Source organism: Schistocerca americana, chromosome 2 (assembly GCF_021461395.2).
Source record: "Schistocerca americana isolate TAMUIC-IGC-003095 chromosome 2, iqSchAmer2.1, whole genome shotgun sequence".
Classification (NCBI taxonomy): domain Eukaryota; kingdom Metazoa; phylum Arthropoda; class Insecta; order Orthoptera; family Acrididae; genus Schistocerca; species Schistocerca americana.
Genome location: NC_060120.1, coordinates 872002774 through 872063721, shown reverse-complemented (window position 1 = coordinate 872063721; position 60948 = coordinate 872002774). Strand labels below are relative to the sequence as shown.

The window sequence follows — 60948 nt, the reverse complement described above, 5'->3', positions numbered from 1 at the left end:
TGCCCTCCTACTATCCTCTCCTTCATGATGACCACCCCTTTCCTTATAACCTTAGTAAGGCCAATTGTTTTCTTCTTACCCCTCTGATATCTTTACCCTCCCTGACGATCCCCAGTTCGATTACTCCCTCTTCCCTGATGTCCGCCATCGAACTGACACCTCTGCCCCTCCACTCGCTGCTGGCTTCCAGTATGTGGACAACTTTACACACACCGAACTCAATGCCCTGATCACTACTCAACATATCATACCTACACTCCACACGAAACGCAACACCGCTCCCAGTCATGACCGTGTTACCTATTGTCACCTCCAGGAAGCTCCTGCCTTCTTCCTCTCCACCCTGGACAGGCTATATAATGTGGTCTTGTCCAAGGGCATCCACCCCGACCTGTGGAAAACCTCCTGGATCCTGACCAACAAACCGGCATCCGCTGTCTCCTCCTGCCGCCCCATCAGCCTTACCACAGTCTTCTGCAAGGTCCTGGAATCCTTCCTCACCTGACACATCCACCATCATCTCCACCAGCACCGCCTCCTTCCCGCTATCCATTGTGGATTTTGGCCATCCTTCTCTGCCGATGACCTTCTCCTTCAGCTCACTCAACTCCTCTCTGAACAACTCAACTCCTGTCGCTCCGCCATCTTCCTCTCCCTCGACCTTGAATGTGCCTACGACTGTGTATGGCATTCCGGTCTCCCCTTCAAGCTCCAAAACTTCGCCCTTCCTATTAACTACGTCTGTTTGATCGCCTCCTTTCTTTCCCACTGTCCTTCCTATGTCACCATTCATAACACGGATTCCTACACATTCTACCCCTCCGCCAGTGTGCCCCAAGGTTCCGTCCTCTCCCCTCTTCTGTACCTTCTTTACACGGCAGACACGCCGCCACCTTCGCCTCTCTTACACCTTCTCCAGTAAGCCAATGACACCGCCTTCCTTGCACTCGCCCCCACCCTGTAACGCTCCCAGCACCTTCTCCGATCCCATCTTGACTAGTTCACCACTTGGTTTAACCAGTGGCTGCTCATGATCAATCCTTCCAAGACCCAGGTGATCATTGTAGGCAAAACCACCCCTTCCTTCCGTCTCCTCGATTTCTATCTCACTATCTACAGCCATCCTATCAAGCTCACCCCCACCCTAAAGTACCTTGGCTTCACCCTTTACTATCGCCTCTCCTGGACCCCCCTCTCTGGACGATCCAAGCCTAGGCATGCTCCCGATTCCACCTTGTCAAGCTCCTTTCTGGCCGCATATGGGGTCTGGACCCCTCCACCGTCCTCCACACCTATAAATCCCTCATCCGCCCTAGCCCCTGCTAAGCCCATCCTGCCTGGATCGCCATCCCTCCTGCCTTCTATGAATCCTTTCAAATCCTGGAACACCATGCGCTCTGACTCGCCTGCCGCATCCACCTCCCCTCCTCCACGTGGATCCTCTACGACTTAATTCCGTTCCCACACCTCCTCCTTTTACTCAAACGGGTATGGATCCTTTACACCTCCCACAAGATCCGCCTCACTCGCTTGTCTCTCTCATCCTTTCCTACCCCAGTCAGCTGCCATGCCTGTACTCCCACATCCCACCCACTCTCCATCTCTCCACACTCCATACCCTTGCCCAAGGTGGCTTCTGCCAACTCCCCCTCCCTCATGATGCCCTCATCCCCTCCATTTACCCCTCCTACCAACTTTGATCCTCCCCTTCCTCCCCCTGTGTTTTTTCCTCCAGAGCACCCTCTTCCTCCCTCCCTCCCCTGCCTCTCGGGCTTCCACACCCCCCTAACCTCTCCCCTCCCCCTCCTTTCTTCTCTCCCACTGGCATCAACATGCTCCCCCTCTCCCTCCTACCCTCACCTCTTCCCTTTGGCAGGTCCCCAGTTTTTTCGAGTGAACAGTGCATCTTCATGTGCCGGAGATCGTCGCCAGTGCACGCGTGTGTCTTCGTGTCAGTGCCTCAGTGTCTCTCCATTTGTGCTCCTCCGATCACGTGTGTAAACTCTGTCTTCCCCGTTGTGCACAGTGATAGCCACCATATTTGTTTGTTTTTCTTTCTGTTTCCTGTATGTGTTCTCTGTGGCCAAAGAGCGGCGTAGATAGGCCGCTGCCGGCCTAGCTTTATTGTAAAGGTTTCAAACTAACAATAAGGAAAAAATGTGAAGAAGGAAAAAGTTTCCACATATTACTCGATCCCATGACCCACGGATTAGCGCTTTAGCAATCCGCTACCTAAGCTGAATGGTCAGGGCGTTTGATTACTATGCATGGGGCCCGGGTTCGATTCCCGGCTGTGTCCGTGATTTTCTCTGGTCGGGGACTGGGCGTTGTGTTGTCCTGTTGTTCTCATCATAATTTCATCATCAACGACCCTCAAGTCACCTAATGTAACGTCACCTGAAAACAGTGGCAACTCGGTGGCCGAACCTCCCTGGGTGGGGACTCGCGGCCATCAACACCAAACTCTCATTCCATTTTCTCTGATCTACACTCTTGCCACTGCGCCAACCGCTGCCTGGACTCTACGGTTACACAAATAGAACATGCCTCGCCCGATCCACGGCATATTATTATTATTATTTTTTTTTTTTTTTTTTTTTTTTTTTTGGGTTCCGTGCCTCAGTTTGTAAAAACGGAACCCTCATACGACCGCTGTGCTGTCCATCTGTCAGTCTGTTAGAACTCTTTTGCTCAGGAACGGATATACGTACCAAGTTCAAATTTATGTAGCGTATTAAGGTCTATGGTCCCTTGGCGGTTCAAAAAATGGTTCAAATGGCTCTGAGCACTATGGGACTTAACATCTGAGGTCATCATTCCCCTAGAACTTAGAACTACTTAAACCTAACTAACCTAAGGACATCACACACATCCATGCCCGAGGCAGGAGTCGAACGTGCGACCGTAGCAGTCGCGCGGTTCCAGACTGAAGCGCCTAGAACCACTCGGCCACACCGGCCGGCGGTCCGTTGGCGGTGAAAGATCTTATGCTTCTAAGTCAATGCAGTCAAAACACACTTCCATTTATGTGACAGATTTTGAGACCCGTAAACTCCTTCATCAGAACTTACAGTGTGCTTCTCATTGACACAGAATCATGAAATGCGACGGGAAGCTAGGTTTCATAGTTCAAGTAAAGGGGAACATCCGGAAGCGTTAATTTGTAGTTATGTCACACGAAAAAAATTGTTCTTCTGTCATCTGTTATCCGACTTCAGACTTGAAATTAAAACACTGTCAGAAGTCAGGACCGATATGTTGCCAGTATCAGTGTCAATAACAGGCAAAAATCGTCAATGTCCTCGATTCTCTGAATGGATAAACTGGCTGTATAAATAATTAAGTTTGTACAGAATCCTCATTGCGCAAATCATACTCACACCTGGCCATTTTTTTTATTTCGAATCGAGCCGATCATAAGCCATAAATTTGGATGAAATCTTTGATGATGAGGAGGCGCGGTCCCCTTGTGAGTGGTCTTGCAGACAGAAAGGGCTGTTCCAAGTGCAGCGTATCCCACAACCTGGGCCGACCACGCAGTCTGGCATCTGCCACGGAGAAGCTGGAGGAAGATGGTCAATCTTTGAAGACCTAACGAGGAAGGCAGTGAGCAGGGAAGGCAGTTGTGGGGGCTGCACAGCGCTGACGCAGTTGTCATCAGTGTGGCAGTCTGGTGTGGAGGCCACGCCTGAGCCGGCGGCTAGCGACAACGTGACATCAGCACCCCGATATCGGTCCTGCTCCGAGCGGGGAACAGCGCCTTGCGCCGTGCTTCCTCTGAAGACAGCACTAGCCGGACACCAGTGAATTCTATGCGTGGTGTAGGTCCCTGCGCAAGGGCACACCGAGGCAAAGAGAGAGAGAGAGAGACGTCCCGGTGGCGTTTGACAGAAACATCACATGCGCTTAAGTTGTTGTTCTCTTCAATGTTATCCCAGAAAGTGCATAATTTGATGTTGTTTTGTGTATGACTGTCTTAGGGGCAGTGCCACTTCAAGTTCAAGTTGTGTTATTTTGTAATATACTTCCGTCCTGGCGTGTTCTACAGTTAACTTGCCCCTTTGGAGGTGTTATTGTATTATTGCTAAGCTCGTGCCAGGCGATTTAATGTACTATCTGGCCTGTGAGCTAGTGTTCCTAAAGCTACTGATCCAATTTTGCCGTCCCCATCAACGTGTGGGCCTTCTCTGCATTACTTGAAATTATTATTGTTCCTACATTAAATTGGGATAGCACAATTAACGTAAGCTTCTGGAGGATTTCTGTGTACTTGTTATTTAGTTTAGACGTTTTTCCTGAGGTTGGATATAGCACTTTCTTTTTGTAGTATTGCTCTTTACAATTGCATATTAATTAGTTGTATGCGATGGTTGTAATTAAAATGCACCTACTCACACTGTCGTTTGACAGTGAAACTTGGTAGGTATGCTAAAACATTAATGCGGAACCGATTTACGCTGAAATACAAATTGGTTCTAATTGCGGCCACCAGGTGAAAATCTGGCGCTTTACACTGTTTGTACTACGGTTCGGTATCCACGCTGTCATTTGACGAGCCATAACGTGAGTGAACAATATCGCAATTGAGAAGAGAGACTGTGCACTGTTAGTGATACTGTTTTATGTGAATGGCAACAGTTACAATGCTGCCTTGAGAAAGAATCGTCGACTGAAAGGTCGTAGGAGAGGTCCAATGTTTAAAGAAGACGGTAATGAAATTCGAAAACGATGGTGAGCTTGGTATGGCACCTGGAAGAGGAAGTTATTGGAAGTTATTGACGAGGTTGCTGTTATTGTAATTGACCACGTACCATGTACCTGGGTAGCGCTAATGTTTGTGCAATGCCACAAGACTTGCCCATCCCTTGATTAACAATACAGAAAGACGGTGTAGCAAGTAAAACCTCCACAGCAACGTTCTGAATTTGGTCTTCGGTTTCTGGTACGGATAGAAGTTGATGCAGGGGCGTTGTTACCGCCGTATTAGCCGTATCAATGATACACGGCCGAATGGCTACACGGACCCCGATGTATGTTAGCAAAAATTCGTAAAATTTTTTCCACAATCTCATTCAATCAAGGTGAACGCTTAAGTCTTACGCCGAAACCTAAACGCTGAATTAACGGACGTCCAAATGTTGGCATCACTGAAGGTCTCAGATTTCCCGCGGCGCACATCAGCAGACAACAGTAACTATCGCATTTCTCGTTTTCACTTGAATGAGAACAATATATACGCGTATATATCTATCTGTGCACGTGTTCATGACGTTCAAACGTTGTAAATCTAGTGATTACTGATTCGTTAATAAGTAAAATTGCGAGACAAGTGAATGAAAGAAAGAGAGATTACCCCAGTGGAGCTACGAAAAGAAGAACTGAACAGAAGAAGAAGGAAGTTATAAAGGAATTGCTCAAAATTTCTTCATTTTTTCAGCAATCAGATTTGCTTTGCAATGGCAAGACTAAAAACTTATCTATCTCCACGCAAAAAAATACTTCTTGTTTATAATTTAGGTCACGTTATGTTGCGTCAATATTATTTTACGTCATCGCAGAAATGTACAACGTACATAACTTTATTTGAATTATGGTAACAAACCGTAGCGTTAGATTAAGGGTGCGAATGCGATGCATGTCACTCGAGAGCAGCGGGATGTAGAAAGCTGCATCTAGGTCTATCGTCTAGTCTAACAAACAGCATTAGGTAAATACAAGCGAGTAGCGCGTTCGTTAGATTTGTGCATACGCAGTACGCACCTTTATAAGAAAATACATTCCATAAGTTTATGTACATAAGTTTTCCCACATTAGGTGTATGTGCATTTATGTTTAATTTTACGCGCTTCGTGCAGTGTGTATTAATTAAATAGATTTTTTATCCTACACAGTTAACAAGATGATGACACACTAAATTTGTTTACAACAGTGAGCTTATATCAGGAAGAAATCTTTTCCAACCAGCACATCTGGCATGGAATGAAAAATAAAATCAATGTAGATTTCATTAAACCACACATTTAATAAAATACAATTTTATTCATTATGATAAGGCATTACTGTTTGACTTCGTTAGCGCGAATTCGCGCAAGACGAACTCATGGTTAAAGCGAAAAAAAATTGGTCCAGGTAGTAATACATTAGTCCTAATACACTCCTGGAAATTGAAATAAGAACACCGTGAATTCATTGTCCCAGGAAGGGGAAACTTTATTGACACATTCCTGGGGTCAGATACATCACATGATCACACTGACAGAACCACAGGCACATAGACACAGGCAACAGAGCATGCACAATGTCGCCACTAGTACAGTGTATATCCACCTTTCGCAGCAATGCAGGCTGCTATTCTCCCATGGAGACGATCGTAGAGATGCTGGATGTAGTCCTGTGGAACGGCTTGCCATGCCATTTCCACCTGGCGCCTCAGTTGGACCAGCGTTCGTGCTGGACGTGCAGACCGCGTGAGACGACGCTTCATCCAGTCCCAAACATGCTCAATGGGGGACAGATCTGGAGATCTTACTGGCCAGGGTAGTTGACTTACACCTTCTAGAGCACGTTGGGTGGCACGGGATACATGCGGACGTGCATTGTCCTGTTGGAACAGCAAGTTCCCTTGCCGGTCTAGGAATGGTAGAACGATGGGTTCGATGACGGTTTGGATGTACCGTGCACTATTCAGTGTCCCCTCGACGATCACCAGTGGTGTACGGCCAGTGTAGGAGATCGCTCCCCACACCATGATGCCGGGTGTCGGCCCTGTGCGCCTCGGTCGTATGCAGTCCTGATTGTGGCGCTCACCTGCACGGCGCCAAACACGCATACGACCATCATTGGCACCAAGGCAGAAGCGACTCTCATCGCTGAAGACGACACGTCTCCATTCGTCCCTCCATTCACGCCTGTCGCGACACCACTGGAGGCGGGCTGCACGATGTTGGGGCGTGAGCGGAAGACGGCCTAACGGCGTGCGGGACCGTAGCCCAGCTTCATGGAGACGGTTGCGAATGGTCCTCGCCGATACCCCAGGAGCAACAGTGTCCCTAATTTGCTGGGAAGTGGCGGTGCGGTCCCCTACGGCACTGCGTAGGATCCTACGGTCTTGGCGTGCATCCGTGCGTCGCTGCGGTCCGGTCCCAGGTCGACGTTCACGTGCACCTTCCGCCGACCACTGGCGACAACATCGATGTACTGTGGAGACCTCACGTCCCACGTGTTGAGCAATTCGGCGGTACGTCCACCCGGCCTCCCGCATGCCCACTATACGCCCTCGCTCAAAGTCCGTCAACTGCACATACGGTTCACGACCACGCTGTCGCGGCATGCTACCAGTGTTAAAGACTGCGATGGAGCTCCGTATGCCACGGCAAACTGGCTGACACTGACGGCGGCGGTGCACAAATGCTGCGCAGCTAGCGCCATTCGACGGCCAACACCGCGGTTCCTGGTGTGTCCGCTGTGCCGTGCGTGTGATCATTGCTTGTACAGCCCTCTCGCAGTGTCCGGAGCAAGTATGGTGGGTCTGACACACCGGTGTCAATGTGTTCTTTTTTCCATTTCCAGGAGTGTAGTAAATTTTATCGGTTAACACGAATTTCGGTTAAGGCGAATTACGAACCCTTTTTTTCAGTCCCAAGCGTAAATAAATTTCATTTTAACATAAACTTCCAATGTTACAGTAATTATTTTTCCGAAATGAACGCAAGAAATTTAACTTCAGAGCTGAATACCCATTGTGGATTCGTTTGTAACATATAGTAGGTCGGGAGCTGCGATTATCAGCGTGTAGAGTACATTTAACGAAAAATTATGAAAGTATGTTTCACAGATATCTGCGCTTTGTCACGCGTAATGAAAACAAAATAAGACCTGATACCTCCAACAGCAAAAGAATAGTTGCTTGGGAGAACTGGCAGGATGGAAAATTCGTTATAAGTAAGGACCATAATCAAATTTTTCGAGTAAGATCGATCAATTTATGGATTACAGGTTAGACTAAAATGTCTGAATCAGCTACATAAATTCCAGGATGGTATGTTCGATGTGTTGACTTTGCTGATTAGATGTTCCCCAAGACCATTAATTTCGTCTTAGAGCTGCTACAAATATTTGTTTCTAATCTTGATGCGCCTTGGAAAACATCATAGGTCAATATGCTTACGTAGTATTTATTAAACGTTAATTTGCCACGCATGGAGAGTATGAAGAAATAGCTCACCGAAGAAAAGAAAGGTACATTTTATATCGAAAAAGAACGGGAACACTACAGTAAACGTACGTAAGTAACACTTTGCAGAAGTGTAACATGAACGAACAGAAATATCTCTCGATATACACCAAACATTAATGTCACACATCATGACTCAAAGATGATAAGCGTTATCGCCACGCTTGCTTCTGAATGGATTGGCGATATAATTTCCAGGCCGTCCCTGTCATAGAGTACAGACGGCTTTGGTAGTTTCGTAGGCCATTGCACTAGAGTACAGACGCCACCACGTTATACTAGTTTTGGTCCACCCCGGGTATTTCACTTCTCTGGTGCCACCCACATCTGAGAGGCTTTCCTCCATCCGCCACCTGGGGAGGCGTCCGATGGGGGACTAGCAACCCCATGCGGTGATCAAGGAGTGGGAGCTGCGTACATCGAAGTGCTCAGCAATATCTACGAGACTTCTTCAGCTTATGTTAATATCGGCGAATCAACTCAATAATTCCGCATCATGAGGGGTGTTAATCAAGGCCATCCCATCTCCCCAAAACTGTTCTCCGCTGTACTGGAAATGGCTATGTCAAAGCTGAGATGGGAAGGTAAGGAATTTAGAATTGATAAAAGAAGGCTTACCAACTTGAGATTTTCTGATGATATTGCATTACTGGCCAACGACTTAGCAGAGCTTCAAAACGTAGTTACAGATCTTGCATCGGATTGCCAGTTGGTTGGCCTGAACATGAACCTTTCCAAAACAAAAGTAATGTCCAACAAATGGGTCCCAGCTGGAGATGTGAAAGTCAAGGACAGTCCATTAGAGAGGTCAGTGAATATATCTACCGTGGTCAGATTATAAATATGAAGGGAGATGTAAGGCCAGAAATCTATCGGCGCATCAAGCTTGGCTGGCAAGCATTTGGGAGGAATTCAACAGCATTCAGATCAAAATATGCCAGAAAATCTGAAGAAAACAGTATTTGAACAATGCATTCTTCATGTGCTGACGTGTGGTTGCAAGACATGGACACTGAACTCTTTTACAAAAGGGAAACTTACGACAGCACAGAGAGCCATGGAAATCTCAAATCTGGGCTACACAAGAAATGATAGGAAAAGGGCAGATGACATCCGGTCTGTGACGAAGGTTAAGGGCATCTAAGAGACAGTAGGCTCCTTGAAATGGCAGTGGATTGGCCATGTCGAGAGAAGGAAAGACAGCAGATGGACGAAGCTAGTACCGGAATGGAGTGCGAGAGAGCATCGGAGACCTAGTGGAAGACCACCGGACAGATTGGACAAAGGTATCAAGAAGATCGTTGGTAGCACCTTACAGAGAACTGCCCAAGACCGTTCCACTTGGAGAGGGCACCTGAAAGCCTACCTCAATCCACTACTCGAAGAGGCCCTATCACGTAATGATTGGACTGGCTGATGATAATGATGATGATGATGATATACCAAACCTACAGAGAATTGCAAATGGGAAGAGCACAAATACAGAGAGGTCAGACAACGCGCGCTGCAGTTTTGCAGCTGTTGCAAATTGATATTCGTGAGGAATGCTTTTGCAAACAAATCGCTAACACTCCTTCGCAACACACCGGCCAATCACTGTTACGCTACCGGTGCCTGCACAGCGGCGAATTCTATTTTACATTACGTTTTAAAATACGTGTATTACTTTCAATCTCCGGTGCGGACTCGGTCCACTCGGTTAAAAAAAAAAAAAAAAATCTTCCCTCGAAGTTGTGGAAACGCTGTTCGGGCCTATTCCGGCCCAAATTAAGCCCTGTGCCCCACTATTTTATTCACACTTTGACGATCTCCCTATGTTCTCAATGAATCTCGTCCGTGATGCTTAGAACTTTTCGTGCTGCTTTGAAATACCAGCCAGTCTATGCAGTGATCATACGTGTTGCGCTGAAGCATCCGTTGCGCCATGTATGTTTTATTGGTGTTATTATTGCTTTGTTGAGCGCTAAATTGAATTTATAATATTACTAGACGTATGAGGAACGTTTTCCTGGCACATTGTCTATTACTTTTTCAACGCCTCAAGGGCACCTAACTGGATCGTATAATAAATAGCGTATTTTAAATCCCAGTCTTCTCTTACTCATGAAATATCGGTATAAGAACCGGCTTACTTTAATGTCACATTCTTTGGTACAAAAATGTACCACATACGAATATCAATGACTCTGCGAAGAAAGTGCTTCCATGAAAAACCACTTGCATTCATCGAATCTCCACCATAGCAGTTAGAAAATGGTGTATGTTTGTGTGTTTTGCTTGCACTGAATAAGATGGCGCAAATTAGGTCTATTTATTTCACTCCTTCCACCGCACCGTTCTTTCTCTGCCTTCTGCACCTCGCACCCCCCCCCCCCCCCCTTCCCACCGCAGCGATCTTAAGACTGAACAAGCTATAAAATATGGCCCGCTGTGACGTTGCACGTCTTCGTGGAGGCCCATGAAACAATCTGGGATCGCCAAGCCTGGTATAAAGATTAATTTAAAAAATTGAAGATTTTTAACCCTACAGTTTTGAGTAATCTCCCAAAATTCTCAATATTAATTTTACTTCAATTTATTTTTAGATTCTTCTGGAACAACTTGCCTCCTAGAGTTTCGGAAAATAAAGGAAACCCATACCGAAGATCTTAATAGGTCTGAGGAATTTCATAATATATCTTCGTCAGATAGAGGAAGTTTTGGTGACAGCTTTACTGAATGTGCACAAAAAATAATTTTTAAATTGGGCCCATTTAAACCACAAGGACCGTTTCCAAAGGATCCAGAAGCAAAGCGATGTTGTTCAGCCTATCATTACTCATATTTCAACAAGGCTGGTATAAAATTTTTAAGGCCATGGCTATGTCATTCTCATATTTTAAACAAACCGTATTGTCAGTTACAGAGGTTGTTTGCAGATGGTTAAAGCAAATCATACTCCTCCGCATGGGTTAACGGTGTTTTTAACGGCATTTCAGTTAGAAGCAATTTTACGCAATGTATATCTGACCATGAAAACTCACAGCAGCATATTAACGCTGCTCTTTCCTGTAAGAATTGGTTACAAGGTAATACCATCGATACTTTATTGCAAAGTAAAATCAATAGTAAAATTACTTTCTGGCGAGATGTACTGCGTCGTGTTATTAATGTCATAATTCCTTTAGCTCATGTAATTTCCCATTAAGAAGCCATAAATCTGAATCTGGAAATTTCATGTCAATTATACGTTCACTATCGAATTATGATCCTATTTTAAAACAAAGGGTGAAATAAATTACTTAAGCCCCACGATTCAAAATGAGATTGTTAGTTTACTTGCTACTGCAGTTAAAGAAAATATTGTTTTAGAAATTAAAAAAAGCTCCATTTATGGTGATTATGTAGGATACAACTCAAGACCTGTCAAAAAATTACCAACTTTCTGTATGTTTTCGATACATCTCGATAGTAGAAAATGATGATTGTGTGTTTAAACAAATAAAACTGTATGAGTCATTTTTGGGATTTATATCAGTAGCTGATTGTAGTGCAGAAGGGTTTAAAACTGAAATTTTTAATACTATAAAAGAATGTGAAATGGATTCGTCAGATTGCAGAGCGCTGAGTTACGATGGAGCAAATGTTATGACAGGTTTGTATGAAAGATTACAAGCCCTTATAAAAGAACATGCGCCCAATGCCGATTATATTCATTGTGCAGCACACGTATTAAATTTAATTTTAAATAATGTTGCAAAACGTATTCATGAAGTGTCAATTTTTTTAGATAATTAGGAAATAAATATACACCTTTTTTGCCAATAATATAAAACGCTGGTCAATACTGAGTAACGATAAATAGCCTATTTAAAATATAAAATTACTCTTAAGAAGGTATGCACTGCTAGAATGTTCAAGATACGACACTGTGTCACCTATAAGGGAAAATTATTCATTAATAATGAAAAATTTGTACCAGATAAATTTAATTTCCATTAAAAAAAGACAAGCATGACGAAAGTAAAGATATAATTAATATTTTAGAGAACTACGATTTTATAGTGCTTGTCGACTTTTTTAATTCATTATTTGAAATCATTAATCCAATTTCTAAGACTCTACAGCATGAAAATAATGACTTACAGAAAACTAGTATTTTACTAAGCAATGTTTTGAATATGACTACAAAGTCTTTCGCGACGGAGTCCTTGAATAAAAAGTTCTCGGTTTACTTGCCGCGTCAAATTTGGATAAAATCCCAAGCTTTCGATGACTACCTGCGTCATCTTCGTCAGGGGTAAAACTGACGAAGATGATGGAGGTAGTCATAGAAAGTTTTTGATTTTATCCAAGTTTGACTCGGCAAGTAAACCGAGAACTTTTTATGCAATGATTTGAATCGACTGAAATAATAAGGAATCAAACTTAATTCAACGGTTTGCTAAACGAGTCCAGAGACCTAGCAAAAGAATAGGCGGTAACAACTGTTTTCAAAAATAAAAGACGGTAGATGATGATGCGATATTTTGATGGTTTATCAGAAGATGAAAGAATTTCAGAACCGAGACCCGAGACCGTACTTCAAAGTAAGTGTGTACTATTGCTGTTTAGATATATTAATTTCTCAAACTAAACGAAGATTTCAAAGCCTCTGTGACCTTAGTAATACATTCGAAGTATTACAACCGGTGACACTCTTCCCATTTGCAAATGAAGAGGCAGAACATATCGAAAAACTAAAATCGTCTTCAGCTATGGATGATATAACACGTAAGTTTGCCGAAAAAAGGCGAGAAAAGCATACATTTGAATTCTTTGGCTAACTTGACGCCTAGGAGCATGAATTGTGAATAATTACTTAACTATGTAATTTATATTTATTAAATAAGTGTTTATTTTATTCACAATGAGAGTTTTTGTTTTTTTGTGGAAAATCTTTGCCCTCCATTTGAGCTTCGCCACTGTTGGGTAAAAGGGCTCAGCGACAAATTTTTATATAGGGCACGTCTAAGGCAAGCTACGCCACCCAGTTGTAAAATGGTTCAAATAGCTCTGAGCACTATGGGACTTAACATCTGAGGTAATCAGTTCCCTAGAACTTAGAACTACTTAAACCTAACTAACCTAAGGTCGTCACACACATCCATGCCCGAGGCAGGATTCGAACCTGCGACCGTAGCGGTTGCGCGGTTCCAGCGCCTAGAACCGCTCGGCCACACTGGCCGGCCACCCAGTTGTAGGGCCCGTCTAAGGCAAGCTACGCCACCCAGTGAAGACATGTGGGCAACCAATATTCCATGAAGTGGCGAATCAAATTTCGTGCTGCAGGGTGCAGTGAATACACAGAACTACCTAATTCGCCGTACATGCTGGTGTTATGCGTATTCACAAGCATCTTTATCTCGGTCTGTTCTTTGAAGGCAATACACCCAAAGGGCCTTCCAGATGTACCGTGACGTATGCACGCTACCGAGACTCCTTGTACGGCACTTCGAAGAGCACAGATCTGTGGAAACCACCGTTTTCATGAAATGGGGCAACATGTCACGTCGCTCTCGCAGTGAAATATCTGCTTAACGCAACCTTCCACGAACGTGTTATCTCCAGTGGTTTCTCAGACGCATGGCCTGTAAGATTACCTGATCTGAATCCTTGCGACTTTTCGCTTTGGTGATATCTAAAATAACGCTTTTACCAGAGACACGTTCAGTTTCTACCTCATCTGAAGGCCAGTATACAGGAACACGTTGCTCAGATTCTATCGGAACTGCTGCGAGCAATTGTTGATCACGTCGTTTTACGGGTGCACCATCTCGTCGACGTCTCCGATGCTCCTATTGAACAAATTTTGTTCAGTGCGGTTACTAATAAAATCAACATTATGCCTTTCTCACTTGTTTGAGCTTTTCTGTCCATGTCCCGTTCCTAATCCGTCACCTGTGGAAGCATTTCTATACGTCTTCCTTGAATTCGCAGCGCTAGATTTGCACTTGGTGGCCAAAATGGGAACAATTTTTTTTCCACCGTAAATCGGTTCCCCATTAACGCATTAGAATATCTACCAAGTTTCACAGCCATGCGACAATTACAGCCCATACTGACCCGCTGTGGGCAGCTATCCGTTAATTATAACCACCCCGCACGTTTGCTGATTGGCCCTGTGTGCTTATTTTATTGTGAGTCAACATTAGTTGTGTTTACCAAGTTCTCTCCAAGAAATTATTTAGTGTAAGATATACTGTCTCTTTTTCTGAAGCGATGTTTGGTTTATGATTTTATCATGTTCAGGGAATCTGAGCGCAAATGTTTTATCTGTCATTGATTCTAAGGCGCTCTGTTCATTGTTAATTGTCATTAATAAGTTATAACAACGTCTATAAGTGTTTATCCCTGTAGCTACTTACCACATTTGCTGCTCCACGCTCGTTGTGTTAAGCCTGGTGCTAAGCATTGGCTATCCATACGTCCGGGATTAGCCCGTGCAGGCCTGGTTTTTAAGGTGTCGAGGGTGGCAATTGTGTCCAGGGCTTGAGCATTTTATGACTGGCGAGGATTTTTTTAAAATTTTAGACCTGTGTGTTCGACATCGCGTATTTAAACTCTCTCTCACGGTCGTACCTCTGTCAACCGACCTTGGAGCGATCGCCGATGTCTATGCGGAGGCGTGCTTACCGGTTCCCTCACAACTTTTCGCTTAGTGTTAGTCATTTGGCAACACAACAAGAGCAATATGTTTACGTTGTTTCCGTGTGTCAAATAATCCTACTATTGGTTTTTTGTCTCATCGTTTAGCAGTGGGCAAAATAAACTGTGTATTTAATATACACCCGCAACAGGAGCACAGAAGTTTGAAATTGTGTAAGGACAGTAACAATGAACGCGTTTATTGCACACTATGTACTGTACAATTTTCTGTTGCACACAAAGGAAAGGCTGATATTAAACGCTAGGTGAAAAGAGCTAAACATAAGAGTACTATTAATGCTACTGCTTCACCAACCTTAAGATTTTTTTTAAAGATGAAGATGGCATTAACGATGATTTCCTCCACTTGGGAGAGGTTTTTCAATCGTGGGGAACATCGGGTCTGCAGAAAGCGATGTACTTTCAGTATCTACTCTTAAACAGCTGCCGAACGTTAAATTTAATTCAGAACTTTCTTGCTGTGAATTTTATGATGTTATTAAAACAAACCACTTCAGAGAAAAGTCATGTCCTGTAAAAAATACAACAGCATAAATGAAATTTAGTATTTGAATAAACTGTTAAGACTTCCAAGTAATTTAAAAAATATGCCCCATGTTGGACGGAAAAATATGGTTATATGTCCCGGGTTGGACACAAAAAATATGTTAACCCCAGTATAACAGTTCTTTCAAATTTATGTTTGCGCGACTGTGAAAGACAAAAATCGTTCGAAACTGCGAGAATCGTATGAGCTGCATTATAGTTTTCACTAACATTTTGCATATTCGTCTTTAAGGAAAGAAAAAAGATCGGACTTAGCTTCCTGTCGGCAACGAGGTCATTACAGACGGAGCGCTAACTGCCACAGGAGAAAAAATCCGTCTGTCTCCTTTTCAAACGAACTATCCCGGCATTCGCCTTAAACAATTTAGGAAAACAAGGGAAATCTGAATTTATATGGCTGGCTGGGGTTTTTATCAACCATCTTCCAGACTGCCAGTCCATCGTCTTGTCGCTTGACCACCTCGTTCGGAGTATTAACCTTCCTGCGATTATCTCTGCAAGAGACATTCACACTAAAATCAAGAAAAAACCCTAACTAAACAGTGTGGCTAGATATGAAATTCTATGATATTTCTCTGTAATTGTGTGTTTATCATGTATTTGACATGACAGTGATATCTCTCCATCATCGTAGCGCAGTACGAATTGAAGCGTGCGAAAGTGCTTCTCCCTTTATCACACTAGCAGTGACTCACCGGATGTCAACGCAACTCTTCAGATATAAAACGAACGTCGGTGTCTGAGTCGCTTACAGATCTCGCAGAGAGCAGTGGAAGTACGGCAGAACTTTCCTTCCAGTTTCATTTGGTATGTACAACACCTGCCAAAATTTCGTTTGTTCATGAACAACATTGCGCTTAAAATACAAACGCTTTCTTTGTAGCATAGTGCATAAGATGTGCGCGAAGTATGCAAAGCCGTGTGGCGGTATGACGTTCACCGTTGAGGTCCTACTGCATTACGCCGCTGTGAGAAGTCAAAAAAGACCTTTCTTTTCAAGAATTTATGTCAAGGGCAAACTAGCTGAGCTGAGTTTCATTATTTCTCGTAGTTATTTTTAAGGTTTTAGACTTCTTTATTGCGATTTTTGGAAGAGTAATTTCCTCTGTTATTTTGTTCTAGAATTTATGAGGCGAGTCTGTCATTCTTAGGACGCTATGCACTATAGAGACGTAGATGCTCAGTTGTTACGCCAAAGGGAAACTTCCAAACTTAAAAGTATCGCTATTGGTTGTGCCTCAGTAGAAATGCGAGCGTATCACGGAAAACAACACCTACTAGTCAAATTCTTTAATTCAGAAGAAAAAAATAAAATTTACGCAAAACGTAGTTACAACCTCCACTAATAATTGATCAGTTTTCAGAAAAAATAAAATTTACGCAAAACGTAGTTACAACCTCCACTAGTAATTGATCAGTTTTCAGAATAATCTCCGTCCTTTGTAACAGGTTTTGTCCGCCGTTCGACAATACGTGGTTTTTCAAAATGATCAATGCACTTTCAAGTGACTTTAAAACAATTTTGTGTGGAGATAAGTTATTATTACATGCATGGAGACAGGAACTCAAGAAGTTTGTTTTGTTGCACTGATCCACAACGACATGGCTAACAGACAACAGAGAAGACATATCGCGTGTTTCATGTCGCAATTGCAAGAGGACAGTGACAGTTTCACTTGTCAACAGAATGGTATTCCTCTGCACTTCCACAATGATGTTCGCATGTTCTTGGACATTGAGCCAATATGACGATGTATCGGTTTTGAATTTCTGGAAACCTCTGGTTGCTGGCATGGCCCTCAAAGTTCTCCGGAGCTGATATCGTGTGATTTTTACATGTGGCGCTACATCAAAGGCACTGTTTTCACACCTCCGCTTTCCCACACCACGGCTGACGTAACAGGGACATATCAGGGCAGCTGTGACTGACATCGATGAGAATACTTTTCGGCGAGCGTGGGCCGATTTGGACTCCATACTGGACTTGTGCGGGGTGACTAACGATTGACGCACTGAGCGTTTGTGAACATGGCACAAAAAATTCTTGAGTTGGTGTTGCCATACGTTTAATCGTATACTACCTAGCTTCAATACAAATATTTTCTAGTATCACTTGAAAGTGTCTCGTTTATTCTGAAGAACCTCGTATATGGTTTTACTGTGCGTCATTACCTGTGCACCACAGCACTCGGTCTTCTGAATTATCCAGAACATCCATCTCTATGAAGAGACGACAACGTCGCTCTTCCTCTTGGGGACCGAACGCTAGGTAGCCTCATGATTAGAGGATCAGGTTGAATAATGTATGAGGTAAGAAATCCTATTCAATTTTTATAAGGAAGGATTTTACTGTGAGAACACTTAGAAAACATACTTTCAGTGTTTCAGACTGTTTATATGCTGCCTAAATACGACCGTTTACCCCTTCTCCTAAAACCCATCAGCACTATATTTTCCTAGTCGCAGGCAACATTAATTATCACTAAGCCGATTTTCTCAGTTCCGAAATTTTTCGTCTTCGACGATATTTTGTAATGTACGCCCATCGGCTGCATCTTCGATTCACATTCAAAGCCATGAACCTGTGTCACGTGTTCCGGCGCAATATTTATTAAGATATTTCCTCCTTTCATCTTAAATTAGTATAACAAGTTCGAAAACACTTCGAAAACATACTTCCAGTTTTTGAGACTGTTTATGTGCTGCGTAAATATGACCGTTTACCCCTTCTCCTAACACCCATCAGCACTAAATTTTCCTAATCGCAGACAGCATTAGCTATCACTAAGCCGGTTTTCTCAGTTCCGAAATTTTTCTTCTTCGACGATATTTTGTGATGTACGTCCATCGACTGCATCTTCGATTCACATTCAAAGCCATGAACCTGTGTCTCGTGTTCCGTCGCAATATTTATTAACATTTTTCCTCCTTTCATGTTGAATTAGTATAACAAGTTTGTGGCTACTGTTTTCGTTGTCCCTTATCTTTGTCGGCGCAGTTACAACATTCAAAACGCGCTCGCTTTTAAATGAGACTGTTAGCAGTAATAAGAATATCACGGCTTTCATCGACGGATACATGCGGCTCTCTTCGTCGCTTGCTATCTGGAACACACGATGTCACAGGGGCGTGGTATGTTTGGCACGATCACTTCAGTGGTGTGGTGGCCGTTGTGCTTCGTATCGGTCGACGCTGTTTGCTCTGCTGCTTACGTACAGATGTTGTGTCTAACTGTGCTGATATCTGCTGCTCCATCCCTAAAAGCAATCTTCAGCAGCTGGGCATTTCTAAGTCACAGTTAGCATTCAGGAATTTTACCATAGGTCATTACCTAATAAGCGCATCGGTGTTACCGAAGGAGACGTCGCGCTGATTAAGGCACTTTACTCTCCCTCTGGACGGGCCTAATTCAGTTCCTCGTCCGGGCATTCAGATTAGTTTTTCCGATAGATCACTAAATCAATAAAGGCAAATGCCTTGAAGGTGCCTTCGAAAACCTCACAGCCAATTTCTTTTTCCCAACCCAGTTGTATCCGACGTAGTGCGGCCTTTTGTTGACAGGTTGTTAAATTTCCTTTCCATCTTACGTTGATGTCGCCTTTTTTTCAGACAGTACCGCTCTTACGTCTTCTCACAGACAATGCTGACATCCGAGCCTAAGCCAAATAAATTTGCTACTTAACGTATTTCCTTCTACGGAAGTGTAACGTGTAAGATAAACAGTTCAGGCAAGATGAGACTAGAAACCTTTGAGATGTGGTACTACAGAAGAACGCTGAAGATTAGATGGGTAGATCGCGTAACTAATGAGGAGGTACTGAATGGAACGAGGAGAAATGAATTTTGGGGCATAATTTGGCTAAAAGAAGGGATCTGTTGATAGGACAGATTCTACAACATCAGAGGACTATCAGCTTCGTGTTTAAGAGAAGTTTGGGCGGTAAAAATTACATACGGAGAAGAAAGAGACGAGTACAGTAGGCAGCTTGAAAAGAATGTGGGGTGCAGTAGTAAGTCGGAGTGGAAGAGGCTTGCACACGATAGAGTACATTGGGGAGCTGCGACTAATCAGTCTACGGACTGAAGACCACAACAACAGCAGCAACAACAACAGTGGAAGAAATATAGAAGGTGTTACTTTACTCCATACTTCATACATCGGCGGTCCTACATTTCTGTGTCACGTGTTCCGTGTGTAACTTCCGTTGACGTCATCTTTGTAGTATGATCGCCACATGAGGCACACAAATGTTTTGTTCTGGGTAACAGTATGACCCACCACTATTCCATTACGAGAGGAGTGAGTGTGGCGTCAGAACAGTCGTTGATCACGAATTCAGGAACTGATTAGTTTTCTTGTGCATGAAACATAACAGGATAGACTTTTAGTTAAATAGGTGACATCCACGGGTACGAGGCAGTAAGGAAAATATTGACGTGTATGGATGTGTATAGAAGTGTTTGGATGTTCACTATGAGTAGCGTACTTGCATCTACTATGTGAGTGAGGAAGGGTGACTGGAGTGATTAGAGCAAATCGACTTTCCACGATCACAATACTTGTGTCCTTGTTTCCTAAGATTTCAAGAACATTTTTGTACGGAATCACTAGCATCGATAATTCTTACGATGAGGTGTGTGAAACCTGATCTCACGAACTTTAAGTAATAGTGTGTCCGGAAAGTAATGTCGTTTCTGCGCATGTCAATATTCGTTATCATTTATCAGCTCATTGTTTACTTCAAAGTCGTGCAAAAGACATTTTAAGGGTAGACTTACTTCTTTACGCGTACAAACACAAGTTACACACAGAAAACACGCACAACTCCAATCCCTTGACTTCACGTAAACCCCTAGCGCATTCTGAAGTCAGACGGGCACAGCCAAGTGGTACTTCATCCACAACCAAAACAATCATAGCCTCGTCTTTTACTCTTAAATAATTAGCTCTTAATTTTTTTGTTGGCAGTTTGTGGTGAAATAGCCAGCAAATACCAGGAGAGGTACATATCTTCCATCGTTTTAATTTTGCAGGGGCAGTAACGCAACAGCTGCTACTGGAAACATTTGCTATGTTTTTCCTAGTGAATTAGACGTTTATAAACGCCAAATCTGGTTTTCTAAGTTCAAATCCCGTAATTCTGATCTTTCCTACTCATATCGCTCAGGAAGACCGACAATGTGGACAAAGACTTGCTAACGGCGGAAGTGAAAGCAAATCTGAGTCACACACTCGAGGAACTGTCAAAGACTCGTAACCAACTTTAATCGACCATCCAGTAACATTTGCAAGCAGGTTGGTAATAACAAACAAAGCTAACCGATCCACAACATGTAACTTATTACTTCAGCGAGCCAGTATAGAAGCATTTTTTGATCGCTTGATCAGTGGAGATTGAACATGGATCTTCTATGATAATCCGTAAAACACAAGAAAGGCAGTGTCTTTCTCGGCGAATCGCCAGCGAGTACAGCCAAGCCAGGAGTACATCCCAAAAAGGCACTTTTGTGTGTTTGGCGAAGTCTTCACGGGGTCGTTCATTTTGAAGTGCTGAAACTTGGACTAACTGTGAATGTACACTTTTGCTGTGTACAAATGAACCGAGCAAACCAACCTTTAACTGAAAGGTTCCGCCCGACCATCAAGAGAAAAGGCGATTTCTGCAACATGATAATGCAAGACCATACTACGGAAATCGAACCCCAGAAGAAATTAATCAGTTTGGGTAGGAGGTTTTGCCTCATTCGTCACACATGCCCGATACTGCGCAATCGAATATCTATGTACTCCGACGGTTATAACGTTTTCTAAGTGGTCCAAAATGGCATCTCCAGATGTTTTGCTCAAAAGCATTGTTATCGATTAGGCATTGAAAATTTGCACACCAGATGGAAAAAAGTTTTTGATAAAGAGGGCGATTACGTCACTGATTAAAAATGAAAACTTTTTAACACTGTATCCGTTTGAGTTTAATACAAAAACTGTCATTACTTTCTGGTGTTCCTAATATTTTATTAATGCACACAACTTGTTTAGAAATTAGATGAATGCATGCAAATTTTAAGTCGAAAACACAGTATTGTTATTGTTGCATCTGTCTCTATTTGAAACCGCATCACAATTCACTTTGAGAATGACCTCCATCTTCGGAGACATTGCTGCTCCGCAACTGTGTGTTGAATTGATGAGTAACCACTCCATTTGTTAAACAGTTCCTTATTTTTACTTCATGGCAGGTTTCGGCTTTTGTATTGAAGTCATCTTCTAGTGGAGTCTGAAAATTGTGCTGTATTGGAAAATTTGGGAATTTGTGTTAAGTTACTATACAACCAAATTGCATCGGTCCCTAAGCTTACACACTATTTAATCAAACTTAAACTAACTTACGCTAAGGACAACACAAGCACCCAAGTCCGTGGGAGGACTCGAACCTCTGACGGGGGAAGGCGCGCGATCCGTGGCAAGGCGCCTGCGACCTGCGGCTAACCCTCGCGGCGTGCTGTTTTGAAGCAGAGCAAAATCATTTGACTTTCTTCACCACAGCACAATTTTCAATTTCCATCAGAAAAATAGCTTCAGTATTAAAGCCGAAACCGGTCGTGGAATAGAATTAAAGAACTTGTACCAAGTGGATCAGCTATTCATCAGTTACCGAAATTTGTTTAAGTAAATAAAATTGCTTCCATAAAATACTTGAAACTAATTTTAACGGAATGTGCTTACGTGCAAGATGTTAATTTTGTGTGTGCTCTGCAAGATTGACAAGTCATTTACATAGTCTTCTGCAGGTACCCATACGATGACATGCGCACATAACGTTTTATCGCAGCTATCAAGTAGTACAAACCGCTAGAAGAAGCCCGAAAACTGTAATAAACGCGGGGAAGTAAGCTAACACACGCCTGAATGTAAAAACAAATCATGAGGCGAAGAGCAAACGGCGCTTAACTTCACTGGGCCGATTGAAGGCTTATATAGCCGTAGGATTACTGTAAAATCAAACTGCGATATACGAATTAATCCGCCGTTTATCAGCTGCATACTGCTTTCTGCAGCGACTATTTTTGCAACGTGTCACAGGGTGACTCATTCCGAGTATTTTTGTTATGTCGGATCAAGACGACATGCAGGTGAATTAAGATTAAAGTTCAGAACAGTAGAAACATTTTGAGGCAGTGGTGCGTGGCTAGGCAGACACAGAGGCCAGGCAATAATTGCAAGGATGAAACAGAACAAGGAAACAACATTTTTTAATCTCTGTAGAATGGCTTACAATACAGGCGACAGATGAAGCTCTAAAATTACACCATTCACGCAAGTGTACTTGAATTTTCCGAGAAATTACAAGTGAGAAGTCTGAAAAAAGTGACAGGTAAAGAAGTGAATCACTGCACATGTTAAAGATAGAAGTGAGTTGAGACACTGAACAAATTTACATGAAGTCTACTGGTATTATTTATTTACTTTATCGACATTTGGTCCAACAGACCTTAAAATCATCCTTATTGATTACTGATAGCTGCAAACTAAAATTATCTTTCTTGTATATGAAATGAGTCACATTTCGTATTTAAGGTCATTTCTTTAGAATACGTACTTAAGTGAACCAGTTGGATTTCTCAACACGGATTAATATGTGTTGAAACATAAATCATATAAAACACATATTAAAACAGGATATAATCTCTCTAAGTGTTGTTGCTATAAATTAAATTACACTCAAAAGTACGTAGTAAAATTGCATTTCGATAACCGAATGACTGGTATAAGAATTTGTACTTTGTTCTCACTGAAAAGTGAAATAATTTCCTGTGGAAACTGAAAATGTGCAGAGCTCAACAGCTTCATAATTTTTTCCCTCTCAGGTTCATACTTGGTGCAAGAGAGCAACAGATGGTTTAGATATTCGACCGACTCATCCTAACAGTCATAAAATGCCGATGCATTGACGTTGATTGTATACCTAAATCGTGGTACTGGTCGTTTTGACAAACCTGATCGGGAGGCCAGGTTGCATTTCAGCGTAATGCCTTGCCGAAACGCATTTTGAAGTTTTCGATTGATTATTCCACTCGGCCTGTGTTCTCAACGCTAGGCAAATACAATACTGTGTATGCAGAAGCTTCATATTAAGACATAACCGACTAGACGTTGCCTCCTTTGCTGGTTGGTGAGCCTTCTTATTATCAGATGTACAACAGTGGCTTTCAACACAGACATCTACTGTCTTACTGCGGTCTCTACTTTCTATAATCCGCTGTATAATGTTAACAGCGAAGTTGCTCTCTTTCCTGGACCATCTACTGGCTTCCAGCACTTTCACTACACATGTCGAGTCTTTTAACAAAAACATTTGTTTACTGAAGAGAAGGAGGAGATTGGTGTTTAACGTCCCGTCGACAACGAGGTCATTAGAGACGGAGCACAAGCTAGTATGACAGAAAAATGGGGAAGTAAATCGCCCGTGCTCTTTCAAAGGAACCATCCTGGCGTTTGCCTGAAGCGATTTAGGGAATTCATGGAATTCCTAAATCAGGATGGGCGGACGCGGGTTTGAACCGTAGTCCTCCCGACTGCGAGTCCAGTGTGCTAACCGCAGCGCCACCTCGCTCTGTTGTGTTACTTCAGTTCTTCTAACAAATGTTACCGCCACTATTATCGCAATGACTTGGGCTGTAAATATACAGAGGCGTCCAAAAAAATGCGTCCACTGTTTAAAAGTCCATAACCCCCAAACTAGTTGGCGGAGTTGTCTGATTTTTGGTGAAAGTGTAGCTTAAAGTCCAGCTTAAAGATATCACTGTAGGTGTTCGAAATGGTCACCATTAATATCCACACACGAACGATGCCGCCTGACTGCAGCACGAACTACTGACTGCAACGTGTTCAGTTGGTTATTTGCACATGAATGTACGATGGATTCTCGAAGTTCATCCAATGCGCATGGCTTTTGTCGATAAACGACGTCCTTTAGTGTTCCCCACAGGCAAAAGTCCACAGGAGTTAGGTCTGGGGAATGTGGTGGATACTCCACAGCACCATCTTCCTGGTAGATTTTTGTCGACATACGCCCTAACACGATTTTGGTAGTGGACTGGGGCACCATCTTGTTGAAAGTAAACTCTTCCGTCTCCATACAGGTCTCGGATGGCTGGTAAAATGGATGTCTGAAGCTTCTGAAGGTACGCCTCACCGGTAACTGTGCCGTCAAAGAAGAATGGCCCAATCAAGCCCCGGTAAAACAACCCACACCACACATTTACTCCTAGCAAATTCACGGCTTGTCTACATGGACGATCGGATCTTCGGAGGCCCAATAGATGCAATTGTGGCGATTTACTGTACCACTGAGTTTGAAATGTTCCTCATCAGACCACACAATCATCTCTGCAAACTATTCATCGTTGTGCACCATGTTAGTAAACCACTCGCAGTACTCCATTCTACGATCTGGGTCGTCCTCGTTCAATGCGTGTACTAATCGTGGGATGTTGCACTTCCACTTTGCTGTCTTCAAAATTCGCCGAATACTTCAGCGACTCACTCCAGTTTCACGGGCACACTGTCTCACAGACATCTGTGGTGAACGAGTGAATTGTAACACACGACGGGAGTTAGCTGGACTTGTTACTGTTACAGGTCGTCCAGGTCGTTGTTTGTGTACATCTTTAACACAGCCTTCGGCTTCATATTTTTCTCGAATGCGACGGATCGTTAAACGTGTTGGTGGCTCTGTTTGATACTCCTTTCGCCATTGGCGTTGAACCTCATTAATGTTTTAGTACTTAAAATACCACTTCAAAAGTGACTTCTTTTCATCGAATGTAAGCCTTGCGCCAGCCATGTTTACTCGAGTAACTAGGTGCAACTAAGAACAAAACACTGACTATCTGGAGACTGTCATCTGATAAAACAAAACAGCGCAATACAATGCTTGTATGGTGATTGCCGGAACTACAAACTATTACACTACCAAAGATGAGACAACTCCGTCAATTAGTTTGTCAGTGTACAGTAGAAGCTCTAAGCGTTGTTACAAAGAATTCTTTCATACCCTGGAGCAGTACTCCATCGGACATGTAACTCTAATACCTTAATGCTGGTAGATTTTTGGTACATCTCCTTTCGCTTAATGACACTGCACGAACAAAGAGTCTTTTCATGCAATAGGTGGACGTTGGATTACAGACTTCGTGAGAAGCAATCCAATCCACTGTGCTGCCCGTGAAGCAAGGTGCTTCAAAAGTGACTGCCAAGTCCTCAAACTTAGGGAATAACTAGGAATCACATCCAGTTGGTACGCCAATACTGCGCTCTTGGGGTAAATATCAATACGATACAACTTTTCTGAGTATTTCAGGTAACTGAATGAAACGGGGGTGGAGAACACTGGAGTTGGAGGCAAATTGTTGGGGGAAGCGTGTGGTAAACAAGGCCGGTGATCGATGGATGAAGTTTTTAATGATGATAAGAATGTTTTATAATTTTTATTATTTTAAAAATCATCAATGATTGCAAAACAATTGACGTTGTCGTTTTATGTTGCAGAACATTACAATGGCTCCGCCTACACTCTACATTCACATGATGAGCCCTCCATGTCGATTTGTTCGTCTGGTGGTGGCCATCGTTGAGTTGGAGGTGAATGTAGTGGTCCTGAAGGAGCTTAGCAAGGAAATGCAGACGCCTGAGATGCTGGAGGTAAGCGCATACTCCTATTGCGTAACTATTACAAACGTTTAGAAAACAGGGTACTTTTTTACCATCGTAAAAATATTGGCTGCCCAGTGGGTACATCTGTGTCATCGTAATTCGTTCTGTTTGGCTGCATCCACTTGTAGTTCATTACTGGCCTAAAGTTATGTTCATAATCACGAGTGAGTAAAGCGAAACATTGCACCAAGGCGTTGCTTGTTCTGCGTCAAGACCAGTGAATCTTGTCCTTATCTCTTATCAGTTGTTTTCTTCGTGGAGCTACTTGACCGATTAGTAGTGGCTGTACGGTCTGGAAGGTCTGCATAACGACCGGGAGAGCGGTGTGCTGACCACAATACCACTCCATACCGCATCCACATGACGCCGAAAGTCAGAGGAGGACACGGCGGTTGTAGACACCCTTAGGCCATGATGGCCTCACGAGGAGCTTGTTTATCCCACGTCTTCACAGGGTCGGTATGTCAATCCACCCCTGCACGGAATTTTGTGAACCCCATCCGAATGCGTCTAGTGTCATTCCATGTGGAAGTACGAAAACATTTTTGATATAGGATATCAGTACCAGTCCAGTATACACTTAGTCGGATGTGGGAGATCGCCTAAAAACCACATCCAGGCTCATCGTTAATCCGCCAAGCATATTCGATCTTGGGTCGGCGGGCCTCCCAAAATCCCAGAAGGATCGTTCTAACGTGCACGGTTATCTGGGCGGAGCAGTGACATACTCAGTTGTCTAACAGATGTGTAAATGGTCTATTATAAATTGCTATCTCTAAGTCCTTCCGTTTATTCCTGATTAGCTGAGAAACCTGATATTGCCCAGATGTTTATTTATAGCTGTTCCTGAGACTTCTTACACATGGAATTTGTTTTTAACTTCTTTGTATGCAACGTTCGAAGTAGTTTGATTTGGGACGTGAATGAACAACTTACTTGCTTCACTAGACTGCACTGGAGAGAGCCAGCTGCCACTAAGGCCCACGCCCGCAACATACAGCGCCTGACTTTGTTTTCTGTTATTGTCATGCCATAACATAAGATCACTGGGAAATGTACATGTTTAATGTGAGACGGTAAATTGTTACGAATAAATCGGATTTGGGTTAAAAAAAACTCCCTCCTGCACCACGACCCATCAAAATTTCCGCTTATATATTTTACTTTGAAGAGGAGTAACTATAAGACTCCGTGAGTGAGGGTTTCTGAGGAGTGAGACAATGCATTGTGCTCTCGATCACAGTTAAAGTGCGCCTTGCTTCCAGAAGGAGTTTCCAAAGAGCGATTAAAGCCTGATGTTTTGGAGCCATAGCAAGTCTCGCCTATGTTCACTGGATTCTTGAGATCGCATCTTCTTCAGTCTTTTAGCCATTCTGGTGTATTCTGAAAGACTCGACTGTTTTCTAGACATTTTTATTTGTATACAGAAAGAAATCAAAATGTAATATGTGGGCACCTGAATCAAAAAGCAATCTCAATAGCGCTTTTCTCCTAACCTATCTAAAGAAGCAAAGTAATGTCGTTAAGTTTTTAATACAGTGCGAAATCAGTAGTTCCGTATATCCCAGCTGTTAGTTTATATTTGTAGATATAAGGCTGGAGTATTTAATTCTGTCACTGATGTAAACTTTCGAAAATTCATTTCTCACTGAGTTAGAAAAATTGACAGTGCCTTCTGTTGGTTCTTTGGCGTACTACGCCGCACTGATTAAACATCTGAACTATTGAACTCAACAGACGAATTTAGATAAAAAATTATATTACAATATCTATTTTCTCACAAGTTATCTGTGAAACCCCATGAAAGGTCGTGTAATAGTTTTGGAGATTACCATGTTCAAGCAGACAGACACGACGATTTTAGATAAACTGAAATCACGATATTTTTTGTGATCCGATTTTGGTAAAATAAATCCTATCCATTGTCCCAATCTACGATAAAGTGAAAATTTTTGGAGATTAGCGTCTTCAGACTACGGTTTCGTGGTTTTATTATTAGTATAGGAACAGACAGTTTACAATAACATTGACAGAATTTTTCAGTTGGGTGCTCTACAGTTTACAAGATTTCTAGCCGTTTCTCTTTTTTACTGTGTTAATCTTAAATATACAAATCTTACTTGCTACATTTTAATGTAATTGTTCCAGAAATTCCCCCAGCATCAAGTCCCAGCATTGGATGACAACGGCCTGTACATTTCCGAAAGGTGAGCATAAGATAGTGTTTATGTCAGTTTTGATTTGGTAAAAATTTTCCAGAGTAATCTTCTCAGCAAAGTGTACTCTATTTTGAAACTTCCTATCAGATTAAAACTGTATTCCGGGCCGGGAGGGATCTTGCTATAAAGACGAGTCATGAGACATGCTTAGATGACTCACTCAGTGAGAACATTGTTTGCGATGATCCCATGTGCCGGATTCGAGTCTCCGCCAGCAGACACTTTTAATCCGTCAGGAAGTTTAATCAACAATTATTTTTGTATAGACTGGAACCTACAGTCTCATTTACCTTTCAAACACAACGATGGGATGATGAACTGTGTGCTTTTCCGATTAAACAAGCACGGTTTTTGCTCTACACAAGTTTTAAGTACAGCAGTAACATCTAATGGAAATCATTACCAGATAATACTTGAAGAAGGGAACTTCTGCAAAAATATATGACATAGTGTGGTGTATTTCCATGTAGACATTGGGCTATAACTCATATAAAGATTTCACTAGTCTCCAGTAACATCATATAGTTTAATTCCATAGAGACTTCAGCAGAGTCCTCTGCGGCTAATCTAAAATGGTAACTGGCTGCCGTAGAGTTCCTTTAATTTGTTATTTACCTTTCAATCCTGTAAATACATTTCATTTCCTACCGTGAAGAGCAGGGCAGGCTGTTTGATACTCAGGCAGACCGTCAAGCTCTTTTTACTTGTTTCCATATCCTGGCCGTGCGGTCAGGGCGAACTGTACGGGATCCTCTGTACTATCGCCCTACAGCATGTTATCTCAGATGAGCTGTCTCTCGTCAATTGAGAATACGTAGGCCTATTGGTCTCGTCCCACTACAATGCTGCACCCTCACAATGGCCAGATCGTAGTACGCGCTAAATTGCGAGCCATTTCCTTTGTCAATTTTTTTAAGCGCTTTATCTGAAAACTACCTTGAGCAGTTAAACAGAGAACCGACTCCTGGCGATAACATATTAGACCTTCTGGTGACAGGTCGTGCGGTAGCGTTCTCGCTTCCCACGCACGGGTTCCCGGGTTCGATTCCCGGCGGGGTCAGGGATTTTCTCTACCTCGTGATGGCTGGGTGTTGTGTGCTGTCCTTAGGTTAGTTAGGTTTAAGTAGTTCTAAGATCTAGGGGACTGATGACCATAGATGTTAAGTCCCATAGTACTCAGAGCCATTTTGAACCTTCTGGTGACAAACAGACCCGAACTATTTGAAACAGTTAACGCAGAACAGGGAATCAGCGATCATAAAGCGGTTACTGCATCGATTAATTCAGCCGTAAATAGAAATATTAAAAACGGTAGGAAGATTTTTCTGTTTAGCAAAAGTGACAAAAAGCAGATTTCAGAGTACCTGACGGCTCAACACAAAAGTTTTGTATCAAGTACAGATAGTGTTGAGGATCACTGGACAAAGTTCAAAACCATCGTACAATATGCGTTAGATGAGTATGTGCCAAGCAAGATCGTAAGAGATGGAAAAGAGCCACCGTGGTACAACAACCGAGTTAGAAAACTGCTGCGGAAGCAAAGGGAACTTCACAGCAAACATAAACATAGCCAAAGCCTTACAGACAAACAAAAATTACGCGAAGCGAAATGTAGTGTGAGGAGGGCTATGCGAGAGGCGTTCAATGAATTCGAAAGTAAAGTTCTAATTACTGACTTGGCAGAAAATCCTAAGAAATTCTAGTCTTATGTCAAAGCGGTAGGTGGTTCAAAACAAAATGTCCAGACACTCTTTGACCAAAATGGTACTGAAACAGAGGATGACAGACTAAAGGTCGAAATACTAAAAGTCTTTTTCCAAAGCTGTTTCACAGAGGAAGACTGCACTGTAGTTCCTTCTCTAGATTGTCGCACAGATGACAAAATGGTAGATATCGAAATAGACGACAGAGGGATAGAGAAACAATTAAAATCGCTCAAGAGAGGAAAGGCCGCTGGACCTGATGGGATACCAGTTCGATTTTACTCAGAGTACGCGAAGGAACTTGCCCACCTTCTTGTAGCGGTGTACCGAAGGTCTCTAGAAGAGCGTAGCACACACAGAGGCATACCGACAATCCTTCTTTCCACGAACAATACGAGACTGGAATAGAAGGGAGAACCGATAGAGGTACTCAAAGTACCCTCCACCACACACCGTCAGATGGCTTGCGGAGTATGGATGTAGATGTAGATGTAGATTGTTGTCCGGTAATTTCGTATCAATTCTGTCTTTCATTTGCTCAATTCAGAAGCAGTTTGTCCGTACCATGTCGACGAATACTGTCATGTGTCCATTCTTTAAGGCATGTCTCAATTCCATAGGTAGCGCAGGTGCAAACACAATCACAGAACAAAGCTAAAGCTCACAAAGCCAGAACGAGCTGGATCGACGCCAGCGGCCTAACTTCCTGGAAGTCCGCCTGACCAGATTGTTTCCTAGTCGGCGATCAAATCATTTTCGCAAAGGGCCGAAAGGCCCGTTCGTTTCCTCCATATGGATTATGAGTTCACAATGAGACGTTGATAGTCTTGGCGTATATAATTCTAATGATAATTGCTTCAGAAAGTCTATCGTCTTCGTTATTATTCGTGAAGATTGGCAGTTTTCGACAAGTGTCTTCTTCCCGCATGTTAGAGATGATCACAGCGTAATTATCTTATTCCAAACTGAGACTGCATTTCTGTTTCAAGTTGGCAACACTGAAGAAATGATTTCTGCAGAACGCGATTGACGAGGCTGTCCGCAGCTCGTAGTCTAGTGGCTAGCATTTCTGCGTCTGGATCACGGGGTCCCGGGTTCGATTCCCGACCGTGTTGGGGATTTTCTCTGACTGGGGACAGGGTGTTTATGTTGTCAGCATCATCATCATGCGTGACTGTGGCTAGATTGGATTGTGAAAAATTTGGATTACGTAAAAATAGGGCCTTTGTACGGGCGCTGATGACCGAACAGTTGAGCGCCCCACAAATCAAACATCGTCATCATTGAGAAGACTAGTTTCAGTTTTAATTTTTATTGCACAGAACATTTCAAGTGTTCGTTAGCTTTGAGTGTCACCTCTGCTTGCACAGTTCTCTCTCTCTCTCTCTCTCTCTCTCTCTGTCTCTCTCTCTCTCTCTGTCTCTGAAGCATAAAGCACAGGTAAACTGCCGGTACAGCATGACAGAAGTAAGACATGGCTCTACGAGTGCATCTATACTCTGTGAGTCACTGTGAGGTGTATGGCAGAGGGTCCCATTGTAACAGTTATGACGGTTTTTCCCATCCATTTCACCTAAGGAGCGCGAGAAGAACGTTTAAATATCTCTGTCTGTTCTATAATTAATCTAATCTTGTCCTCACGATCCTTATGGAAGCGATATAAAGCAGGTTCATGAAACTTTATTAGTAGTCTTTCTCGGAATAATTTGTATCTTCAAGATTCTGGCAGTTCAGTCCTTTCGACGTCTGTGAGGTTCACCCACGGATCAATTAAACCCGTAGCCATTCGTGCTGCCCTTCTCTGTAAACATTCAACATCCCCTGATAGTCCTATTTGGTACGAGTCTCACACAATTGAGCACTATTCTAGTTTGGGTAGCACGAGTGACTTTCCAGCAGTCTCCTTTATATATTGACTGAATTTATCTAGTATCCTATAAATAAACCGAAGTCTGCCACATGCTTTACCCACAACTGGGCTTATGTGATCGTTCCCTACTAAGTGTTACTCCGAGGTGTTTAATACCAGCTGTGGTTCATTGATATTATATTCACAGAATACCGTGTTTGTTAGTTTGTGAAGTGCACAGTTTTACATTACTGAACATCTAAAGCAAGTTGCCAATCTTTGCACAACTCTGAAATCTTATCAAGACTTGACTGAATATTTGAGCATCTTGGTTCAGACTTTCGGTACACGCTTAAATTCTTTTTAAAGATCTCCTACTGCCAGCCTCAGGTTTTAACCAGATTTCTATGCCTAGTATTATGTGAGCTTCAGTGCTGTTTTGGAGCTCTAACGAACTGTGGAAATTTGCGAATACTTCTGCAGTTAACCAGTAGATTTTAACATTCTCACCTTTCTCTGGATTACACTCATCCTTCCTGTTCGGTGCTTCGCTGTGTTGGAAGATGTCATGACCATTTCAGAGGAAATAGAACACTGTTAGATGTACGCTGTTTGGAAGAAGATCACTTTGAGGGGAAACCGTCATTTTGTCTAACACCAGCACAGACAGATTAGCACTGAACGTCCAAATCACTTGAGTGCCTTTAGAGACAGATTAGTACATAGGGAAATAGGCATGGATAGAGAAGTACCGCCTGGTTATAATTAAAATGCAGCAACTCACGGAGTTCCAGAGTGATTTGTAATTATCGTGTGACAGCGAAACTTGGTAGATATGCTAAAGCATTAATGTGGAACCGATTGATGCTGAAAAAATTAGTTACCATTTTGGCCACCAGGTGCAAATCTGCGCTGTACACTGCTTTTATGACAGTATGACATCAATGCTGTCATTTGACAAGCCATAACGTGAGTGAAGAGTATCGCTATCGAAAAGAGAGCGCGTGCGCTTTTAGTGAAACTGTTTCGTATTTACGCCAGCTATTTCACCACTGCATTGAGGGAGTATCGCCGACTGAAAGATTTGAGGAGAGGCCCGATGCCACCATGTGGTTTTAAGAAGATAACGAAATTCGAAAACACGGGTGAGTTTGGTGTGACACCTGGAAGAGGAAGGCGTCTTATCCGAATGGAAGCTGTTGACAAGGTTGCTGTTACTGGTAACTGACCATGCAGCACGTATCCCGAGTAGCGCTATTGCTCGTGCAGTGTCATGAGCACTGTCCATGCCATGGCCAACAGCACAAAATGTTTTCAGGTCTATTTTACATAGGTTCCTAGATCAAGATGGTGGAGCAGCTGAATCTCATGATCCGCAGCAACAATCTGAATTTACCCATCGTTTCTGGGGCGCATCGAAGCTGATGACATGTGGCCGGACAATCTTCTGTGGAGTGAAGTGGCACATTTTACACTACAAGGGGCAGTGAATACACAAAACTGTCGAATTTGGGGCACTGTTAAAACGTTTGTTGTGCACGAAGAGCCATTGCACACGCCGTAAGTGACTGTCTACTGTGGAATCAGAAACACCTTTATTCTCCTTCTGCCGTTCTTTGAAGAGAATACGCCCAGAGGCCCTGTCTGCACGTTATCGAGACCTCCTTGTACAGCATGTGCTTCTTGCTTTGGAAGAGCTCATCTGTGTGGAAATCACTGTCTTCGTGCAAGATGAGGCAAATCCTCATGTCACTCGCCCGTTGAAACATCAGCTTAATGCAACCTTCCACCAACATGTTATCTCCTGAGGTTTTTCGGATGAATGGTCAACAAGATCACCTGATATGAATTCACTTGACTTTTTACTTTTGGGATATCTAAAAGAAAACGTTTGCCAGGAACACGTTCGGTCTCTATTTTATCTGAAGGCCAATATACAGGAACACATCGCTCAGATTGCACCGAAAATGCTACGAGCATCGTTTTACGGATGCAACAACTCGTCTCCGGTGCTCATACTGGACGAATTGTGTAGGCGGTGGTTAATAATAAAATCAACATAATGCCTTTATCATCTGTTTGACATTTTCTGCCCACGTGCCTTTGCTAATCCATTGCACATGGACCACCGCAGCGCCAGATTTGCACCTGGTGGCCAAAACTGGAACTAATTCTTTTCCAACGTAAATCGGTTTCGCTTTAACGCATTAGAATATCTACCTAGTTTCGCTGCCATGCGATAATTGCAGCCCACGCAGGACCTCTGTGAGTAGCTACGCTTTAATTATAACCACCCTGTACATTTGCCATAGCCTCGTTGAAGTGGAATTTGCCAGAAATAATTTAGGGGAACCTGTAAAACTCAAAGGAACCTAAAAAAATTAAATCTGAATGGCTCAACCAATATTTAAACCTCTCTGCTCTGGAATACTAGTCGGCTTTCCTAACCACTGTTCCGTTTCAGTCGACCGCTTCCATCTAATCTCGTTCTATATTATACATACCACTGCCACTGGTCCTTAATGTCAGCACTACGCACAAAATACTCGTAGCTGCACTTTACGCAACATATCAGCATGGACTACCGTAATCTATAACAGATACAACGTCTCGTTATATTACCAGCAATAAACAGATCGACTGATATGTCCTTGGTACTATTTTAATTAATTAATTATTTGAATTAATTAGTCCTGTAAAAATTTACACCTCTGCTCAACTAACTCTAAGAGGGAGTTCAGCCCTAATCCAGTGGATGTACTGTCTGCTGGACGTCTGTTATTTTCCGGTGGTGAGCTGCTTTGAAGGGCTATTTTTGTTATATTTGATGAGCTGCTTCATAGAGCTGTCTATTGCGATGAAACACGCTCTCGTCTCAGTTCTGCTCCGTAAGTAGCTACAATGTCCCATTGTTTCCCTGTGATGACTCCGGTCGTGAAAAGCAAACTGCAGTTGCTCTAAAGCAATTAATAACTGAAGTCAGTACCACCTCATCTCCCCCGAGTCACAGCGATCTCCTCATCTGTCCTTGATAAATCATTAATTGTTCCGTTACTGTGTCAAGACTGAATGCTCTATTCTTTCACACTACCTAGCCTGTCCACTGTCCTCTTTGTGTCATTATTTTTTCTTTTTGGATTTACCATCCCATACTTTTTGAAGTTACACTGCTGACGTTGCCTTATGGCAAGGTTTCCACTACTCATACGTCACGCAAAATACACATTATAAAAACTTGTTTCCACAAGATTTTTCCTGAATTTCTTGTAGTAACAATGACAAGAAGTAGATCTTTAAGATATTAAGTTGAGTAAAAGGGCTACTAACAATATTTTTCTTTTTTTTTTAAATAGTCGTGCCATTGCCATGTACCTCGTCTCCAAGTATGCAAAAGATGACTCTCTCTACCCTAAGGACGTGAGCAAACGTGCTCTCGTTGACCAAAGGCTGTTTTTTGACCAGGATCTATACGCCAGATTTTTGAAAGTATTCGTAAGTACCTATTTTAATATCATTTCACTTACAGTATCTCGTTCCTTTCTATGTTTCAGAATTTAAACATTCTTGGTGTTATAGAGCGTAAATTTATCTGGATTACGATATAACAGTACCTGCAGTTACTCCACTACAAGTTTCGTTCGCTACCTTTGGTATTACCGATGATCTCATTCCAGAAGTTACGTTCTACGTTAAGTTTCATATCTGCAGAATAAAAACCGTTTTGTGCAACACATATTCTGCCTGATCCAAGATATTCGGACATCCCTCTGTAATGTGGTACTGACCACTAGACGTCACGATAGGTGGAGCTGATAGAATAAAAGGAGGATGTGAGTATTGTCCGTGGAGAAGCATAACAGCAGAATGGTTCGGTCAGGAGAGTTCGGCGACTAACGTCACTGGATGTCATCTGAGTAACAGATCAATCAGGGACATTTCAACTCTTCAAAAACTGCTCAAGTCAACATTTGGTGATGCGACTGTGAGTTGGAAAGGCGAAGGAACAGGCACAGCTAAACCAAGATCAGACCTAATCTACTGATGGGCAGGAGCCCTCGAGAATTGTGGGGAGTTGGGAGTGGTTACCAAAAACCACTTGAAATCAGTGGCAGGAATCAATCGTGAGTTCGTAAGTGATATCACCAGTATAGCTACCACAATGACTGTGCATAAATATTTAGAAAGAATGAGATACAACGGTCCAGCAGCTCGTCATAAGCTACACGTTCCCGTAGTCAACACTAAACGAAGATTGAAGCGAGTTGACACGGTGGTTGACACAAGAATTCGGGAGGACGGTTCTAACCAGCGTCCGGCCATCCAGATGTAGCTTTTCCGTGATTTCCCTACATCGCTTCAGGCCAATGCCGGGATGATTACTTTGAAAGAGCATGGCCTACTTCCTTCCCTAATCCGATGGGGCCGATGACCTCGCTGTTTGGCCCCCTACCCTAGATCAACCAACCAAGCTTGAAGTGGCGTAAAGAGCACAGTGGATAGCTGGAAACGAATAATTTGGAGCGATGAATCACGCTAAGCCCTGTAGCAATCCTTTGGAAGCGTTTGGGGATGGAGAATGCCTCAAGAACGTTACGTGCTGTCGTGTGTAGTGTCAACAATGAAATGCAGAGGAGATGCTGTTACAGCACTGAGGTGTTTTTCGTGATTAGAGTGCGGTCCTATTGCATCATTTAAGAAAATGCGGAAGCATAAGAACACATTTTACAGCGTGTGCTGCGAACAGTAGAAGAGCAGTTCGGAGACGCTGACCGTTTGTGTGATGGCAGTGGTTTGTGGAGATGGACTGGCCTGCCCAGAGTCCCGACCCTAACCCAATAGAACACCTCTTGGATGGGTTAGAGCATCTACTTCGCTCCTGACCACGATGTCCAACCTTCTCTGGTTTCGGCTTTTGAAGAAGAGTGGGCTAACATATCTCCAGAGACATTCGGAAAACTTGTTGAAAGCGTCGCAAGCAGAGTTGAAGCCGTCGCAAAAGCGAAGGTTGGACACACCCCATATTAGAGTCCACTAATAGGTGACCGGTACTTTGCATAAGGTAGAACGTAACTGACGGCCTCGTCTCCTTTATACTTTTTTACAAAATTATCTGCAAAAACTGTCAACAAATAACACAAATTTCACTATTACTCTTCTATGTAAAATTTTAACAACGTAATACATACACCAACTTACGCTCCAAGATGACTTATGGACGTCATTCCACCCACACGTAAGTACAACGTAAAATAATATCTTATAGCACGTAGAATAGACGTAGATAAAATGATGTATAAATCTAATGTCAACACGAACACTTGATAACGGCACACACGCCGAAACAAGCTTGCAGCTAACTTATGTAATGAACAAGAAATAAACAATTTGCAGCTAATTTTGTCAAAAGTATGAAGAATGTGTCATATTAGGACCCTAGGCAAGCTGCGGGCCCACCAGAGAAGAAGTTATTTAATATGATGCTCTCATATTTAAGAACATAGACAAATCGCGGAATACCTTGCTTCGGTTGTTATTCTATGAAGTTTTTAACTATTAACAGCGTTTCTAAATAAGATATTGGACTGTAAGGCGTACCCAGCAACGGATATAAGCTCAGGTCACAATTTAGCAATGGAGAAAAGTCCAGAATAACCATTGTGGAAGGAAGTGGGGTAGTGAACTACTAAGGAATTATGAGAAACATTTGAAGCTAGTTAAAGACGTGGATACTGCGATAAGGAAAGCCCAAGGTAGACAGTTCCGTTGAATAGGATTGCAAGTCTCCAAAAACAGCAGTCACAGATGTTCGACAAACAAACGTAAGTTCTAGCAAAGTAACTGCGAGGAAACCTTGAGTAACAGGAGAAATATTTCAATTGACTGACGAAAAAAGAAAGTTCAAAAATATGAAGAGAAAGACAGTAACACAGAAATAAAAATCACTTAGGAATGAAATAAGAAGAAAGTACAGGAAAAACAATGCGAGATGGCTGTAGGGAAAGTGTGAAGAAATCGAGAAAGAAATTATCATCGGAAGGACTAATTCAGCACATAGGAAAGTCAGAACAAACTTCGATGAAATCAAAAGTAACAGTGGTAACATTACGAGTGCAACGAGTACTCCGCTGTTAAACGCAGAGGCGACATTGGAAAGGTGGAAAGGATACATTCATGGTCTGTGTTAAGAAGAGGAATTATCTGATTACATGATGGAAGAAGAAATTGAAGTTAACATAGAAGGCATATGGAATCCAGTATTAGTCAGAGTTTAAAAGCACTATTAAAGGCTTGAGGTCAAAGAAGACAGAAGGCACAGATAAAATTCCATTGGAATTTCTAAGATCGCTGCAGGAAGCGGCAACCAGCCGATATTTGTGTTTGTGTGTATAATCTATTAAACAGGCGATATACCATCAGACATTCGAAAAAATATCAACCACACAATTCCTAAGACAGCAAAAGCAGGTAAGTGGGAGAACTATCATCGCATAATCAGCTTAACAGTTCGTGCAACCAAGTTATTGACAATAATATGCAGCAGAATGGAAAAGAAAATTGAGGATCTGTTAGATGACGACCAGTTTGGCTTTAGGAAAGGTAAAAAGGCACCAGGGAGGCAGTCCTGATAGTGCACCTGATGAGGGAATCAAGACTGAAGGAAAATAAAGACACGTTCAATGGGTTTGTCGATCTGTAAAAAGCGTTCAACAACATAAAATGGTGCAAGATGTTCCAGATTCTGACAACAATAGGAGTAAGCTACAGAGAACAAAGTGTAATGTATAATATATACAAGAACCAAGAGGGGGCGATAAGATTGGAAGACCAAGAACGAAATTCTCCAATTAGTAAGAGTGTACGGCAAGGATGCAGTCTACGGTCGCAGGTTCGAATCCTGCCTCGGGCGTGGGTGTGTGTGATGTCCTTAGGTTAGTTAGGTTTAAGTAGTTCTTAGTTCTAGGGGACTGATGACCTCAGACGTTAAGTCCCACAGTGCTCTGAGCCATTTTTTAGGGATGCAGTATTTCGTCCTTACTGTTCAATCCATACATAGAAGAAGCAATACGGAAACAAAAGGAGGTTCAAGTGCGTTATATGCACTTACAGTGAAATTATATCAATCGTATGGTTCACTGATCGTTTTGCTATCCTCAATGAAGGAAAACAAGAATCACAGGATCTGCTGATTGGAATGAACAGTCTAATAAGTTCATCAGATGGATTGACAGTAGATTGAAACAAGACAAAAGAAATGACAAGAAGCAGAAATGAGAATAGCGAGAAGCTTAACATTAGAATTGATGATCACGAAGTAAACGAAGTTAAGTAATTCTGCTACCTTGGAAGCAAAATAAACCACGACGGACTACGCAAGGAGGACATGAAAAGCAGACTAGCACAGCCAAAGAAAGCGTTCCAGGGCAAAAGACATCTATTAATATCAAATATAGACCTTAATTTGAGGAACAAATTTCTGAGAATGTGGGTTTGGAACACGGCATTGTATGATAGTGAATGATGGACTACGGGAAAACCTGTGAAGAAGAGTATCGAAGCGTTTGAGGGATGGTGCTAGACACCAATGTTAAAAATTAGGTGGTCTGATAAGAAATTAGGAGGTTCTCCGCAAGCTGGCGAAGAAAGGAAGATAGGGAAAACACTAACAAGAAGGAGGGACAAGGTGATAGGACGTGTGTTCAAGACATCAGGACAAAGCTTCCATAGTGCTAGAGGGAGCTGCAGAGGGTAAAAAGTGTAGAACAATACAGCTTCAATACATCCAGCAAATAACCGAAGACGTTGGATGCAAGTGTTACTCAGAGATGAAGAAGTTGGATCAGGGAGGAATTCGTGGAAGGCCGCATCAAACCAGTCAGAAGACTGATGACTCAAAAATATATAATTAATTAACACCAACTAAAATGTTTCCTCATAATCAAGTTTTCGCAGTAGTGGTTTTACTACTGATTTCTTTCATCACCTGCTCTGAACTCTTCACGTCACACTATATCAATCTACTTAATGTTTGAAATTCATCAAAAACATCGTTTAATATACTACCAGTTACTTCTTCCCATCTTCTTCCACAGTCGGCATTTTACTTGCAGGGCTCTACATCAAGTTTCTAAATTTTCATTTTTTGCCCATATGTGATAGTTGTTGGCTTCTATTTTTGAAAAAGGTTTTTCTGCTTTCGCTAACCTGTGACGGTTTTTCTACGTTGTCGATATTGAGAATACCGTCCATCCTGTTTAAAATTTCTTCTTAATTCCAGCGAGTTACGCTATGGAATCTACAGACCCAAGCACTACTACCGGTTCTCCTGCCTCCTATAAAACAGTGTCTTCCTTCCCTTACTACGTCTTCGATAAACAGTTTATGGTAGGTTGTAACTTAGCTGAACATCCTACGTAACACGATGTCATATTCCTTGATTTTTCTAATTGTATTGCTTCCACTTCTTTACTTTGGATTACTAGGCCATTACTATGATTTTATCTACATCCTTATTAAGATTAGAACATTTTATCCACTATACTTTTTAGAGGAGTGTCTATAGATTCAAAATTGGGATAAATTAGTCCTGGTTTTTATTACCTCATCCATTATAGTCAGACATGAACACAGCAAAAGAGTCACATATCAATCTGTTTTTTATTGCAAATCATTTTGCATTTCAGTTACAGTACAGCCATCATCGGTATGTCTAGTAGCGAGTCATAAAGACCTAGAAAGCATTCTTAAAATTACCTGTGTCTGTATGACTCTCAACTATACACACTGATGATGGTTGTCCTGTAGCTGAAATCTAGCTAGGCCTGCAATAAAATGCCTGTTTATACGCCACTTTTTGCTGTGTTCATCCCAGATTGCTATCATTTCACAGTAACTGACACCCAAACCTCCAGATGTCAGACACACAGATCAGTTCCGAAAGTTGTATGTCGATAGAGTATCAACCAAAATACCGATTTAGTTCGTGCTGTCTGCTGTCGTCCAGTAGAACATACGTAAATGGTAAATAACGGTATTAAAAATACCAGAACCACGAAGCACAGGAAAAGCGTATCTGTGAGTAATTGTTCGCAGATCTCGTGTTGGTGATTTGGTAGAGCGTTGAAACCCCACTGATGACAATATTTCTTTTTTTAAACTGTTTACGCGTGAAACTGTCACATGTAATTTGCTCCACACACTTATTCGTATGCAAGCCTTTGTTCCTCAATGAATGACACTGTGTGTGTGTGTGTGTGTGTGTGTGTGTGTATGTATGTGTGTATGTGTGTGTGTGTGTGTGTGTGTGTGTGTGTGTGTGTGTGTGTTTGTGTCTGATTGTGTTTGCACTGATTTTTGAATGTTTTATGTAGTAATTATTGAGCTTAATGTTTTGTTTATTTATTACTACTACTATTAGTTTTATTATTACTATCATTATTATTATTATTACTACCATTTCTTCCACATGTGTGATGCAATTGTTTCGTTATTTTTCTGTTCTGATTATGTGTTCTCTCAAACTACAAATGTACACCACAGGTTTACTGCTTTCAAATAAGCGAAGCGAAAGCAGACTGCCAAAAGAACATTGCTGTAAACTCCAAACAGCCCTTTTACATGTCATGTAGTTGTTGTCCCATAAAATACTTTCACGCATAATACAGTAAAAAAAAATTATCATTGGAATTTGAACCCAGCACCCTTGGTACGACTATCCAACGCTCTAACAACTTCTATAGGGAAGCTATACAGGGTACTTACTTGCAGTTGACCTTTTCCTGTGCTCCGTAGTTCTGGTGTTACTTTTAATTAACATTTACGCCCGTTCTGCTGGACGATAGCACATAATACAAACTAAATCGGAGTTTTGGTTGATACTCTATCGACTTACAACGTTTGTTACCATTCTCAGTGTCTGACATCTGGAGGCTTGGGTATGAGCACAACGGTTATCAATTAAATCCAGCTTGACTTTATCCATCAGTAAACTGAATTTATAAGTTGCTTCTACGTCAAATATATTTTAGTCAAACCAAAGTGACTTACATCTTGTGTCTTCAGTTCTACTTCCAGTTATACTGTAAGACTCAATCAGCTTTAAGTGCAAAACATCTGGCTTTTCATCCGGTAACCCTCATTTTTTCGACAGACCCTTTTTCGATAAAGTAAGTCTATCGAATTTCTTTCAGTATAGTGGAACACCTCTCGGTTCATACAATTTCAGTAGCACATCAAATCATCGACTGACAACTTCAGAAATTCCAGTAGCACCTCTTCAACTCCCAGTGACTTTGTTGCGCTCAAACAATTCATTGTTTTGTCATTTCACTTTTTGATCACCTATTTTTCCCACATCAATGTCCCTTTATGTATGTTGCCAGACAGCTATTTAGCATCTAAGAGACTTCCACTCTGCTCCTAGCGCCTGTTGTTCTTTCGGCAGTGTTTAACAAATGCATCCCATTTCTCACCGTACGTTAATATCTTTAACTTTTACATTCATTAAACTGCATTAATTTCCCTTAGCCCCTCTTTGAATTTATTCTCAAATCTTCTTGGTTGATATTTTCTAAAATTTATTGGTTCTTCTTTGATGAAGGAATTTCAGAAAAAAGCTTGTTTAGTAACTGCTTTAGTGGCGCTATTACTGGTAAAGTTACCATTTCTATCGTGCTGTGAAAGTATTGATTGCATGGTATAATTTGCATACGATCAAGATCCCTTTGTATTGCATACCAAATTTCGAGACCGTGTTAACGCGTAGCTTCATGCAAGAACAATGGAATTTTCAGTGAGGCTCTTCCCATCACATATTTGTCCTACTGCAGAATCAGATTTAATTTTGAAGTAGGTGGAATTTAATTTAAGCTCTATAACTACTTGACACCTAATATTTAGTTACCTGGTTAGGACAATAACCCACAGCTAATTTTTGTGTTGTGTAAGGGTTTAATTGAAATTACATGTTTTGTCTTATACGTTTCTCCACCGTTGTTGTTCATAATCAGATTTTAGCCCATTTTGTGTTTACCAATTACTTTTCAGTTGGAAGATCAGAATTTTAATCTAGGTTTCAACCAACTTTTTTGTTCACAGCTGCCAAAATTTCATGGCAAAGAAGTAGAAGCCAGTGACATCGAAAAAGCGAAGGATGGTCTGGAGACTCTGAACAGAATGCTGGACGGTAAACAGTGGCTGGCTGGAGACAACGTCACCCTCGCAGACTACTGTGTTGCTAATTCTGTAACGTCGCTAGAGGTAAGGGGATATTTAACGCAAGAAACGCGTACTGATCTTTGTAAGTTCTTAATTATAACGTGTACAGTTGCAGAAAAATATGTATTACACAACACGAACTGCATAATCTAACGCGAAAGCGCTGTACATCGAACATCAAGTGCGTGACGCGTGGGCGCTAATGACCATAGAAGTTTTGCGCCCTAAAACCACAAACAAAAAAAAAAAAAAAAGTGCGTGACGCGTGCCTTTCAAAAACAAATTGTACACAACTGAGTCATTACTATGACCCGTATGGCCATACCGAGGAACCAGAGAGTCGAAAACTGAAAGCGGCTAACTGGGATTGTCACATGTTAAAAAGAAGAAGGTGATGGGGCTGATCAGCGAATTAATATTCACACACGTCACGCTGTAGAGCGAAGGACACAAAACGTTACAGAGGAGCAACTAATGTTCTGAAGTTGATACAGGTAGATGGCTACTGGCTAGACAGCACCAGATCCCACGTGCTGAAATTAGAACCCCTAAATATCACGGTAGGTGCTCAAATACGTCGTGTTTCTGGAAAGTCAAGCTGCACCGGTGGTGGTTGCTGTAGGATAATGACAAACAAATCGCAGATATTACGTAATCTGAAGGTGGTGGGGAGGGGGGGGGGGGGGGTGAGAAACGAAAGCAAAGGGAATGAACTGATGATATCAGTTGCATTGGAACTTTTTGCGGAATCAGCGGCGGCGAGTGAAAATCTGTGCCAGACCGAGACTCGAAGACAGGATTTCCTACTCACTAAGGAGTTGCGTTGACCACTACACCACCCGGACACTGCGCTCAGCGCAGATGTGTGGAAGATCTCGGTACGCTCCCCTGTCGATCCACATTCCCAGCCAGCGCCACCTGTCCACAGTCGCTGTCCATGTCCTTCATGCTCGCTACTCGGAGATTCCCGCAGGAGTTCGGACGTTAATGTGCAACCGCACTGAAGGTTGTGGATTCATTGCCCATCGGGGCGAATCAGTTAAGTGAATACAGGGTGTCTGTTCTTTCGGATATTCATATAAATCGCAAATTATTTCGACAGGAGACATGTCAGGTGAATGTGGTCCGTTGTTCTTCGAAGAAAGTTTGCACATTCCTCATGACTCGTGTCAGAGCATTTTCGTATTCCATTACAGTACGTGAAGTTCCCTGAAAGATCACAGTAACTTGGACTCTAAAAACCTCCCTCAAGCAGTGTCGGATGTTCAGATTGTCATCATCAAGAAGTACTCGGTACTGTAGGCTCTGTCTGGTATGCTACTCAACAATGCTGAATCGTGGGCGACAAGTTAGTGTGTTATCGCGTTGGCAGCCATCCCTTTAGGACAGTTTGAAGTGGTAGTAGTCTTAAAACACTACACTTGGCCACTCAACAGACGAATGATGCTGCTGAGCTACCTGTTGCTCTCTGAGGTTTTTGAACAATATAGGCCTACGTGTCAATGAGTTCGACCCGTTACAGACGACCTATGCCAAACCAGTGGTATTCTCTTCGCCCAAGTTGGTGTGTGGCCGGTCACTCAATACTGCGGTCACATACTTAATTCTATGCATGCTAGATGCTTCGTACAACCCTCTTCTATACATTGTTTCCATATAAGGATCACTATGGGTGCAGCACGCCCTGTGAGTACGTAAATTTCACGATAAGGTGAACCGATTTCCCATTCTACCTAGTTAGAGCTCATTCAAACGTTGATATGGCGCAACGAAGCATTCTGCCAATTACTTACAGATTAACATTTCTTTTCTGCCGAATCATCTCAATTAATCGCTGACCTACCTGGTCACGACGTGCGAGCGCCATCTTTACGTGTACATCATGTCACTGCAGACTTCATCTGTTGTTGATTCGGGTGATGCTCTTTCGGACATGCGATTTTTGCAAACGTCCGAGTGATTGACAGTAATTTAAAATAAGATGTCCAGTAATTCATTCCTAAACATCGACCATGGCAGCCTGTGGATTTTCCACTGGCATATGAAATAATGTGCAAAGTAGACTATATCATGTGAAGAGGTAGAATATGTAAACCTGCCCTCCCCATAGTGCACCACTCTCAGTGTTTCTTATATATATGTATGTATATATATATATATTACCCTCAACGTATCTTTAATATGATGATGCAGCAACTTTGCTTAATGTACAAAATATTAGCCGCCACCTTAAAAGAGCTCACTGCACGGTTTAGAGCGCTGCGGATGATGTAGAACAAGTACCAGCCAGTCGTATGACGGTCCACCACTGACGTAAGTAATGGCTGTGAAATACTGTGTAAGCACTAGTAGGCTGTAAGGAAGCAGCTCAATAAGATGGGTCGACTTGGAGGCGTGGTACAATGGCAGAATCGAGCTGTTGTTACGGGTGGTTATAATTAAAATAAAGCTACCCACAGAGGTCCAGTGTGGACTGCAATTACCTTATGGCGGCGAAATTTGGTAAGTATGCTAATGCGTTAATGCGGAACAGACTTACGCTGAAAAAATAGTTCCTAATTTGGCCACTAGGTTCAAATCTGGCGCTGTACAGCATCTATTCGACGTCTCCGGTGTTCATGTTGAACAAATTGTGTAAGCGGTGGTGAAAAATGGAATCAACTTTATGCCCTTCCCACTTTCTTGACCTTTTTTGCCCACGACTTGTTCTTAATCCACTAGATATCAAAATATGTCTATGCGTCTTTCTTCTATTCACAGCGCTAAATTTACACTTGGTGGCCAAATTTGAAACCATTTCTTTTCCCCAGTGTACATCGGTTCCGCGTCAACGCATTAGAAAATCTATGAAGTTTTGCCACAATACGACAATTACAGCCCACAATGGACCTCTGTGATTAGATGCACTTTAGTTATATCCATCCGGTATTTTCACGTTTCCATGCACACTGTGAATGAAGATGCCCGATTTTTGGATGTATCAGCGTGGACTTCTCAATTTATCTACAAAGTATGATGTACCACTTGCAGAAACATAACCCGGGTATGAATGTTGGTCGCAGAAGGATCCTAAACGACAGGGATTGGAGACGACTGTCGCCCCTTCTCAATGGCAATCGGTTTCAAATTCGACAGGAATTTTTGCTGTTAGTGAACATATTGGGTTGGTGCATCAGTTTGTGGCGTTTTTGTTTTGCATGGTGGTATTCCATCGCTATGGGTTTATTTATCGATTGTAATTTTTTGTCTCTAGTTTACTGTTGCTATTTAATTTTACATAATGCCATTTCATGATTTGGAGACAGTGAGCTGAGCTATGGATACTACAAAATGGAGTGGCAAGTGGAAAGATTGGAACAATTTCGATGTATTATTCTGTTTCAGTTCAACGGAGAGATGGCAGCAGCGTAGGCAGCTAGAAACACTAGCGCCTTGTATCCCATTGGTCAGAGTATGGCAATAAAATGATTTTCTCGTTGTGACATTAGTCTCTCTCCACATTCAAGAAGACCTTCAGGGTTTGATGAAGATCTTTTAAACACATTAATCCACAATGATCCACGTCATTGTACTGTAGAAATGGCAAATGTGGTGAACTGTGATCACTCCACCATCGTGCGACATTTACAAGCAAGGGGGAAGGTTCAAAATTAGGATGCATGGGTACCTCGTGCTCTAAGCCAAAATCACAAAAATCAGCTAGTGGTCAAATGTACATCTCTGCTTGCTCGTTAGCAGTTGGCTCGTGAACAACATCGGCCATTCCTATCCTGTATTGTACCGGTGACGAGAGATGGTATCTTTCTGCTAAAATAAGGAAAATAAAGGAATGGTTGAGTCCACAGAAGCAGCAACTCCCCATATAAAGAGCTGCACGCACCTATAAAAGATAATGTTAATTATCTGGTGAAACTGCGATGGTGTGGTGTACTACGAATTGCTTCGTCGAGGTGTAACCATCACTGCTGCCATCTGTTGCCAACAACTCAGACGTGTTGCAGACGCAATCCAAGAACAACGACCAGGTTGACTGGGTGAAGTAATGCTAGTCCACGATAACGCCCACCCGCAGTCCGCTAGACTGACAAAAAACACTACGCGGGAGTTGGAATGGGAAGTAATTCGGCAATCACCCTATTCATCTGATCTTGCTCCCTGAAATGTTCACCTTTTCCGCTCTCTATCGACAACCTTCAAGGAATTTCCTTTCGGGATGAAAATGCACTCCGAACATGGCTTGACGAGTTCTTTGCCTCAATCCATGTGATTTCTAGTCTTGGAATCGAAAAGTTACCCCAACGTAGGCAGACTGTTGCAAATAGTGAAGGAGAACGCATTACAGGTGGCTAAAGTCTCTATTATGTGTGTCTACTGTGTTCATTAAAATTGTGGAAAACACTACGAACGTTTGCACCAACCCAATAGGTGTATCTCAAGCAGTTTCCGAACGAACATTGTGAAGGGAGCTGCATCCAATGGACATTTGGAGTCACGTTACTCACAAAAGGCCATTGCTCTCTGTAATACAAAAAGCTGCAACCCCTCAATAAGAAGTTAGACAGTAGCTCTCTGGACTCACGTAGTGTGTTTCGATGATTCGTGGCTTTTTACTCTCTTCAAATTGTGGAAGTAGTCAATTGTAACAGCAGCCCAATTAGGCGCTGGATACACTGTGAATGAAGGGCGTAGTTCAGGCCAGAAGTGATTCTGTGATGTTGTGGGCGAGGTTTTCGTATCAAGACTAGGATCCACTCACTCACGTAAATACGAACCAGGCTGATTATTTCTACACTCTCAACAATTGTGCTTTGCCCTTTCTTCTACATCTTCAAGACTATGCTGTCTTCTCTCCCATTTACAAGACGACAACAATGTTCAGAGGGCTGCGCGCATACCTTCCTGTTTTGACTAATGCTTAGGCACCATAACGGACCTCGACTGGCCTGCTAGATCTTCCGATCTTAACCCAACAGAGAATGTGTGAGACTGTGTGAAACTGCGAATGGACTCTCTTCATCCTCGAACGGATAGCATTATCAAGACGTGAGGAGTTGTTACACGATATTAGCGTTATGTTTCCTGGGGATACCTTTTTTGCTGGAGTGCCTATCTAAAACTTAGACGAATAAGAATGATGACATTCTTTGATGAACCTGCCCAATTCAAGAAATAATTCCGGACGGCATTACATGTCCATGCGATGCTCTGTAGGACATTTACAGCCATGCGAACAAAGTGGAAACAAATGGTGGGCAGTAACCCTGTGAGTGGCTACATGATCCACAACAATGATACTGATCACATCTTCGTTCGACAACGTCTCTCTCGATAGCTTCGATTTATCTTGTGAACGCTATTTAGGATTTCCGTACTCTAACGTGTCTACCATGTTGCTTTACTGTTATAATTCTCAGCTGACACATCAACGGAAAAAGGGAACAACTGCATTTCAGTGGATCCAACTGGAGTTTAGCCGTGTTAATTGCTGTACATTTTTCTAAGTATTTTCTGTTGTAGACATATTTACATGCAACACATCTACGACCAATTCATTCTTCAGTAACTTATCTTAAGACAGGGCAAGTTGAAGCCGGCCGCATCCACGTGTGTAAAGTGGCAGTCTCCCAGTAACTAACAAAATTATCGTTCTTCTGCAACGCGGATATATCAGCAAATTCGCACGTGAACGACGTGTGTGGTATGTCTTCAGAGGCGTATCACATGTCCATATATCATTCCAAGCTCTGCTAGTACTGCTGTAGAGATCCCAGCGGGATATCTAATGTGCATCGTAAATTGTGAAAGAAACAATTGGTAACACATTTCGTGTGCCACCCCATAGAAAAGAGTCACTTCCGTATTTACGTGAAAGACAGTATCAGACTGGAAAAAATCTGTAATAATCTTAGTCTCAAAATAAAGTTACACAATTTATTCCTGCGATATTCTATCTCCTTAAAGCTGTATTTACTAAATTTTATTTTGGTGAATTTCTAATGTACATACAGTCGATTGTAACATAATAGTGTAATATTGTCTCATCTTCAATTACTTGTTAAGTGGGTTCCATGAGTCGAAATCGAGTGGGAGCTGAGTGATACACTGACTTTAATTATCTAACTGCGTGGCAGATGCATTACGGGCGCCTACCTTGATAGAAGATCAGTTACAGTAGTAACAGCATGCAATTCATGAAGTACACCCAACAGTTACCTGACGATGAGGCCATACTGTTTTGAAATCAGTTGTACGTACATGAGATAAACATCAGAATATAAATAAAAAGTACGGCTGTAAGGAAACTGACTTCTATTGGAATAGATAATGAACAGCTGAAAGGCCTCAAAAAAAGTTATACAGGTTTCAGCGAGAGTTTATTCATTCCATGTTATAAATAGTAGAGCTTTAGTCACGAATTTTGCAAATGCGTCACACACTTCGTACTTGTATCGCTTAAAGGGGTCTGGTAGGCCTTCTTTAGTCAAATTCAACTTTCTTGCTTTGCTGGTATTTGTTGGTGTGTCTATTTTGTTCACTGGTACCAAAACATTAGCACATTGACACTAATCTTGTTTCTTTTTTCTTTCAGTTAAATCCAGAATCCGGACTTGATCCGAACAAATACTCTAATATCAAGCAGTGGCTTACTCGTCTTGAAAGTTCTAACAGTAAGTATGCGGATCAAATGGAAGCATTCCGCGCATTTGTAAAGCAAATCCAGCAGTCAAAGAAGTAAATGCATAAAGAAGTTGGGAAAGTATAGTTTTGTAGTAAAATGTTCTAAAATGTTAATTTTCTAATTCAATAAAACTTTTTCTGTTACTTACACTTGCATCATTTATGTCTTCAGTTTGTTAATATGATGATGTGTGGGATACAGTTTGAGTGGAAGACAGAAGATGAGGACATCAGTTTATTAACATACAGCCAAATCCACATTTTTACCACAGTCTAGGTCAGCATACGTTGTTTGCCATTTCTTCTTTTAGTAGGTTGTGGGAAGATGATTTCCATCTCTCTCACACACGCGCTTCGGTGTTGGTCTACAATTGCGGTAGATCCATCTATCGCCTAGAATCTTCTGCACAGGCAAGAAACGACGCTGCTGGCGATATTCTACTCTTGGCCCACTTGGCGATTTGTACTATCGCATGCGTCAATTACAATTACAAAATCGTTACACACATTTAACCAAAAAATACACATGTTGCGACGGGGCGGTAAATAATAAAGAAGAAGCGCGGTTGCATCGTTTTCACACGAAATGTGCATATACAAATGTTGGTTAAAAAATATTACTGCAAGTATTGGCTCTCACGTAAGTCTCATGGGATGATTTCAACACCTGGTGCATTAGTACACTTCCACACCCGCGCATTTGTTATTTTTTTGAATTAATTATTCACTTAGACTTAAGTACAGTTTATGCTAGGGAACAAGAATTAGGCGATTATATACTAAAATCAGTTTTTCACGACACACTTCAATCACTATTTATTGGCGTTGTTCTTTTCTTTCACACAATGAAATTAGCACTGGTGAGATGGTTTGCTGTTCTACTTTAATAATAATCTGACTCCGAACCCCCAATAGCAGCAATGTAGGCTACTATAAACGAAAATTACTCAAATAGTTCGAATAGAACCACAAGTCCCACTGTCCTCTTTGCTCTAACAGTTTTGGCGCGAAATCACAGTTCGCCACATGTTCACCTACGACGATGTATACCTCGTAAATCGCACTCACACAAGTAATCGTAGCACTTCCTATTCACCAGATATATAATTAAACACTTGCACTATTAAACAATACTCTTTGTCAAAATAAAACGGCGCGAAAAAGAATTCTCAAACGACCACATGGGCCACCCTCAAGTGGGGCTTGCTCGCCACCCACCCTCCAAAACGACTGGCCGCTCGCTTATATAAGCTCGGATGTCCACCCCCCTGGTTATGCAAGTACCAATCTCACCAGTTAAGGTTACAAATTTTGATACATACATCCCTCGGCAGAAATAAGTACACCATCGGAGCCGCGCTAAAAAGTACATCTCATTTACTATGTTACATTAATTTCTAGGATTATTCTATCGCGCTTAAATCAAGTTTTAGTTTTTGCAAAATTTCGCCACTTAGAGCAAATTTGTTTGTCGACATCTGTGCTGCAAAGTTTTAATATAGAATTGCATGTAGCACTGTTTTCAGACGTAATCTATAGCGATCTACAAATTGCGCTGCTCAAAATCTTCATATCTATAATAATTAATTAATTATGGGCGATAAATGTTAATAATAATTTGCAAACAATGAAAACTATTGCTAGTTAAGTATATAATATAACTTAATTAGTTTAAAATACGTGTGATTCCACCCAAAATATTATATAGTGCCGTTCTTTACGTCATGAATTTTCTATTGAATTTTATAAACAATTTCCCCTCAAACTTTGTTTATTGCTCTTTACGGGCTTAATTATTTACGAATCTTAATATATGAATACGGCACTCGATCCGCTATGACGAGACGTTTTTAATGAGTGCTTGCTCGTCCCTGTAAGTTGTTATTTACTAATATTATTAATCTTTCAGTATTCGTGATATTAACCGACTTTGAGGTTACTATAACTTTTGCGTCTCGTGACTTGAAATAAAGATCGTTCAGAAGGTGCATATTGCTGACCACAATCCACTGCCGCATCGCTCTTCACCGTAAGTTACATAGTTTTCGCGTAACAAGTGAAAAACCAAACAATGCCCCAAGCTGCAGGCCACGTTGCAAATCTCGCGCGGGCGCGCCACGCGCTTCCGCGGATCGCGCACCATGTAGCGCGCTAGCTCTCCACAAAGCAATGCTTGCATACTAGAAATGTTCATATAGTAACGGGGGTTTGTACCGTCACAATTTGCAATTACTTACGCTATATACACACTTAACGGCGTAGACTGAACACGAATGATGCAAGTCTCAATCCACAACAGCGCCTCACCGGACTATTCATGCAGACTATTGGTACCACCAAGGAAATGTCTGTTAAGGGACTCAATCACAATGTGGCTCATTGAATGTCATCACAGTCACGCATACTGACAATGCAAGAGTTACACTCGTGCATGTTGCATTTGCACATACAGATCGTCGACAAAAATATGAAAACACAACACATTATCATGCCTAATACGATGTAGGAAAACCGTTGATATTAAAAAAACTTCCAGTCGTCTAAGAATGGGTAAATACAGGTCAGCATGTTTTAAAGTGCAAAATAGTGGCACCTTCAGGTAATGATGATAGAGGTAGACAGCGAACGTGCACTATTCTTTCCAAGGTAGACCACAAACGCCCAGTAATATTGAGGTCTGGTGATATTGGTGGTCAAAGGAGATGAGGCAATTCATCACAAAACCAGTCCTGGACTATGTGAACCGTGTGAACAGGAGTCTGCCTTCTTGGGACACAGCGTCAGCATTGGAGAACAAACATTGTTCCATGGGAGCGACCTTATCAGTCAAAATAGTCATATAATCCTTGGCAGTAACACGGCATTGCAGAGTAGTCAAGGGGCAGACGGAATACCTCTTTATGGCAGTCCAAATGATCACCAAACCCCGTCATGTTTCACACTTCGGACGTAAACCTAGATAGAAGCTAGAAACAGTGTGAAACAAGAGTCATCTGACCAAACAACTTTCTTGCATTGCTTCGTAGTCCATGTTTTATGGATTCGGCACCACGTTTTACTGTTACGGGTATTACATCACTGACGAATGATGCTGGAGTTTCAGTTAGACCTCTAGTTGCCTGCTTCTGGGCCTCCCTTCGTGTTGTTGTGATGCTGACAGTGTTGGCGAGTGCGACATTGAATACTGCAGTGACTTTGCAGCTATCGGCCTCTTAGTTTTCGTGACAGTCCTCTTCAGTGAACGTCCGTGATGATCACTCAGCACACACTTGCGTCAGCTTTTTGAGTTGGTGGATGATGTTTTTACACCATCCCTGTATATGATACAAATGTTCGGTACGTTGCCTCTTGAAACATCAAACACTTAAATGCAGTCACAACTACACAGAACACTTTTCTGACCACAACTGGCTCTTGCAACGTCTTGAAGGCATTGTACAGGTGCTGATCGTGATCAAATACAACAGCGCACCTGTAGGCGTGACCAGCATCTGACTTACGTTAAAGCACGCATTTCTCACGCTGTTTCCACACTTTTGTCCAACCCCTGTACCTTTACCATTCCTCAGTTTATTGTGTTGTACCAAGGACGACGAAAAACTGGAACTTCAACTGTTGGGCCATTAATAAGTTCGTGGTTCCGGGTTTTCGTGTCTTGCCACTCAAGTTTTGATTCAACGTCCTGTTTTTACCCACTGGAGAGAATTTGGACTCCATCTTCATACACTGGCCTTCTGATTTTGAGGAGTTTCCTAGGCAGCTATAGTAAATCATCGTGAAGAGAGATTGATTTATTTTTAGAAACTCTCTGGCAGGGTTGTAGAGAGCTACCTTTCGACAAAAGTGCTCAACATGTTGCTAAGGAATTTATCTAGATCCTGACATATTTTTTTCAGAAATTTCAGTATTAGATCATCGTGCCACGATGTGTCATAACCTGCTGCCAGGTCAACGAAAACCACCCCGTTCTTGAATTTCTCTGGTAGTCTGTTTCTGTGTGAGTAGCCAAGAGGAGCACTTGCTCACTGCAGCTTCTACGAGGTCTAAATTAAGCTTCTCAAATGGTGCTATGGAATTAATTTGGACTTGTATTCGGTCTAGGACCATTCTTTCCAAGAATTTACAAGTGCAGCTAAGTAGAGATATTGAGCAAAACTGTTCTGCAGCTGCTCTCCAAAATTCTGCTGTTAATGTTCCTATGCGAATAATTTCGTTATAAGGGGGACCAGCAGCTTTTGAATTGTAGGACTACTGTGCATCAAAAATTCAGGTAGAGTCCAGCTCTACCTGCAGGTTTTCTACGTTCCGTATGGCTTACGGTTCTCTCCATTTCGGTAATCGTAAATGGAGAAGAGAATTCTGGAATAAGATGTAGAGTTTTCTTGACGTTAGCAAGTTCTCTCTTTATTTACTGAAAATTTCCTTTACCTTGTGGAACCTTGAAACTCCATTAAGTGACTGGCGATTGTGTCGCACGAGACTGTTGACTTCTTTGTGTTATGGGACGGGCCCAAGCTTCCGAATCAGTGTCCAAGGTCTTCTATTGCAGAGCTTGAAGTCGATGTCCGTGCTTTCTTTATTTCAGTTTTCACTCACTCGTTCATTCAAGGAATTCATCAACTTCGTAGCTGTTGATTGGAACTTTGGAAACTCTCACTTTTCTTGAATTTATTATATACTTGGTTGATCTGTTAGTTCCCTCCACGAATGTACTCCTTACAGCACCCTATGATTACGCTGTTTGACAGTAAATATGACAGTAATTTCGATAGCCCTCAGAAACTTTGAGTACGAGTTCGGTTAGGCGAGAACTTATACAACGCTTTTCAGATTTACTGAAAGTTCCTATAGTATACAGGGCATCGCAGTGGAAGAATACGTAACTCGTGGGACTTGAGACTGGGGCGATGTTGACTTCTGGGAAAGTCTTGAAGCACTGTTCTGATCATAGCTCGTGTATTGGGGTCGGAAGTGATCACAGCTGACAGGCAGAAATCAGGTGTGCTTTCTGTACACGATCTTCAACATTTGAATGCACTCTTCCCTTTTGCATCACAAGGGAATTTTAAATTGTTTGCTTCCATAAATTCTACGAGCACTCTTCCGTTTCATCCCATAGAGCATAGCCCTATTTTTGACCTTGACTGTCGAAGTCGCCTACTTACGTTGAGGGGTATTCTAGTACTGGAAACTGTTTGGGCCAGATGGTGTTTGGTGGTTTGTAAATATCTACTACGCTTATGTTTCCAGTATTAACCACCATTACTATCACGTTTCCTCCATTCATTTTCTCTTCGAGAATAACTGAGACACTTTATGATTCGTTGAATACAAAAGTGTCAATCCCCTGTTTGACGGTAGTTAATGCTGGGCACAAGTTTATAACCAGGGATATGACTTCGCTTTCACGGAGCTTTCTCGTCTCCGGTGTGAGTCACAAACAGGGCTATGACATCCACTTTGTACTGAAGTAATATTTGAGACATTGCTGCGTTCTTATTTCTCTAAAGGCCGGAAAATTCTCAGCAGTCTACGATTTCAGGTCGGTTCTGAAAAGTGCCGTTTATGTAGGAAGTTATACTCGCGGTGACTGTAGTCATCCCCAAGATCCGACCATGCATAATCTCATCTAGATGTGTTCACCGTTGTAGCATAACAAATAAATATGGAGCAAGAAAAGATAAGGTTTCGTTATATGTTCATCTGAATTCTTTTTATTTATTTTTTCTTCGTCACAGCAACATTGCTTCAATGAAAATAATGTGGCATAGAAAAATGGTAATGTGAATCTGATCCTCAAAATGCTAACGAGGCTCTTTCTGAAAGAAAAACCATATGAAAAAGCACTTTCATATTTTTTAGGTGAGATTACATGTGCCTGCCTTTGTCCTTTCTTCTTACCGACAGCGTAGCATGTTTGTTGCGACGCTAAGTGTATTTCCTGACAGAGAAATGTAATTTAAAGTTAATGCAAAGTGTGTCAATTTATTTGTTAACTGAATCACTGCAACCCGCCGGAGAAGAAGTCACGTACATCGTCTGGATTGTAAAAAAGTGCAGCTGATACATCCGGACAGCTGCCAGTGCGTCGTTGGTCATGGAATAAAAACATAAATATCGTCTATAAATGACCTGCTCTGCAAAGAAATTGCAGGTATTTGTTACTTTCATGAATAGTGATAATAAAAGTTTACTTTCTCTCTTTCCTCTATGAAGCTCGCCATAGGCATAGCAACAACCATCCATTGTCGTGCAACTGTATAAACAGTCCACATAACTGAAAAAAATTCAAATTTCTTTCAATCAAAAAATTTTCTCTAAGAAAATTTATTATTTACTTTTTTATAAAATTACGCAACATCGTGCCACCCCGTTGGCTTGCCACTCTAATAATGTGTGTCAAATATACATGACGCTCAGAACCGCTAAACCATAATACCGTTCCAAAATACAATGCTGCAGATACAAATAGCGGACTCGTAATGGTGTACCATATGTGTCACGGACTTCCACGTTGTTCTGCTATGACGCAATATTTTCTTACATATTTCCAGAATCTCTTAATTTATGGGCATAAATGATTTGGTCATGCCTGCTTCTATCACAAAAGCCTTACCATTCAGTTCTGACAAATACTTACGCTTCTTCTTTACTTTTCAAATTATATCTCGTTATAGTTCCCATTGCCCACAATATACCCCGTCTTCCACTCCCATCCCACTTCCTTCCAGATGTCCTTCGGTTCTCTGCTCTGCCCGCTCTCCATAACATTGTGCCAACTGCCTTCTATGCAATACCCTGCATATCTCCCTGAAATATTCTCCTAGGGACCAAACTCACGACAAAATCCATTCGATTATTTTCTATCTCACTTTCCATTTGTTACCATATTTTTAGTTCAAAACGTTAATAGTCACTTCCATCTCTTCTTGGTAGAACAACACCGTATTTTTGTGTGTAAAGAACAAAAACTCTTGTCTACTGACGATCAGCTAATATGCCGTAAAACAAGACGAAAGAAATTAATAGCTGTAGGACAAATGCAAACTGTATGCTTCTCAGGCTTAAATACACTATGTGATCAAAATTATCCGGACACCTGGCTGAAAATGGCTCACAAGTTCGTGGCGCCCTCCATCGGCAATGATGGAATTCAATATGGTGTTGGCCCACCCTTAGCCTAGATGACAGTTTGCACTCTCGCAGGCGTAAATTCAATCAGGTGCTAGAAGGTTTCTTGGGGACATTCTTCACGATGTGCTGCACTGAGGAGAGGTATCGATGTTAGTCGGTGAGGCCTGACACGAAGTAGGCGTTCCAAAACATCTCAAAGGTGTTCTTAAGGTTTCAGGAGAAGACTCTATGCAGGCCAGTACATTACAGAGATGTCATTGTCGTGTAACCACTCCGCTACAGGCTATGCATTATAAGCAAGTGCTCGATCGTGTTGAAAGATGCAGTCGCCATTCCCTAATTGCTCTTCAACAGTGGGAAGCAAGAAGGTGCTTAAAACTTCAATGTAGGCTTGTGCTGTGATAGTGCCATGCAAAACAATAAGGGGTGCAAGCTGCCTCCATGAAAAACACGACCACACCATAACACCACCCTCTCCGAATTTTACTATTGGCACTACACAGGCTGGCAGATGACGTTAACCCTGACATCGGATCGCCACATTGTGTAACGTGATTCGTCACTCGACACAACGTTTTTCCTCTGCTCAGTCGTCTAATTTTACGCTTCTTACATCAAGCGAGGTGTCGTTTGGCATTTACCGGCGTGATGGGTGGCTTATGAGCAGCCGCTCGACCACGAAATCCAAGTTTTCTCACCTCCCGCCTAACTGTCATAGCACTTGCAGTGGATCATGTGTGGGAGAGACTAAGATAACTGTCAGATTATTTTCATCCAAAAAAGAAAAACGTAAAATAATCCTTAAATTTTTAAGAGATTATATCCTACAAATATAATTATCAATAACTACGTGCTCTGTATATGATAACACAAATATGGTGTTATCGTAAGGCGTACTACGCTAATTTTGGTGCCTATCTCGTTCTACATCCATACATTTTCTCCTTCTGATTAATATCTGTGGAATACGATAATGAGTGAATGGATGAGTGAATAAATGCTCAACGGATGGAGCAAAAACCTACTTTCTCATCAGTGACTGAAAGAATAGAAATATGCGACTAGATAGGATGTAGACTTCATCGCAAACGATGCAATGCTCAACTGGCGCTTCAGTACTTTGCATTTCGGTGGACACAACCACATAGCTAAACTTAAACGGCGGGTATATAAAGCATGGGCTGAAGAATGGGAAGAAACACCGTGGTAAGAAAGCTGTGCCATGGGCTACATTCAGAATATCTTGGTTTACGGACTGCACATCCAACAGACGGTACCGAACGTTAATGGTAAGGACAAGTATCCACCTTTGTTTCCTCCGCTGCAAATTTTTCCGTACTTCGTGCTACAGCGATCAACAAGTATCTTTGTGGGAGATACTAAGGTAACTGTAAGATTACTTTCATCCAAAAAAGAAAAACGTAAAATAATCATTAACTTTTTAAGAGATTATGTCCTACAAATATAATTATCAATAACTACGTGCTCTGTATATAATAGCACAAATATGGTGTTATCGTCAGGTGTACTAATAATGTAATATAGTGCTCTTTTCTTGGTATATGTATCAAATGGAAATAAAATTAAATAAAAAGTATAACACAGTCACAGCTGTTGCCATACAAACCATTGGATCACTTTCAGCGAAACTTTGTACACATACCCTGTCTGGAGAGTACCACTTTTGTGGTAAGAACCATGTACCTCTCAAAGTGGTGGTTATGGAGAAGAGATATAGCTCACTACGCAAAAATTGTCAGACTATATTCATCTATTGTTTGAGAATGAGAGCACTTAGTGATTTGCAACAAACCTTAACTCATAATTTCAAACCTTTACGAGACTTTTTCTCGTTCACATCCTTCCAGCTCGTCACTAAATGACGAAAGGAAAATGTTTATCGCTTTCTACATTTTCTCTGTTCATGCAGCAAAACTGCCAAATCAGGCATGACCTTTTAATTTATTACCTCTTTACTACTGTCTCTATTTGCAATACATTTCCAGACAGTATCCACGTATTTTTATGAACGTACCTACAGAAATCTATCATTGTATGACACATTCTAGGAGATACGACCTCAGCTACTGAGATGCGTGAAAATCTGCAGCATCATATGTGACGTTTTAATATAGTACTTATAGTACTTCCTTCCTGTTACTAACTCTACGCACAACACATTTCGCAGACAGTATTCCCATATGCCACTTAATGTATCTAGAAACACATATCATTATGCAAGACATACTAATAATAAACACTAAGATGCGCCGGCCACGGTGGCCGTGCGGTTCTAGGCGCTTCAGTCCGGAACCACGCGACTGCTACGGTCGCTGGTTCGAATCCTGCTTCGGGCATGGATGTATGTGATGTCCTTAGGTTAGTTAGGTTTAAGTAGTTCTAAGTTCTAGGGCACTGATGACCTCAGATGTTAAGTCGCATAGTGCTCAGAGCCATTTTATCTGAGATGCGTGAAAAACTACCGCATGATGCAGGACGTTTTAATTTATTACTTCTTCATCACAAACTCTATTCACAACATGTTTTGTAGGCTGTAGCCGCGTATACCACTGAAAGTGCCTCCAAATTTATATCATTGTACTGCACATAGATTAGGAGATGCGACGTCATAAACATTGAGCTGTGAGAAACTGTAACTCCAGGACGAAATTCGCTTGAGATACAGGTGAAATATGCGTATAAATAACTGTGAAATATGTTAAATATACACCACTGGCCATAAAAATTGCTATACCACGAATGTGACGTGCTGCAGTCGCGAAATTTAAATTCACACAAGGTTGGCGCCGGTGGCGACACCTACAACGTGCTGACATGAGGAAAGTTTCCAACCGATTTCTCATACACAAACAGCAGTTGACCGACGTTGCCTGGTGAAACGTTGTTGTGATGCCTCGTGTAAGGAGGAGAAATGCGTGCCATCACGTTTCCGACTTTGATAAAGGTCGGATGGTAGCCTATCGCGATTGCGGTTTATCGTATCGCGACATTGCTGCTCGCGTTGGTCGAGATCCAATAACTGTTACAGAATATGGAGTCGGTGAGTTCAGGAGGGTAATACGGGACGCCGTGCTGGATCCCAACGGCCTCGTATCACTAGCAGTCGAGATGACAGGCATCATATCCGCATGGCTGTAACGGATAGTGCAGCCACGTCTCGATCCCTGAGTCAACAGATGGGGACGTTTGTAAGACAACAACCATCTGCACCAACAGTTCGACGACGTTTGCAGCAGCAAGGACTATCAGCTCGGAGACCGTGCCTGCGCTTACCCTTGACGCTGCATCACAGACAGGAGCGCCTGCGATGGTGTATTCACCGACGAACCTGGGTGCACGAATGGCAAAACGTCATTTTTTCAGATGAATCCAGGTTCTGTTTACAGCATCATGATGGTTGCATCCGTGTTTGGCGACATCGCGGTGAACGCACATTGGAAGCGTGTATTCGTCATCGCCATACTGGCGATGGTATGGGGTGCCATTGGTTACACGTCTCGGTCACCTCCTGTTCGCATTGACGGCACTTTGAACAGTGGACGTTACATTTCAGATGTGTTACGACCGTGGCTCTACCCTTCATTCCATACCTGCGAAACCCTACATTTCAGCAGGATAATGCACGACCGCATGTTGCAAGTCCTGTACGGGCCTTTCTAGATACAGAAAATGTTCGACTGCTGCCCTGGCCAGTACATTCTCCAGATCTCTCACCAATTGAAAATGTCTGGTCAATGGTGTCCGAGCAACTGGCTCGTCAAAATACGCCAGTCACTACTCTTGAAGAACTATGGTATCGTGTTGAAGCTGGCATGGGCAGTTGTACCTGTACACGCCATCCAAGCTCTGGGCTCAAATGGCTCTGAGCACTATGCAACTTAACTTCTGAGGTCATCAGTCGCCTAGAACTTAGAACTAATTAAACCTAACTAACCTAAGGACATGACACA

General features: G+C 42.1%; 1 protein-coding gene across 1 annotated transcript; it reads left to right on the top strand.

Moving 5' to 3' along the window:
- The first annotated feature begins 16177 nt into the window (after positions 1-16177).
- Positions 16178-49987, top strand: LOC124596027 (glutathione S-transferase D5-like). Its single transcript, XM_047134988.1, has 6 exons — positions 16178-16273; positions 26016-26168; positions 28329-28387; positions 35305-35443; positions 43046-43207; positions 49755-49987. Exons 2-6 carry the CDS (start codon positions 26025-26027, stop codon positions 49899-49901), a joined length of 651 nt encoding a protein of 216 aa, XP_046990944.1. The 5' UTR covers positions 16178-16273; positions 26016-26024; the 3' UTR covers positions 49902-49987.
- The last annotated feature ends 10961 nt before the right edge of the window (positions 49988-60948 follow it).

Bases quoted from the DNA above. Each gene is read 5' to 3' on its own strand.
- LOC124596027 (XM_047134988.1), top strand. From the start codon at position 26,025: ATGGCTCCGCCTACACTCTACATTCACATGATGAGCCCTCCATGTCGA. The intron at 26,169-28,328 runs GTAAGCGCATAC...TAATTGTTCCAG, and splicing joins AGACGCCTGAGATGCTGGAG to AAATTCCCCCAGCATCAAGT. The intron at 35,444-43,045 runs GTAAGTACCTAT...TTTTGTTCACAG, and splicing joins CCAGATTTTTGAAAGTATTC to CTGCCAAAATTTCATGGCAA.